The sequence below is a fragment of the Strigops habroptila genome, chromosome 2 (assembly GCF_004027225.2).
Source record: "Strigops habroptila isolate Jane chromosome 2, bStrHab1.2.pri, whole genome shotgun sequence".
In the NCBI taxonomy this organism is placed as follows: Eukaryota; Metazoa; Chordata; class Aves; order Psittaciformes; family Psittacidae; genus Strigops; species Strigops habroptila.
Window position 1 is genome coordinate 1140 of NC_044278.2, and position 72089 is coordinate 73228.

The 72089-nt window shown below is 43.6% G+C and overlaps 1 protein-coding gene and 1 long non-coding RNA gene across 2 annotated transcripts; one reads left to right on the plus strand and one right to left on the minus strand.

Moving 5' to 3' along the window:
* Positions 1 to 22084: 22084 nt before the first annotated feature.
* On the minus strand, positions 22085 to 36715 carry LOC115601583. Its single transcript, XR_003989402.1, has 3 exons — positions 36703 to 36715; positions 30280 to 30284; positions 22085 to 22232 (listed from the first exon to the last, which is right to left on the minus strand). It is a non-coding gene; the product is annotated as an uncharacterized LOC115601583 (long non-coding RNA).
* On the plus strand, positions 32187 to 53526 carry LOC115601582 (lipase member H-like). Its single transcript, XM_030471795.1, has 10 exons — positions 32187 to 34132; positions 37412 to 37785; positions 39345 to 39453; positions 42569 to 42670; positions 44083 to 44172; positions 45325 to 45492; positions 47028 to 47120; positions 48269 to 48380; positions 48751 to 48924; positions 52719 to 53526. Exons 1-10 carry the CDS (start codon positions 34030 to 34032, stop codon positions 52804 to 52806), a joined length of 1413 nt encoding a protein of 470 aa, XP_030327655.1. The 5' UTR covers positions 32187 to 34029; the 3' UTR covers positions 52807 to 53526.
* Positions 53527 to 72089: the final 18563 nt, after the last annotated feature.

A 72089-nucleotide genomic window follows, 5' to 3' on the forward strand; every position in this document is an offset into this window, starting at 1 on the left:
GGACAGTCCTGCGAGGCAGGGTGAGTGGGATAGTATGGGCAAGTATCTAGGCCAGTAGGCCACTGCAGTTCGTGGAAACGTCACTCCTGAACAAGCGCGAAATCTGGAAAAACAGCACTCCAAATGCAACAACCCACCTCTCAGCTGTTAAATTGCCGAAAGGGCGAGAGAGGAAAAGGTGTGTGAATTCAAGAGAAAAACAGCCATCAAGAATAAGAGAGTTGCTGCTCCAGTCTCTGGTGAGCAGTTTCCCACATGGAGTGGAATTGCTGATTTTACTCCAACTCCTGTGATAAGGAATTCTAATCCCTTTCTACAAGAAGTGGAGAATCTTACTATCACTATTAGAAAGGCCTTTCCTCCAGCCAGGTGGAGAGGGACAATCGGGTTTACCGGACTGTGTGCATCAGATGGCCTGGTACCTCAGTCCCACAGGAGTATAGGGCTCTAGTAGATACCAGTGCATGGTGTACCCTGATGCCATCATACTATCAAGGAGAGGAAGCCATTCTTATTTCTGGAGTGACAAGAGGATCCCAAAGAGTTGACTGTACTGGAGGCTGAAATCAGCCTAACTGGGAAGGAGTGGCAAAAGCACCCTCTTGTGACTGATCCAGAGGCTGCATGCATCTTTCACATAGAGTATCTCAGGAGTGGGTATGTCAAAGAGCCAAAAGGGTACCGACGGGCTTCTGTCATAGCTGCCTTGGAGACGGAAGAAATTAAGCAGCTGGCCACCTTTCCTGGTCTCTCAGAGGATCCTTCTGTTGCATGGTTGCTGAAAGTCAAAGAAAAAAAGTGGTAATCGCCACCACGGTAGTGCGCCTGCGGCAATGCCGCAACAACCGACACTCCCTGATTCCCATCTATAAGCTGATCCGCAGACTGGAGAGCAAAGGAGTGATCACGGCTCAAATTTTAATTGCCCCTATGGCCAGTGCGGTGCGAAAGTCTAACGGAGACTGGAGAGCAGCAATAGGCTATTGTGGCCTGAACGAGGTCACACCACCATTGAGTTCTAATGGATATGATAAAGTGACTAACGGATATGCTAAAACTTCAATCTGAACTGGAGTCAAAGGCAGTCAAGTAGTATGCCACAACTGATAACGCCGACGCGTTTTTCTCAATTCCTTTTGAGTTCTCTGCTTGAATGCTGGCCGCAACTCACTTTTACTTGGAGGGGCGTCCAGTACACTTCGAAACGATTGCCCCAGGGGAGGAAACACGTCCCCCCTTCTGCCTTGGACTGATCCAGACCGCACTGGAAGAGGGGCAAGCTCCAGAACACCTACAATAAATTGATGACATTATCGTGTAGGGCTATAAAGTAGAAGTTTTTGAGAAAGGGAGGAAAATAATCCCAATCCTTCTGAAGGCTGGTTTTGCCATAAAACGGAGTAAGGTCAAGGGACCTACACAGGAGATTTAGTTCTTGGGAATAACCTGGCAAGCTAGATGTCTCCAGATTTCCACGGATGAGATCAACAAGATAACAGCAACGGCTCTCCCATCCAATAAAAAAGAAACACAAGCTTTCCTAGGTGTTGTGGGTTTCTGGAGAATGCACTTCCCTGATTAATTAGTAATTAATCCAATTGTAAGCCCTTTCAAATGGGGCCCTGAGCAACAACAAGCTTTAGAACAAATTAAATGAGAGATAGTTCATGCAGCCCTTGCAGCAGTCCGGACGGGGCTAGGTGTGAAAAATGTGATTTATACCGCAGTCGGGGACAATGCTCCCACCTGGAGCCTCGGGCAGAAAGCTGCAGCAGAGACCCAACATGGGCACTCGGTTTTTGGAGCCGTGGATATACAGAGGATCCGAGGCCAGCTAAATGCCAGCTGAAACCCCCCTATAAAGGGGTTCAAGCTGCTTCAGAAGTGACTGGCACTGAAGCTCTGCTCCTGCTGGCACCAAGGTCGCCCGTGGCTGGAAGATGTTCAAAGGCAGAGTCTCCTCTACACATCGTGCAACCGACGTACATGGAGAAACTGGGCTGCTCTAATTACACACTAATTACATGACGAGTTCGAATAGGAAATCCCAGTGGTCCAGTAATTCTAGAAGCCATCATGGACTGGCCAGAGGGCAAAGGTCATCAGAGGTCATCAAAGGAAGAAGTGACGCGTGCTGGAGAGGCTCTACCAAATAATAAACTGTCAGAAAGCGAGAAGCAGTATGCCTTGATGGCTGCTGCCTTATTGTGGGAAAGCATGGCAGATGGAAGGCAGCTGAATGGAGTCCACTATGAAAAGTTGCAGAAAATGCTGAAAGTGAGGGTGAATCGGGTCTGTTTGTAGAGGTGAAAGCCATCCAGCTGGACTTGGGCATTGCTGAGTGAGAAAAATGGCCACTACTTTATAGCTATAGTGACTCATGGATGGTGGCAAATGCCCTGTGTTGCTGGTTGCAGCAATGGAAGCCGAGCAAGTGGCAACGCAGATGGAAACCTATCTGGGTTGCTGCATTGTGACGAGGTATCGTTGCCTGGGTGCAGAACTTAGTGGTGAATAAATGCCATGTGGATGCTCATATACAAGAGTAGGGCCACAGACTCCCATAAACAAATATTTGTCTCAAGACAAAAAGCGATGGTATAGTGAAAAATATGGGATCTCAGCATGATGTGATTAGTTGGAATAAGGGATGGATACCGTCCTGGTTCAGCTGTGACTGTATTTTTCTCCTCAGTAGCTAGTGCAGTGCTGTGTTTTCAACTTTAGACTAAGAACATGGCTGGTAACATATCTGTATTTTTTGTTGTTGCTAAGTAATGCTTACTCTGATCAAGGAGTCTCATGTTCCACCACTGAGGAGGGGCATGGGAAGCAGGGAATAAGCAGAGACATGATACCTGACCCAGACTAGCCAAAGGTTTATTCCATACTACAGCATGTAGTGGCCAGTATATAAACTGATGGGGGAGTTAGAGGGAAGGACCAGATCGCTGCTCGAGTCGTGCAGGGTATCGGTCTGTTGGTGGTAAACAGCTGTATTGTACATCACTTGTGTTTATTGTTTTCCATTTCCCCTTTTAGTTTTATATTTTCTCCCCTTTTTCTTTCCCTTACCATTATTTTTAGTGTTTACTGGCTGGGCTTAAACCAATACAGTCACAATCTCTGGAGGTATTTAAAAGACATGCAGATGTGGCATTGTGGACATAGATTAGTGGTGGACTGCAGGTGCTCTACAGGCATTTGTAGGGCAGAACTGAGAACGTATTCCATGGGATGGGCTCTGGGAGCACCGACAGGGAGCAGAGGTGGGCATAAAGCAGATTCTCCTGGCAGGAAAAGATCGAGACGGCAGAGATACGAGAAGGGAGTGGAGGGAAACTGCAACCCAGCCCTGAGGAAGGTGCGTTCAGGCAGCTCTCTTGTTGTCTGGCACTGGAGGTGGCTGCTGGCCACTCTCTGCTGTTTATAGTCTCACCACGAGACCTCCATGATCTGCCCTTTGAAACCATGCTGCCTTGTTCTCATCTTCAGTATAGGTATTTGCAGAAGTTGTTAAGATCATTTTGTTTGTGAAGGCATGTTTTAGGTAGTGCGAGTGTAAGCACAGGGCAAATGGGAAGGGACTGATGGACATTGTGGCTCTCCTGGATGTACACTATTCTACAAAGAACTGAGACAATTTGCTTGTTTTAATGCTATTTTCAGTCGTACAATGAAGGATTTATACGTCCAGAGTGAAGCCTCAGCAGTGTTATGCTCGTCAATAAAGAGCACAGTCAAACTGATTCTAAGAATATGCTGAGCCTCTCTTTTGCAGTCCAGGCTCATCTGAGTCATGAATGCAAGTATTGGACTTTACAATAAATTTGGATATCTTCTGCCATCCCTTGTGAACATCAAAATTATTAAAGCCACTGCTTCAGAGCGAAGCTGATTCCATTGAAACACACTGGCAGAGGTCCTGCTCCTCGAAACACAGTCTCACAAACCAGCGAAAGGAAATGCATTTCTTTTGAGGGAAATAGTGTCTGTTTATTCAGAGGACCTGTCATAGTTTTTCCCCTGTCCTTACCTTGTTTGAAGAGGCTCCCATGCCCAGAGACAAAAGATGTCCAACAGCAGCTCAGACACGCGCGAGCTGCAACTCTAGCACTTCTGGCTCTTCCTGGGCTTCTCCCTAGCTGTGCTATGGCCACGGCCATGGCCTCATCATCATCACCACAAACTGCAACCAGCATCTCCACGCCCCCATGTACTTCTTCCTCATCAGCCTCTCCCTCTTAGACCTGTGCTCCACCACTCTCCCCAAATCCATGGCCTAATCCCTTCTCAGACACCAGGGTCTTCTACTGCACAGGTTGTGCTGCCCAATTACTGCAGTCCATCTTAGTTTAACAGAATTTTCTTTTCTCACTGTCATGTCCTCCAACAGGACTATGTGGACTTCTGCAAATCTCTGCACTACGAGACACTCCTGGGCAGCAGTGCTTGTGTCCACATGGCAGCAGCTGCTGGGGCAGTGAGTTTCTCAATGCTCTGCTGCACACTGCCAGCACATTTTCACTACCCCTCTACTGAGGCAATACAGTGGACAAGTTCTTCTTTGAAATCCCCCAGCTCCTCAAGCTCTCCTTCTCATGCTCCTAATTCAGGAAACCTGAGCTTCTTGTGGTTAGTGCCCTGATTGCTTTTGGCTGTTTTGTTTTCATGGTGCTGAATTATTTGCAGGTCTTTCGGTGCCGTGCTGAGCACCTGAGCAGAGAAGCCAGAAAGCCTTTTCGAATTGCCTCTCTCTCTGTTAATCACCCCTGGCATTTTTGCCTACTTGAAGCCCTCCTTCATCTTCTCCCCATCCCCGATCCTAGTGATGTCAGTGCCGTACTCGGTGGTGCCTCGAACAGTGATCCAGCTCAGCTATAGCATGAAGAACCTCAAGGATGCTCTGAGGAAGCTGGTGACTGGATGTGTCTCAGCAGACATACACTGCCTGCTTTCCTCTGCAAAAGACTCCCAGTGTAGGTCATGACAGGACAAGTCTATCTTCCCTTTAAAGTTTGGAATTTTTTCACTTGTGATGTTTTGGTCTTTCAGGATTCATCCCCTTCTACTTTAGTATCTGCCTATCATATCTGACCTACAGACTTTCTGTCAGTTGGGTTCTTTTGGTTTATTTAAACAAAATAAATGATCCTGCAGGAACTTCTTTTCTGTGACATGTCCTGAGCATAGCAGGAATGAAGGGGGAAAGAAATCAGCTTTCTGGCTGCTCCAGCTCTGGGATGGCTGCTCTGTGTTTGGAGCGGTAAGAGCTCTTGAGGACCCTAAGGCTAGGGGCAGTTCTGCTGGTGTGGGGAGGTGGCATGGCATGGGAGGCCTGCAGACATCTCAAGATATACTGGGGAGAAGAGCAGGGGACACAGGTGTTCCTGCAGGGGACAGGCTGTGTAATGGGCCACGGGAAACCAGGCAAAAGAGAGACAAGATACCTGACTCAAACTAGCCAAAAGGCTATTCCATACCACAGCACATCATGCCCAGTCTATAATCTGGGGGGAGTTACGTGGAAGGCCAAGATTGGTGCTCTGGTTGTTCTGTTTATCAGTCGGTTTGTGGTAAGCAACTGTGTTGTGCAGCACTTGTGTTTATTGTTTTCTTTTCCTTTTCCTTTTTTTAGTTTTATAGTCTCTACCCTTGTTTTTATTTCCTTTATTATTATTGGTGGTAGTCATAGCGGTATTGTATTATACCTTAGTTACTGGACTGTTCTTCTCTCAAGCCGAAATTCTTTCAATTCTCCTGCCCATTCATCCAGGAGGAGGTGGAAAATTAGAGGGGAATATACCAGCAGCTGCGTGGTTCTGAGTTACCGAGTGGGCTTGGCTCCCAATGTGGGGCACAAAGTGTTAAGATGTGTATGTGTATGTATATGTATTTGTATTTGTATATGGTGTATATGTGTATGTATATGATGTATACGTATATGTATGAGGCAAAAGCGATGGTATATGAAAGATGTGAGATCTGAGCATGACGTGAATGGTACTGAATAAGGGGTGGATACTGTCCTGGATTCAGCAGTAGCAGGTGCAGTGCTGTGCCTTCGACATTAGCCTGAGATAACATAGCCATGTTATCAGAATGCTGATAACACACCAATATTTTTAGTTCTTGCTAAGTAATATTTATTCTGACCAAGGACTTTTCAGTCTCATGCTCTGCCAGTGACAAGGGGAAGCAGGGAGGAAGCAGAGACAGGACACCTGACCCAAACTAGCCAAAGGGCTATTCCATACCACAGCACATCAAGCCCAGTATGTAAACTGGGGGGAGTTACCTGGAAGACCCAGATCGCTGCTCAGGTCAGGCTGGGTAGTGGTCGCCAGGTGGTGAGCAATTGTATTCTCCCCCCTTGTTACTTCCCTTATCATTATTATTTTTGGTGGTAGCAGTAGTAGCTTTTTATTATACATTAGTTACTGGACTGTTATTATCTCATCCCGTGGGGTTTACATTCTGTCAAGTCTCCTCCCCATCCACCCATCACAAAGAATCAATCACACGTAGCAGTCAATGAGACTCTTCAGCCGGTATTCTTTTATTGTAGCTCTGGAGTTGCACCGGGATCTCTCCTCGCAAGTGCTCCCCAGAAATAGCCTATCTTTCCAAGACTTTCCTAAACTTTCCAAGAATTAGGTAGTATGTCCCCTCATTTCCAAGAACTGGGTACACAGTCATGGAGTTCGTTATTTCATAATCTCTGCTGCCATCTATTGACCTATTACTGGAACTTCAGTCCCTCTGGTGGTCGTTTACTTCCTCAGGTGGTCTTTCCTTCTTCATCACTTGTCCTTTAGTTACCTTTTAGCTTAAGCGTGCACAGTTTCTGTTCTGGTTATTTAAGCTTTTTGGACTAGCTTCAACATTTGTTGCAGTTTTGTCATTTTCCGACAAAGAGACTATTTTACAATGTGGTTACATCCATCCTATTCTAGCAATGTGGTTACATTTCACAGGCCTTGCTTACAATAGATTAGATAGGTGAACAGCCAAGCGAATTGAGCAACCTGATATTGACACGATTTAACAGTTTCAGTGGAAAAATATTAATCTCTCGTTTCAACTCCCTCCTTTCTATAAACTTGAAAATTCTTTTGCAGCCTTATAACATCCCTCTATATTTGTCCCCTGCCCTTGAAAAAAGCTGGAAAACCTGCAAATCTATTCCCTTGTCTGAAAATATACTTTTTCTGTTACAGGATCCCAAAGGACACAGAGAAACTGCAAAAGCTGGAGAACCATCCAAAAGTTCCTGTGACAGCACAGTTACCCAAAAGGAGGAAGAGCACCCAGGAAGCAGAAGCTTGTCTGTGGTGCGGGGCAGGAGCGTATGGGGCTTATGGATTGGCCCACACATTGGGGAGCTATGGGGCGCAGGGAACACCAATATTGAGGGGCTATGGGGCAGCAGGACCCACCTATTGGGGCACTGTAGGGCAGGATGAACCTGCCCCCTGGCCGCAGCTCACGGGCAGCCCTGGGGCTGCGGGTAGGGGCCTCCTCTGAGTGGAAGGGCCTTTGAGAGACCACGCCCCACCCCCGACATTCACACCGCGCCCCCCACCCGGGACCCAATGATTCCTGCTGCCCAGACCCTGCCCCCTCCCTTCTCCAATCATTGGCCCCTCCCCCACCCCTTGTTCCCCCCTTAGACCTCTCCCTCCACCCCCATCCTAAAGCCCCACCCCAGCCTCCCCCGGGACCTCCTTAAGAACTAGGGGAAATAGGGCAAAAAAGGATGTGGAGCACTTATGGGGCCAGGAGGAAATGAAGACACTTGTGGGTGAGGAAGGCCCCTCCCCGCCATGCACACTAATGAGCGGAGCCTCGGTGGGGAGGGGGCGGGGCTTCAGCCCTCTCTATGAGGCGGGGCTGGATCTGTGTCGTGTCCCCCCCCTCCCCTTACCCACATGGGCCGGGGTCGAAGTCCCACGGCAGCTCGACCTCGGTGACTGCCTGGAATGGGGGGTAGGTAGGAAGGGTCAATAGGGTGGGGGTGGGGCACCCCTCCCCCATTGTCGTTACCTGAGTGCAGAGGAATTGGGGGGCAGCCTCAAAGAGTAGGGGAGGTGTGACCCCACGGGGAGGGGGGGGGGGTAAAAGAGAGACCAGGCAGGGCGCTGGGGAGGGGGGAGGTGCACCCCCAGCACCACACCCTATCACATCCCTCATGTCCCAGCTCCCAAGTGGTACCTGGATGCTGGGGGGGCTCCGAGGGCTGCGCTGAGAGCAGGAGCAGGCAGGAGTGAGGCTACCACTGGGCAGCAGCACCAGGATCTCCAGCAGTGTGGGGCAGAGCTGTGGGTCAGTGCTATGGTGCAGGAGGGGGATGTGGGGCAGAGTGGGCTGGTTGTGAGGCTCACCATATAGCAATGCTGCAGCATCTTGCTTTGGGGGTCGCAGGAGGTGAAGTTGAGGTAGGGGGTGGAGGCATCGTCCTGTGTGGGGCAGGGACATCAGTGGAGCACTGGTGGGGCTGGGGGAGGGAGTTTCCATGGGCAGGAATGTGTGGGGCTCACCAGGTGACCACAAGGCTGAGGGTGAAGTGGACAGGGATGTCTCAAGAGGCCACGTTATCTCCCATGGTACCATGGGGATCGTTGTTGCTATGGGGGCAGGAGGGACACACGGGGGTGGGTCACCCCTGCATCATAGAGCCCCCATACCCACGCCCTGTCTCTCTCCCCCATAGACCCCACCTGCTGGCAGCTGCTCTTGGCCCCATGGATTCCCCCCCATGAAGCGTTTGGGTGGATGTGGAACATCAGCTCCACCATCACCTGATGTGGTGCAGGGTGTGGGAGGGAATGATTTATGGGGCACCAGCCCAGTAGGGCTGAGCCTCCAAATGGGGACACACTATTCAAATCCTGGTGGACTAAGAGCCAGACGGTGACAACAGTGACTGTGATGCCAGAACAATCAGCCCCCTGGGGTGGGATCTGCTGGGGGTGAAAAGCCATCTCAGGGATGATGGAAAGCATGGGGTGGCACCATCATGGAGGAGCCATGGGGGGTGACATCACTGGCTTTGACCTTATTCCATGTCCTCAGAACCTTCCCATTCCACCTCCCATGTCCCTGTTGCCATGTCCTTTTCCTCAACCCTGCCCTAACCCCCATAGGCCCATTCCCCCATCCCTACGTCCACATCCAACATCCCCATCCCAAGTTCCTGTCCCCATGCTCACCTGCCCATCTCCATGTCTCCCCATCTCCATGTCTTTAGATCCATCCTTGCGACCCCAACCCTGTCCACGCATCCCCACTTCCACATACACCCATCCAGTCATGCATCCATCCAACTATCCATCCATCCATCCATCATCCCTCAACCAACCATGCACCCAACTATCCATCCACTCAAATAATCATCCATCCACAGATCTATCCATCCATCATCCAACCACCCACCCAACCATCCATCCATCCACTCACCCAATCATCCATCCGCCCATCCATCCGTTCAGTGATCCATCCATTCATCCATCCACACACCCATCCATCATCCGTCCACCTAAACATCACCATTCATCCACCCATCCGTCCATCCAGCCATACATCCACCAATCAACCCATCCATCATTCACCCATCCATTAATCAACCCACCCACCCATCGACACATCCATTTCATCCATCATCTGTTCATCCAACCATCCACACATCAACTCATGCATCATCCAACCATCTACTCATCCATCCATACACCCATCCATCCACACAACCATCTATACATCTATCCATCCATCCATCATCTACCATTCATCCGTCCATCCATCCATCCATCCATATACCCACCCAACTATCCATCCACACATCCATCCAATCATCTTTCCATCTACTCACCCATCAATCCATCCACACAACCATCCATCCATCCATCCATCATCCCTCCCTCCGCTGCCCCATGCCCTTACCTACATAGGTGTCCATCACATTCTCCACAAATCCCAAATCTCCTGGCAGGGGCCAAAAGTCATCTCAGGGGTGATGGACAGCACAGGGCAGGACCGTAGGGGGTGGGGCCATGCGGGTGATGTCACCAGGGGCACCGGCTTTGACCTCATCCCTTGTCCTCAGAACCTTCCCTTTTCCACCTCCCATGTCCCTGTCCCCATGTCATTTTCCTCAACCCTGCCCTCACCGCCATAGCCCCATCCCTACGTCCACATCCAGCATCCCCATCCCATGTTCCTGTCCCCATACCAACGTGTCCATCTCCATGTGTCCCCATCTCCATTCCATGTTCCCATCCCCACATCCCCACTCTGTGTCCATGTCCCCATGTGAGCACCACAACATGTCCTCCCGTCCATACTGCCAAGTCCCACAGCCGGCCCCTGTTCAGGTCCATGCCACCAGCAAGCACCTGCCCAATGAACTGCAGCCCTGGGGACACCTCCTTCCCCTTTATCCGCTGTGGGGGGACAATGACAGCGATGGTGTCACCCAACGCTCTTCCAGGACTTCCCCAACCCCATATGCCCAGCATCCCACCTGGCTGTAGAGGGTTTGCAGCCCCTCGGGACACCAGAAGAAGATGTAGGACACCCCTAGCTCTTCATCCTCCGTGGGGGCCCCAGCAGCCACCTTGGGACGCTTGTCCCGAACATCACTCAACAAGCTCAAAGAGGCCCCAGAACAACCCCGGAGCACCCCAAACCTCCTCAGTCACCTCTAGAGGCTCCTGTGGGGACAAGGATGGGGACAGATGGGGCCACCATGGATGGAGACACCTTGGTCACCCAATGTCCTTGGAACAAGGGTCACCTTGGCAACCCCATCCCACGGTCCACAGGTTGGAGTCACCGTGATCACCCCACGTCCCTGGGTTGGGGTCTTTTTGGTCACCCCCATCCCATGCTCCTCAGCTTGGGGTCATCCCATTCACCACATTCTCCCCCCTTCATTTGGTGTCCCATGGGTGGTTGGTGACCCCATGGTTTAGTGCCCCCATCGGGAGTTGTGGTCTCTGCATGTTGGTGGTGATGACCCATGGAGTTGGTGTCCCCATGGTGGTAGTGTCCCGATGGGTTGATGCCTCCATGGTGGTATCCCCATGGTGGTGTCCCCTCACCTCCTGCTACCAGTGGAGCTTCGCGGCGCACATCGAAGTGGTTGGGGTCTCCCACCATCCCCCCGCCCTGCTCAAGGGCACAGTGGGTGGCCCCAAAGTACAACCCCACCTCTGGGTGAGTGCTGTGGGGTGGGTGGGACACGAACAACCCCATTACCTGCTCCCTGGGGAGGGTCTGCATCACCCGCCACCTCCTGGCAGCCTTGGGCACCTCGAAGTGGATGATCGCACCAACGTGACAGTGTTGGGGGGCACCCGCAGCCACCAGCACCCAGCCGGGGACCTGCAGCCCAGCCAACGCAAAGCCTGGGGGGGACCAGGTTAACCCAGGCACCAGCATGGGGCCATGTGGGCACCCCATTTCTATGAGATGGGGTCACCACAGTCAACCTGCTCCCAAGATTAAGGTCATCACGGTCAATCCAATCAACTTGGACCTTGGGATGGTCACCACCATCCATATCCATCTATCATCCATCCATCCATTCATCCACCCACCCAGCCAGGCAGCCAGGCAGCCACCCAACCATCTATCCCGAATGCATCCGTCATCCACACACACATCCATCCATCCATCCATCCACCCAGCCAGCCAGCCAGCCAGCCCACCAACCATCCATCCATCATCCTTCCAACCATCCACAAACACATCCATCCATGTATGCACCCATCCATCATCCATTCATCCATCCATCCATCCATCCTTCCACCCACCCATCCTTCATCCAGCCATGCAGGCATGCATGCATCCATCCATCCACCCAACCACCCATCCACACATCCATCAATCATCCATCCATACACTCATCCATCCATCCACACAACCATCCATCCATCCATCATCCAACCATGCATGCATACATACACCCATATTTCATCCACCCACCCATCCATCATCCATCCCTCCATCCATCCATCCATCCATCCATCCATCCATCCATCCATCAATGCATCCATGCATCCATTCACCCTTCCATCCATCCTTCCATTCATCCATCCATCCATCCATCCACTCACCCATCTGTTATCCATACATGCGTCCATCATCCATCCATGCATCCATTCATCCTTCCATCCATTCACCAATCCATTTTCAATCCATCCATCCATCCATCCATTCATCCATCCTTCCATCCATCCATGTATCCCGCCAGCCAGCCAGCCAGCCACGCATCCATCCACTCACCCACCTATCCATCATCCACCCACCATCACCCCTCTCTCCACTCCCCCATGCCCTTACCTAGATAGGTGTCCATCACGTTCTCCACAAATCCCAAATCTCCTGCCGAGGATCAACGGTCACCTCAGGGGTGATGAACAGAACAGGGCAGGACTCTAGGGTGAGGCACCATGGGGGTGATGTCACCAGGGGCACCTGCTTTGACCTCATCCCATGTCCTCAGAACCTTCCCTTTTCCACCTCCCATGTCCCTGTCCCCATGTCATTTTCCTCAACCCTGCCCTCACCCCATAGCCCTATCCCTCAGCCCTATGTCCACATCCAGTGTCGCCATCCCATATTCCTGTCCCCATGCCCATGTGCCCGTCTCCATGTGTACCCATCTCCATGTCTTTATCCCCTTCCTCATGTCCCCAACCCTGTCCCCACCTCAATGTCCCCATCTGACGTCTCCATTACCATCACCACATCCCCACCTCTGCCCCCATTCCCCATCTCCATTCCATGTTCCCATCCCCAAATCCCCACTCTGTGTCCCCTGTCCCCATGTGAGCACCACAACATGTCCTCCCGTCCATACTGCCAAGTCCCACAGCCGGCCCCTGTTCAGGTCCATGCCACCAGCAAGCACCTGCCCAATGAACTGCAGCCCTGGGGACACCTCCTTCCCCTTTATCCGCTGTGGGGGGACAATGACAGCGATGGTGTCATCCAACGCTCCTCCAGGACTTCCCCAACCCCATATGCCCAGCATCCCACCTGGCTGTAGAGGGTTTGCAGCCCTTCGGGACACCAGGAGAAGATGTAGGACACCCTTCGCTCTTCATCCTCCATGAGGGCCCCAGCGGCCACCTTGGGAAGGTTGCCCCCAACGACATCACTCAACAAGCTCAAAGAGGCCCCAAAACAATCCTGGGGCACCCCAAACCTCCTCAGTCACCTCTAGAGGCTCCTGTGGGGACAAGGATGGGGGCGGATGGGGTCACCATGGGTGGAGACACCTTGGTCACCCTATGTTCTTCCATCCATCCATTAATTCATCCATCCATCCACCCACCAAACCATCCATGCACGCACCCATCCATCCATCCATCCATCCATCCATCCATCCATGCATCCATCCATCCATCTTCCCTGCAACCCATCATCCATCCACCAACCTACCATCCATCCACCCATCCATCCATCCACCCACCCACCATCCATCCACGCATCCATCCATCCACCCACCCATCTGTCCGCCCACGCACCCAGCCATCCATCCACGCATCCATCCATCCATCCATCATGTGTCAATCCATCATCCATCCACCCACCCATCCATCCACCCAACCATCATCATCCATCCATCCATCCATGCATCCATCCACACATCCACCTATCCATCATCCACCATCCCTCTCTCCACTCCCCCATGCCCTTACCTAAGTAGGTGTCTGTCATGTTGTCTTCCAGTGCAGGGCTGCCCTATTAACCAGGCAGTTCCCTAGCACTGGGGCTATTCCCTAGCAATAGGGGTGGTTCCCTAGTACCATAGGCACCTTCACTGCAAGAGGATGGTGGCCTCCAGGGAGTGTGGTCACTGCTGCATCGTCTCACATACAGGACAGCGAACAGCGCTACAAAGCTGCAGTATTGGAGGTGGCCACAGGGGAGAGGTTCAGTGGAACAGTCACAGGCTGGGAGCTTAGAGCAGTTCTACAGCTGCACAACATGGAGCTGGTCACACACCGACTCGTGCTGTTTGCAAAGGAGCCGCCAAATGGATCAGCCACTGGTCAGCCAACAACCGGCGGGTGAACAGTCGCAGTCTGGAAAACTCCAAAACCATGGAGTCATGGAATCAACCAGGCTGGAAAAGACCTTCAAGATCATCAGGTCCAACCATTCCCCAGCACTGCCAAGGCCACCACTAAACCATGTCAATGAGGGCCTACACGGTTTGGGAATGCTTCCAGGGACAGTGACTCCACCACTGCCCTGGGCAGCCTTTGGAACCGGGCAGTTCCAATGCCTGGCCACCCTTTGGGGGAAGGAATTGTTCCTAATATCCAGCCTAAACCTCTCCTGGCGCTGCTTGAGGCCTTTTCATCTTGTCCTATCCCTTGTTCCTAGGGAGCAGAGACCAACCACCTCCTAGCTCCATCCTCCTTTCAGGTAGTTGCAGAGAGCAATAAGGTCCCCCCTGAGCCTTCTCTTCTCCAGGCTAAACCCCCCCAGTTCCCTCACCTGTTCCTCATCACACTTGTGCTCCAGGCCCTGCACCAGCTCTGTTGCTGCTCATGTTCAGCTTGATCAATCAGCAGTTGGAATTAAGCAGTTATAGCTGGAAGCAGTTGCTAGAGACAGGAGAAAAGAAGCATTGGACATTGGTTGGGTGAAAGCTCATGATCAATCTAATCCAATCACTGCTCAGGTTAATCAGCAGGTGGACAGCCTGACATAGCTGCAGGAGATCCAGCTCATGAATGAGAACCAGGAATGGGAACACCTGCTCCGCTGGTTACGTGTTCATAGAATCACAAAGTCACGGCATGGGTTGAGTTAGAAGGGACTTAAAAGCTCACCCAGTTCCAACCCCCTGCCACGGGCAGGGGCACCTTCCACTAGACAAGGCTGCTCCAAGCCCCTGTGTCCAACCTGGCCTTGAACACTGCCAGGGATGGGGCAGCCACAGCTTCTCTGGGCACCCTGTGCCAGTGTCCCACCACCCTCACAGGGCAGAACTTCTTCACAAGATGTCATCTCAACCTCCCCTCTCTGTCAGGTTAAAGTTGTTCCCCCTTGTCCCGTCCCCACAGGCCCTTGTTCTCCCTTTAAAAAATTAGGTCCTCAAGAGTCTTGGGGGGAATCCTTGGGGTGTACTCCAGGGGTGCCATGGAGGGGTTCCTGGGATCCTATGGGGGCTCTGGAGGGGTCCATGGGGTGCTCCAGGCCTTCCCTAGGATTTTCTAGCAGTGTTCCGAAGATGCTCTGTGGGTCCTGATGATGCTCTGGGCATGCTTTAGGGGTTACCGCGGCCAAAATCCAGCCCAAATCTGGCAAATGTGTGGGTTTATCGGGTTTTATTATTCTAATCTTGCCACAAGCAGGGAGCATTTTCGCAGTCCTGACCCTTATTAAATAGAATTTCTCTCCTTTCCAGCAAATCTATATTAAATCAGTGGTAAATCCAGGCAGCGCCGCCTCTCTGCATTCCTTGAACCAGGAACAGACCCGCTGCGGGACAGATACTGAGGCGGGGGCTCCTCCTGTCCTGGGCTTATCCCAACTTTATTCCCTTATTTGTCATGAGCACTCAGGAATTAACGGGAGAAACGAGCCGGTGGCACCTGAAGGATGGAGATTTGGGGGGGTCTGCAGGGAACCCCCGTCAGGGGATGTTGGGGCTCAGGCGCGATCCCGGGCTCCGTGCCCAGGGCCGGGCTTTTGGGGTGCGATGGGGGCTGGGCCCTGGCGCGGGGGGCGCGCTGTATGCAAATGAGGGGCGGGAGGGGCGTGGCCAGGCTCCGGCACGAGGGGTCGCTGCAGGAGTCAAAGCCCGGCTCAGAGTCACCCGCCCCTTCTGCCCCCTCCTGGGTGCCGGGGATCGGCTGCCCCAGCAGCACCTGCCCCCCCCGGGGAAACAGCCCCTAGAGCCCCCCACAACAGCCCCGCTCCATCCCCCGGGCCGTGCGGCCGGGGCGGGCAGGGAAAGGTGCTGGACCCCCACAGCTCCCAACCTGCCAGGAACAGGGTCAGAGCAAGTGGTTCAAGGCTTGATTCAGTCCCACTTGGAAAACCCCAAGGCCAGAGACTGCACAGCCTCTCTGGGGGACCTGATGCAGCACTTGCCTGAGCCTATGGGGAAAAAGGTTTCTTTATGTCCTGGCTCAATCTCTCCTCTGTCACTATCCCCCATTGCCTTTTGTCCTCCCACCAGGCACCATGGTGAGGAGCCTGGCTCTGGATTCTCTGTGTCCTCCTTGCCGGTACAGGCAGCCAGACCCCGACAGCCTTCCCTTCCCAAGATCTCAGGTCCTCATCAGCCTTCCCTTCTCCAGGCTGGACAAGCGCAGCTCCCCCAGCCTCTCCCCACAGGCAACGTGCTCCAGTCCCTGCCTGTCCTGAGGGCCCCTTGCTAAACCCACTCCTGCTTGCCAATATCTTTCCTGAATTGGGCAATTAAAACCTGGATGGAGTATTGCAGAGCATCCCTTCCCTTGTTCTCCTGCCGTGCTCCTGGTCGTACAGCCCGGGATGCTGCTGTCCTCCCTTGCTGCCAGGGCACACGCTGCCTCCTGTCCAGCTCCTGCCCACCCAGACCTTTGCCATGGGCTGCTCCCAGCCAGGCAGCCCCAGCCTGTGCCAGTGCAGGTGAGTCCCCTGCAGGGACACCTGTGTCCCCTGCACCTTCCCAGGACACCCTGAGAGGTCTGCAGCGTGCCCATGCCATCCCATCTCCCCACAGCAGCACAACTGCCCCGGCCCTTGGGGTCCTCAAGAGCTCTTACTGTTCCAGGCACAGAGCAGCCATCCCAGAGATGGAGCAGACAGAAAGCTGTTTTCATTTCCCCTTCATTCCTGCTATGCTGAGGACGTATCACAGAGAAGAAGTTGCTGCAGGATCATTGATTTCCCTTACATACAATGAGAGACCCCCACTGACATCCAGAGGGACCTTGACACGCTTGTGAGGTGGGCCGATGCCAACCTTATGAAGTTTAACCAAGCCAAGTGCAAGGTCCTACACCTGGGTCAGGACAATCCCAGGCACAGCTACAGGTTGGGCGGAGAAGAGATTCAGAGCAACCCTGCAGAGAAGGACTTGGGGGTGTTGGTTGATGAAAAGCTTAACATGAGCCGGCTTCAGTGTGCACCTGCAGCCCAGAAAGCCAACCGTATCCTGGGCTGCATCAAAAGAAGCGTGACCAGCAGGTCAAAGGAGGTGATCCTGCCCCTCTACTCTGCTCTGGTGAGACCCCACTTGGAGTACTGTGTACAGTTCTGGTGTCCTCAACATAAAAAGGACATGGAGCTGTTGGAGCGAGTCCAGAGGAGGGCCACGAGGATGATAAGAGGGCTGGAGCACCTCCCATATGAAGACAGGCTGAGGGAGTTGGGGCTGTTCAGCTTGGAGAAGAGAAGGCTGCGTGGAGACCTCATAGCAGCCTTCCAGTATCTGAAGGGGGCCTACAAGGCTGCTGGGGAGGGACTCTTCCTTAGGGACTGTAGTGGTCGGACAAGGGGTAATGGGTTCAAACGTAAACAGGGGAAATTTAGATTAGATATGAGGAAGAAGTTCTTTACAGTGAGGGTGGTGAAGCACTGGAATGGGTTGCCCAGGGAGGTTGCGGATGCTCCATCCCTGGTGGTGTTCAAGGCCAGGTTGGACAGAGCCTTGGACCACGTGGTTTAAGGCAAGGTGTCCCTGCCCATGGCAGGGGGGTTGGAACTAGATGATCTTAAGGTCCTTTCCAACCCTTACTATTCTATGATTCTATGATTCTATGACACAAAGTCTGTGGCTCAGACAAGGGGGGCAGATAGATACTGAAGTAGCAGGGGATGAATACTGACATGTCTCTGAAGACAACAACATCACAAGTGTTGTCGTGCGACAACAAAAAACCCAACTGTAAAGTAGGAAAGACACACTTGGCCTGCCATGACCTATATTGGGAGCCATTCGCAGAGGAAAGCAGGCAGTGTATGGCTGCTGAAACACATCCAGCCACCAGCTTCCTCAGAGCATCCTTGAGCTCCTGGTTTCTCATGCTATAGATAAGGGGGTTCACTGCTGGAGGCACCACCGAGTACAGCACTGACACCACCAGATCCAGGGAAGGGGAAGAAATGGCGCGGCGCTTCAGGTGGGCAAATGCGCTGGTACTCATAAACAGGGAGACTACAGCCAGGTGAGGGAGACACGTGGAAAAGGCTTTGTGGCATCCCTGCTCAGATCCTCAGCACAGCCTTGAAGATCTGCACATAGGACAGCACCATGAAAACAAAACAGCCAAAAGCAATCAGGGCACTAACCACAAGAAGCTCAGATTCCCTGAGGTAGGAATGTGAGCAGGAGAGCTTGAGGAGCTTGGGGATTTCACAGGAGAACTTGTCCACAGCATTGCCTTGGCAGAGGGGTAGTGAAAATGTGCTGGCAGTGTGCAGCAGAGCAGGGAGAAACCCAGTGCCCCAGGCAGCTGCTGCCATGTGGGCACAAGCTCTGCTGCCCAGGAGGGTCCCGTAGTGCAGGGATTTGCAGACGGCCATGTAGCGGTCATAGGACATGACAGTGAGAAGATAATACTCTGCTGAACCAGAAAAGATGGACAGAAATACTTGGACAGCACAACCCAGATAGGAGATGGCCCTGGTGGCCCAGAGGGAATTGGCCATGGATTTCAGGAGAGTAGTAGAGGTGGAGCCCAGGTCCAGGAGGGAGAGGTTGAGCAGGAAGAAGTACATGGGAGTGTGGAGGTGCTGCTTGCAGGCTGTAGAGGTAATGATGAGGCCATGGCCCAGGAGCACAGCCAGGGAGGTGCCCAGGAAGAGCCAGAAGTGCCAGAGCTGCAGCTCCCGTGTGCCTGCGAATGGCAGGAGGAGGAACTGGGTGATGGAGCTGCCGTTGGACATCTGCTGCCCTAACTTAGGAAAAAAGACTGTGAGAAGCTAGGGAAGACCGACCCTAACATCCGCACTCCCAGTGCTAGGGAATAGAAATGGCAAAGGCACTTTATCAGCTCTAGTATGTAAAAAAGAGGTTTCTACAATTCCCCACCATCTCCCATGGTGAGTATTCTTGGATGTCAGAAGCCCTCAGCATTTCTGCTGCCCACAGGGAGAACAAAGCGAATTCTGCAAGGCAAGAGGATTGTCTGTGGTTTAGTGCAGAGTGAGGGGAGATGCTCTGTCCCTCTGTCTAGGTCCCAGTTTCTCTGGGCTTGTACCTTTCTGAGATGGAGGGTCATCACACTCCCATGGGCCCCTGAAAAGCCACCAGACAATGCTGAGATCAGAGAGATCCAGTGTGGACCACTAAATGTCTCACCCTTTCTCAAGGTCTCAGCACGCCACTTCTAGCCCAGGACACACATGGCTCATGTCACAAGCACAATGGCATTTGCTCTGTCGTGGCATTTCTGTGTTTCTATGTGGGGCTTTCAGATAACACAGGGATGCTCTAGGGCAGTTTTGAATCATGGAGGGAAGCTCACAGCTTGGAAGGAAACCTCAGGGAGAGAGCCAAGTGTCTCAGTGATGGCATTTACTAAGGGATATGCGGCTCATTCCCTAGACGCACAAACTGCATTGCCCACAGCCCCACAGATGAGGAAAGCTGGGATGCTTTTTCCCATGGATACACCTGCATTTAAGGACCCAGGCGATCCATGTGTGACTCTGCAGCTGAAACTCCTGTCCCAGTGAGCCTGACAGCAAGAACAAGACAACAGCGCTGACACAGCCAAGTGGAGAACAAAGGCAAAACGGAGCGAGGGCCTGGCTGAGAGAGGCCCGGGCAGAGCAGCCGGCTCTCAGGACAGCGTTCCCCTGCCCGAGCCGTGCAGCCACCTCCCAGCACCAGCACTGCCGGGCAGCTGCTCCCAGCCCCGGGGCTCTGCAGAGGGCACTGGGCACGTGGCTGCAGAGCGGCACCACGGCTCTGCGGGAGCTCTGCCTGCAGGGGGGGGGGGTCACGCCTTGGACCCCCGGCCCTGAGGGCAGAGCTGTGCTGGGAGGCAGAGGAGCCAAGGGGGCTTGCTCAGAGGAGGGGCTCTGCATACAAGAGCTCACACAGATAGTTCTGAATTCTCCCTGCCACAGCAGTTCTGTGTTTAGTTTTCTCCCATTCCCAGATCATATCCCTGCTACCTGGAGATTTTCCTGCTGGGAGGCATTTCCCTGTCCCATGTCTTTACCTGTGGGTGCTCACAGACCTCATGTGAACCTCTCTGCACTCACCTTCGTCCTCCTGAAACCTGCCTGTTTTAAGGGAACTGGCTGGGCACGTGTTCCTGTATGCAGGTGGAGAAGCGCAGGTCAGACCAAGCCTGATGGATGATGCTGGTGCTGTCCATAGGCAGAGGAGTGGCTGAAGGTACTTCAGGATGCTCATACCAGACCTGCTGGTCACTCCAAGTAACACCTCAGGAGTCTCAGAGACTTCTTCAAGCCTGAGAGCTCCTTTTCATTTCTAACCCAAAATTAATCAAAAATAGGAAACTGAGAACACAGGCTCAGAAAAGCTCTTTGTCTTTATGTGTTGGCTTGCCTCGAGCTTCCCCTTGGAAAGTCCCCTTTGAAATGTCCTGTAGTGACCTGGAGCTGTGAGCAGCCCTGACCCACACAGCACCCTCTTTCCAGCAGCAGCACCCTTCGTTGCCCTGCTGGGGTCAATCCTCCCCCCCCAGCTTCTCCCCCAGCGCCGTGGGGAGCTCCCAGGCAGGCTGAGTGCTGACCCTGGCACAGGGTGCAGGGACACTGCTCGGAAGGACAGCGCTGGGCACCCCTGGCTGCACACCGACACTCACACCCCGCAGCCAGCCCCGGGACAAGGGACCTGTCTTGTTCTATCCCTCGCATGGTGCAGAGGGAAGCCCTGCTCTGCAGCACAATCCTCCTCCTTATCTACATAGAGAAACTGAGAGAGTCCTCCTGACAGATCCCATGGACTGTCTGAAGCAGCAGCTTTAGGAGATCCCTCCAGGAACTGCAGTTGCATTGCCGTGCACCAGGAGCCTTACCTCGCACAGGGCTGGGAAGGTTTCTCCTGCAGGGAGCTCCCGAGTGTTGCTGGGGCTGGGGCAGTGCTTGCCAAGGGCGGGGGGGGCCCAGCAACAGCTTTCCGTCCTGGCACTGTTGCTGTAGGAGCACAGGGGCTCCTGCGGGCATTGCCGCAGTCAGGATTGCGCAGGTGTGGCCAGAGCCCACCAGCTCCTTCTCACCTTCTGGAATGCCTGGTGGGTGTTTGCAGGCATTGGCAGTACCTGCCAGGGCCTCCTCCTCCTTACACAATGTCCAACGCTCTTCCCAGGGCCTTGCCAGAGCCCAAACGTTACCCTGTTGTCTGCCAGAATTCCCGGTGGGCATCCACGGGCTTTGCCTTAGTTCGTGAGGGACACTACTGCCTTCCGCAGTGCCTGGACGGCTTCCATTGCTGGAACCCAACAGCTAGCATGTTGCCTTCTGGAATGCCCAGCACAGGGATCACTAGGACCTGATGGGACCCCGCCACCTTCCGCAATGCCCGGTGGGCTTCTGGGCTGTGCCTGCGCCTGCCAGGGCCTTTGTCACCTTCCAGAATGCATTGCCAGAGCCCAGCAGAGCACTGGAGCCTTCCACAATGCCTGGTGCTGGCCTGGGCTTTAGAGAGCCCACCAGGACCCCTCCTGCCTTCTGCAATGCCCAGTGGGCTTCTGCGCGCATTGCTGGAGCCAGGCAGGTCCCCTTGTGCTGAGCTCCCAGGGACAGCACCAGCAGCTGCACTGCCCAGGGGCTGCTCCTGCCCTCACACCTTCTCAGCACCTCTCACACCAGCAGCTCCTGCACACACAAGGCTCCTGCTTCGCCCCCAGCACCTCTGCAGCCAGAGCTGAGCTCCAAGCACATGAGCAAGCCCAGGGCCTCCTCCTCACCTCTCCCCTGCTCCTCCAGCTGGGATGGCACCAGCACATCTCCTGACAGCTTCTCCTCCCTTTAGAGCACGCACCCACAACGTGTTTAGAGCGAACACTAAAGTAGGATTGAAAAGTCAAAGAACACGTACCTGGATGCGCAGGGCAGCCCGGGGAGATGCAGCCTCCCCAGGAAGGGGTCTCCTCTGCACTGGTTAACTCCAGGGCTCTCGCTCCTTAAATAGCCCACGCTCACCGTGGGGGCCCCTGTCACAATGGACGTCTCCACAGCGACCGCCACGGCTTTGTGATGGCGGCAGCATCGTGCCCATGGCCACTGGGCACCCAGGGGTGCTCCGTGAGTCGCCGCGGGGGGACCAGCCTCTGCCCAGCCGGCTCGGGGAGGTCCCTCACAGGCTGCTCTTCCTCAGTGCCTTTCATCCGGAGCTGGAGCACACGAGGGTCACAGCTCAACCTGGGCAATGGAACAGGGCATCACATCCACCTACGAGAAGTGGAGAGTGACTGACATTTGCATATCGGAGAATCATGGAATCCCAGACTGGTTTGGGTTGGAAGAGACCTTAAAGTTTGTCCAGTTCCAACCCCCTGCCACGGGCAGGGACATCTTCCACTAGAGCAAATTGCTCCAGGCCCCGTCCGACCTGGCCTTGAACACTGCCAGGGATGGGGCAGCCACAGCTTCTCTGGGCACCCTGTGCCAGCGCCTCACCACCCTCACAGGGAAGAGCTTCTTCCTAAGATCTCATCTCAATCTACCTTTGTGTAGATCTATTTGTTGGTAAAAGTGTCAGCACCAATGACTGAAACATGAAGACTTTCTTTCAATGGGGACACTCCATCATTTGTAATTAAACCACAGAGAAAAAAGAAACTCAATGCCCATTGCAGTGAAAAAATAATTTATTGAGGATTGCTGCAATGCTGCTGCCTGAGCAGAGGAGAAAAGAACATCCTCGAGGTAAAACAAACCCCACCCAGTTCCTGTTAACAAGAATAGAGCTAAAAACGTCTGATCACAGAAGTTACTTATTTCTATGTATGACCCACATGTGACAACTGAAAGTGCCGCACTGCAGGAGATCCAGCTTTAGAATCTTTATAATTAGCATATTAAACATTTCTAGTACAAATATTTCATCACGTGACATCAATACAAAGCACAGCTATTCAAACTTTCACATCTACTATAGCTATAAACACAGAAGATGAAAAGAGCAAAAATTATTTGGAAGACCTATTTAAACCAAAGTTCTAAACCAACAAATATGTTAGCATTGCAGAAACCATCAGAATCAAAAGAGAATTGTTAAAACAGTCAAATTCTGCACTGATGTAGAAGATTGGCTTTTATTACTCACAGGTAGAAAATACAGAGAATTTAACGGACAAGCAGTGAAAACTGGAGCGACTCATTCTCTCCAGAGCTCAGCTGAAAGCCAGATCTGACCCCATCACCGCTGCACTTGTCCAGTTTTATCAAAGTTCATTCTTCGTTAACGTGGTGATAAGGGAGTCAGGTTCAGATCCTCAAATCCGGAGCAGTTAGGACAGTTGCCATGAGATATTCCATGCAGTGGTGGGTATTTAGCTGAATATTACACAGCATCATACAGTTCAATTCACTGGCTATTTTCACCCAAAATCAGATCTCCTTCAGGTACACACCGGAATTCCCCATCCTCGTGCAGTACCCACCAAGTGCACCTAGGTCCTTGAGCAAAAGCAATCCCACAAGTGTGTTTGCCTTTGCCCAAGGCAGGAATAACTTAGACTCCTTTCCCCAGTAGATTCTTTGTGTGCACCACAGGAACTTTATCCCCCTCTATAGTACATAAAAGTTCTGATTGGGCTGGGCCAGCCCTGTTGGCAGATCCTCTAGTGTTGACTAACTAGGTGGCCTTTGCTAAATGTGTATCCCAATGTTTGAAAGTCCCACCACCCATTGCTCTCAGTGTGGTTTTCAACAGCCCTTTGTAACGTTCAATTTTCCCAGAGTGGCTATATCCACTCAATGCCATGCTCTTTGGCCCAGGTGTCTATGGGGTTGTTCTGGAAATGAGTCCCATTGTCTGACTCAATTCTCTCTGGGGTGCCGTGTCGCCACAAGACTTGTTTCTCAAGGCCCAGGATAGTGTTCCGGGCAGTGGCGTGGGACACAGCGTATGTTTCCAGCCAGCTGGTGGCTGCTTCCACCATGGTAAGCACATGGCGCTTGCCTTGGCGAGTTGGTGGGAGTGTGATATAGTCAATCTGCCAGGCCTCCCCATACTTGTACTTCAGCCATCGTCCTCCATACCAGAGAGGCTTTAACCGCTTGGCTTGCTTAACTGCAGCACATGTTTCACATTCGTGAATAACCTGGGCAATAGTGTCCATTGTTAGGTCCACCCCTTGATCACAAGCACATCTATATGTTGTATCTCTGCCTTGATGGCCTGAGGTGTCATGGGCCCACCGGGCTAAAAATAATTCACCCTTATGTTTCCAATCTAAATCCATCTGAGCCACTTCAATCTTAGCAGCTTTATGTACCTGTTGGTTGTTCTGGTGTTCTTCAGTGGCCCAACTCTTGGGTACATGAGCATCTACGTGGCGTACCTTTGTAGGAGAGGATGGAAACTATTTGATTATTGCCAAAGAGAAGTAACTGCTTGGCTGGATAAGAGTTAAAGAAGCAGCAAAGTACACTGTGTGATTAAGCAGAGCAACCCAGGTGGACAGGAGTAAGAGAACAGAAAGATAAGGAACTAGTTATTTTGGGACTGTTTGTGAAACGATGAAGAATGTTGAAAAAACAAAACTGTAAACCAGGAACTAAACATGATGTGCTAAAACTAGCTTGGTATAAAAGGTAGAGCAATAGGCTAAAAATATCTTTTGCTAGAATGGTATAAAAGCTAGAGCAATAGGCAATAAAGTGATTCGCTGCATGAAGATGCTCCGGGAACAATACACTGGAGCCACCATGCTTCCACTCCATGGCTTCTACACCATGAGCAAAGGACAGAAAATACCAGAATTTGTGCATAAAATGGAGTTCCATTTCCTTTCATTATCCTTGACTCATTCTCAAGTGAATAACACTGTAAGGAACTGTTAAAAGAAATCTGATGGGACGTCTTTGCAACATTGCCATTATCATCGCTTCCACAGGGGGGTAAAATGAGTGACACCAATGCTAAATTTCTGATCTAACTGTAGTTACTGAGTAAATAAGTTCACAAACAACAAAAAAGAAAACCTTCATACCAAAATACTTTTTACTGGCAAGAGTATTTTCAGCACAGAGGAAGTGAGTGGCTTTCACTGTTTGCATGAGGGACCCCCACAGTGTGCTGATACAATACAAAATTTCTTGGAATCACTAAACCTGAGATTGCAGAAGAAAAAAGAAAACAAAAAACCAAGATGAAAATAAACCACAAAACTGCTCAGGAAACAGAATTTTCAATATCATGAAAATATTGGGGGTTTGTTGTTTTGTTTTGGGGTGTTTTTTTAGCATACCAGGAAGTTGTTTAACAACTCTACAAATACACAGAACAGTGTAAAACTAAATCAGATCTGCACATCTTGGCCATGGGTTTGTTCTTCTCTAAGGCTGTGATACCCGGTACCTGCCTTATATTACATGGCATTTCAAAATGTCCACAGAACTTGGCAAAGAGTACCAGTTGCATCCTGCTACACAGAGTAGTGCTTATTGCCAGAATTTTAAATAAAAAATGGAAAGAAGTGTTTGCTGGTTTTCTTTAAGTGCTCCAATTTGTTTTACCTTAAGAAATTAGTCATTTACACAATTATCCTGTTGCCCTGGAGGCTTGTATGGACATATCACTGTCTATTGGTATTTCACAAGTTTATTTCCTTCTTTCTTGATTGAGGGATTATCGAGATCACTGGAATTTGTGGGTGTAATGAAGGAGAGAGCCCACTGCAGGCTTTTATCTTACGGTCTGTGAATCATCTTGAGTCTAGTGCTGGGATGGGAAAGATGAAGAGTGGGCTGGAAGCCAGGATTTGGCTATTTGTATTGCAGCTTTCATTCTTAGAGAACTGACTGGTCTGACAAACTCAATCACATATTTCAAGAGACACTAAGAACCTACTTCTCTGACAAGAAGCCAGCTTAACCATGGAGCCAAGTATTTCAGGATCAGAATGTATCTGTATATGTGTCTCTGGGATGATACAGATGAGGCAGGGAGGGCAGTAGCCCTCCAGGCCAGGCAGCTCATGCTGCCTAACCTTCCTGTGAGAACTGGACAAATTTCTCTCAGGAGTGACTTGGAAATAAAAAAGATCTTCTGCCTAAAACAGCCCCAAAGCCTATGGTTGGAGAAAACTGGGGCAAGGAAATTACTGCTATTGCAAATAATTGCAAAGGAAGATAATGTCTGATGCTTCTGGAAAGATCTTTGGTCATCTTTCTGATCAGACTGACCCAATTTCTTCATTTTGTTGTTCAAATAAAGCAGCATAGTGCCTGAACAGGTAATGCTCCTTCACTCACAGAATCACTTAGGTTGGAAAACACCTTTAAGATGATCAAGTCCAACCATTCCTCCAGCACTGCCAAGGCCACCATTAACCCATGTCACTGACAGCCTCAGCTACATGATTTTTGAACACTTCCAGGGATGGTGATTCCACCACTGCCCTGGGCAGCCTGTTCTGATGTCTGATGTTCTTGCCATTTAACATAGTCAAGGGCAAAACTGCCTTGTTCTTCTGCAAGAAGAACCAACACGTGCCAGTGAGACTTAGGAAATAGGCATGCCCTTACCTGAAAGTTTTAACGCAGACAGGGAGGTGGTACCACCACCTCATGAACGTTGTGTGACTGACTCCTGGTTGCATATTTGGTTCTTCACTGAATGTTTCTCCATCTGTTTACACCAAAGCAGTAAAGTTTTTTATTCTGAGATCCGTTTGAAGTATTTGCATGCTTATGATACTGGTGCATTACTGAGATCATGCTTTTATTTCCCGTAGTATCTGAAAATGCACTCTCCAAAGGAAAAGTGAAGAGTGTCCCCGCCCTAAGAATGTACAGTCTGCGTGTATTAAGGTGATATGGCCACCAGTTACATTTTAGCCTGACTTTCCCCTCACTTTGCAGAAGTAATTCATTGTTTTGTGGTCTTTTAGCAGTTACTGTGGAAGTTAGAAATACAGGATAGAGACACAATGCAGTAGGAAAGTACACGTATGCAAGACTGGTATGAGTCATCCCAGCAGACTTACTGTGAAGTCTTGGACAAGTCAGTGTCCCTAGTCAGAATTTAGCAGACAGATCTAGGTGGCCAGGATAAAGCCCTATAACTGTCACTTCCTGGGACCGGTTTCACTAGCCGATCTCTGAAATGAGAAGTCTGCCACCTGGTTGGACTGAGAGCGCTCAACAGAGAGGCAGTACATAGGTGGAGTTTTAGATGGCAAAGCAAGGGTGGATTGCCATGTTGGTGGCATTGTTTTGAAGGTCACCATGTGTAGGTGATGCCCAGAACCAGCTTTCTATCCTGGCACCTCAGCCGTGCGAGCAGGGGCTGCTCATTTGAGCTCTGGGAGCTGGTTTCAGGGGCTCCTGAGAGCACTGCCCAGAGAGGCAGAACATGGACTTTTAGGTGGTATTAATTTTACACAGCTTAGTACAAAGTACATCTTTTCCTATAAACACCCTGGAATGTGAAGCGTAACTGCACAGCTGGTCCCCTCAGCAATGCAACAGTCATATCTACAGGAAAAAGGCAGGTGTTGCTCCTTTGAAGACAACTTGCTTTCTTGGTTTTTCTCTTCCCCAGCCATAAGTATCCTGCAGATGAGCAAATGTGCAGCAACTGCTCTGGCTGCCTTTATCCCAGGTGATGGTTTTCCCCACTCCTTTCATTAGGGATTGTGGGAGGGGGGTTGGGCCCGGTGTACCTGAGGTACAGCTGCTTGTCAGGGAGGCATTCAGCTCTTGCGCTCTGCTGGGGTCAGCCCTCTGCTGTTCCTTCAGTTTTTTTATGGCTTTGAGCTCTCAGAGCTTTTTGTTTTCACCTTTTACATTTAAAGCAGCTGAGGTTTCTCCAGTGAGAGTTTCTGGACAGGCTCAGGCTCAGCAGCACCTATATCAGTAAGTATCTCTACATGAAACCTTTTAATTTCAGGTCAGCAGTTTTGCATTGGTTGTTTAGGCAGGGTGAGTGGGGCTAGACGTGTGTACTGAGGGAGCTGATTTCTGGGATGTCTGAGCATGCTGCCCAGAGAGACGGTACACAGATGGACTTTTATGTGTCTAAGCAAGGGTGGATTGCCATGTTGGTGGCACTGCTTTGAAAGTCACCATGTGTAGGCGATGCATAGCTCCAGCTTTCTGTCCTGGCATGTCAGACTTAAAATCATAGAAGCATAGAATCATAGAATCAACTCGGTTGGAAATTACCTTTAAGATCAACTCCCCAGCACTGCCAGGGCCACCACTAACCCATGTCACTGAGGGCCTCATCTACACAGTGCATGAACACTTGCAGGGACGGTGACGCCACCTCTGCCCTGGGCAGCCTGTTCCAATGCCTGAGCACCCTTTTCAGTAAAGAATTTTTTCCTAATGTTAGATATATAGAGTAATTAGACTTGTGAGTTGCTTTAGAGTAATTAGACTTGTGAGTTGCTTTAAAGTAATTAGACTTGTGAGTTGCTTGATTTATGTTCCGTTAAGCCTGTTGCTAACAGTCCAGAGAAGTTTGGTAACTAGGATGTGGAGATAAATATATGAGACTATCCAAGCGAAGCAGTACTCCCCAGGTTACTTCAAAGCAGAACCTTTAAGATAAGAAACGAAGATGCATACCAGTACCAGTCAGAAAGAGATAAGAAGAATGCTGGTGAAAGCATCATCGTTGGAACCTATCCAGGACTCAAAAGGTGAAAAGTACACAGCGAGGAAGACGTCTTACTTCATCTGAGGAAGACTACTTACTTCATCTTGAGACCCCTGCCCACGACCACCAGGAGGCACTGCGCAAGCGCAGAACATATGGAAATGACTTTTGTACTCATTATAATACGAAGCGGGGATAGGTCATGAATATGTATCAGCATAGTGGGAAAGGTGATGCATATGTAATACTTTACAGGATAAATTGTGAGCACGTTGTAACGGTCTTCGGAACCAGATTTGGGTGGGTACCCCTGGTTCCCGGGGCCTCGGAATAAAGCACCACATATAACCTCCTTAGAGTGGTTATGTGTTCTTCTCTCGGCTAACACTAATATCCAGTCTAAAGCTTCCCTGGCACAGCTTGAGGCCGTTTCCTCTTGTCCTGTCCCTTCTTACTTGGGAGAAGAGACCGACCCCACCTTACTACAACCTCCTTTCAGGCAGTTATAGAGAGCGACAAGGTGCCTCCTGAGCCGCCTGCCCCGCACAGCTTCACCTACATCGCGGGCCCCGCACCGCCGTTACCGCCGTACGCTGCCTTAAGTGGCATGAAGCTGCTGTGGGCCCCGCCGCTTCCCGTATCCGCTGCATCATCAGCGTGCGGCGGCGGAGACACAGCGCCCTTCTGCGCAGGGGCGGTGGCGTTGTCATGGCGGAGCCGCTGCCGGCGCGGTACGTCCTGGGACGCGCCGAGAGGAGCGGGCGGCTCATGGCGGTGCTCGCCGCGGCTGTGTCGTGCCCGGGGCACAGGGCACATCAGCTGTACCGCTGGCGGCGCATTACCGCAGGGGCCAGAGCGAAGGTAACGGAGGGGACGCGGCGGGGGGCGCTTTCTCGAGTGAGGGGCCGCGCGCCGCCGCCACGGTTTAAAACACCTCCAACGGTTTAAACGGCGGCGGCGGGGAGAGGGCGTTGGGTTCGGCCGAGGGTTGTCTCAGCCTTGGCGGCCCCGCGGGAGGTTCCAACAGCAGGGTCAGGCTCAGCGAAGGGTTTCTCCGGCCCTGTGAGAGGGCTGCAGCAACGGCCATTTGATTTGGCGGCGATGGGACGTCCACGCTGTGCTTGCATGAATGGCACTAAACTTGTCAGCATTAAACTCTGGTTCAACAAGAGACAGGTGGTTGCAACAATATTTATTTTTATTATTTTTTAAATCTTATTTCCAGCCGAGGTTTGACTCTGATAATGTGGAACACTGGGTCAGGGTGAAGTAACTTGCACAGTGCTCGCTTAAGTGTAAGGTACCTTGATGCAATAGGTAAAACACGAGCCGCACAGAGAACTTGCTGTTGAGCAGTGCTGCAGGTTGTGTGGGCAAGTAATACAAGAGGTTCACACCAAAGCACCATCTCTTGAATCTAGAACCACCTGAGATCAAGGAAAATGATTTCTAAGGTGACCTGTTGGAGGAAGTCCAGAGGAGGCCATGAAGATGATCGGGGGCTGGAGCACCTCTGCTATGGAGCCAGGCTGAGAGAGCTGTGCTCGTTCAGCCTGGAGAAGAGAAGACTGGGGAGACCTTAGAGCAGCTCCAGTGCCTAAAGGGGCTACAAGAAACCTGGACTTTTGGAGAGGGACTTTTGGCAAGGGCATTTAGTGAAAGGACAAGGGAGAATGGCTTTAAACTGGCAGAGAGGAGATTGAGATTAGATAGAAAGAAGTTCTTCCCTGTGAGGGTGGTGAGGCGTTGGCACAGGGTGCCCAGAGGAGCTGTGGCTGCCCCATCCCTGGCAGTGTTCAAGGCCAGGTTGGATGGGGTCCCTGCCTGTGGCAGGGGGTTGGAACTATTCACTTTAAGGTCCTTTCCAACCCAAATCACTCTGTGATTCTATGATTGCTGTCTTTAAAGCTGAAGTTATACCTCTTTAACCTACTGCTGCAGGGTTGCTACCTGTTGGGTTGAAAACCTGTTTGGTTTCAAGCACATACACACATTGAATATCCAGTATGTATTTTTAAAGTGTTACTTTACAAAGGAGAACATTTTCAGAAGTCATCCTGATGACAGCAATGTGAAAAATGTTAAATATTTTTTGGGGGTATTTTCTTCTCAAGTGTAATCAATGCCGGGGGGCCTACAAGGATGCCAGGGAGGGACTGTAGTGATAGGACAGGTGGAAATGGGTTTAGACTGAAACAGGGGAAGTTCAGGCTAGATATAAAGAAGAAGTTCTTTACTGTGAGCGTGGTGAGGCTGTGGAAGAGGCTGCCCAAAGAAGTGGTAAATGCTCCATCCCTAGCAGTGTTCAAGGCCAGGCTGGACAGAGCCTTGGGTGACATGGTCTAGGGTGAGGCGCCCCTGCCCATCGCAGGGGGTTGGAACTGGATGGTCTTAAGGTCCTTTCCAGCCCTAACCATTCTATGATTCTATGGTGTGCTTTGTCTTGATGCCCAGTACTTTCTAATGGTGCTTTAGTTACTGACTTGTCAAGTCTATTTAGAAAGAGATTACCAATTTACAGGAATTAACAAGTCTCACTGTAGAATACATAATAAGTCTTACATTTCTTCCACCTAGTCAGGGTTTTTCCCTTGGTAATCTTTAGACATCTCTTTTTCTTTCCTAGTTAAACACACTGCATTGCAAAATCCAGGTGTGATTCATGGCAGGGAGTTAAGGTCCTTTCCAACCCTGACCATTCTATGATTCTACGATTCCATGATCTCATATTTCCTGAAAGGGAACAGCACTCTTAAGCTAGCGGTTAGAGAAGATTTTTTCTAGAGAAGTGGCTTGGTTCAGGAGAGAAATGAGAGTTGTTATGAGAGTGGGATTTCCCAAGATTACGAAACCCTCAGGGGTAGAGAGAAGATTAGAAGGGGAAATACATGTAACCACAGATCAGGATATCAAGGCTTGTGTAAGAATTCAATCTTAATCTTGAAAACCACACTGTAATGATTTTAGCTGTTAATTTATCAGAAACTTTCGGAGTAAACTTGTAAAAGTGCCATTCTGCTACTTGTAAATCATAGTAATCTTGTACTGTAATAAAGTTTTTTTTTTTAATTTATTTTTAATTAATTTTCACTTATTTAATTAATTTTCACTTATGTATCACTTATGTATCTTTTTTCTACTTGAATACATGGCCAGCCTTGAGTGTTTTTTAATACCTGGCAGACTGTGGGCTCCACCAAAAGCATCAGGGTTCATTCAAGAGGTACTACTCCAACAGTCTTGAGCACTAGGGGGGGACAAGCCAAGTCCTGAAGAGGCAGTGCCAGCATCTTCCACTGGTTTGTGTAAGGCACTTTCAAAGCAGGTAACTCTGAATTTTGGTGTGAGAAGAAGTGTATCCTTGTGAGAAAAGCAGTGGCCATAACAATATGCAGCCAAGTGGAATGAGCAGTTGCTGAACTTCAGGTGTCTCACATCTGTTTGTGATAGTGCACCTGCAACTCAGAGTCACCTTGGAGGATTTACCTGACAGTGGTATGTCAGTAGAAACTACAGTGTAAATGGTAACAGTAGTTGAAATCTGTGAATTTCCAACTGGCATAAGTGCCACTGTTGGTGGACAAAGTCCCCTTGCCATACAACAGAGTCCAGCAGGCACTAGTTCAACATCCTGATTGATACTGCAAAAAAACTTTCTGGGTGTTGATTTAGTAAGGGAGTCCTTTCCTGACACTGATTTCAGAGGGCTTTAAAACTGTTTCATGGGTCATATATGGGTGGTACTGTACATTACTTACATGTGAGCTGGGCTTACTGGTTTTCAGTTCAAGAGGGAACTTAACATTTCTTTTCTTCTCCCTATTCATGTGTAAATGAGCAAGTGTTAGCAATTTATTCACATCTAGTGGCATTATGTATATGTGAAGGTACATATGTAAGATTTTCTTCTAAGATCAGGTGATTGGTCTTGGAGAAGTGTGGTAGATGTTTTACTAGGGGTATTACCAGTTCAATTTTACTGGTGTTGAGTTCTCCATGCTTTAACTTGTATATGAATGAGTACTGCATATTGGGTGCACACTGAGGCTGCCTAACTGGTGGTTGCTTGGGTGCACTTAGTTTTTCTTGTAACAATAATCTGTATTGAAAGATTGGAAGGAGAGAGTCTAATTGTCACTATACCATTACTTGTTCTAAGTAACATGTAGGGCTGTGCTTTTATTATAACAGTTGGACAAAGTGTCAAAGATTTGAGATGAAAAGGGAATACAAAGGAATAACAAGAGCTGCCTTAGCAAACTTTAGTCAGAATAGGGTGACAAATTTGAAAAACGAAAGCAAAAACATTTGCTTTCAATAAATTTGCTTCAATTTTGCAATAAAAGATTGCTGGTTAAGCTGAGTTGATTTTCGTATGAGTAGCTGTACTGCATCTTCTTGTAGCTGCATTGACAGTGAAAAAGCCTCTGAAGAGACCTCCCATCTGCTGCAGAAGGTTGTGTAGCACACAGCTTTGTTGAGCTGCTCAGAATCATAAAACCAGCTGAAGAGACCGACCGCTTAAAAGTAATGAAACACACACACTTTACTGTTATGGTAAGAAAAGAGGCAGACCTAGACCTTAGGCTTAGAAGCACTGGGAAGCATACACTACACAAAAACATTTCTGGCATGTGTCTGCCTCACACTTGAGTGGTTATGGTATGTTTTTCTTACTCCTGCAGTGGAAATAATTGGGGGCCAGATATAGGCAAACTGGGCATCCAGACTTCTCATTTGAATAATGCAGAGTTTATCTGCCTCTTTGCTTCACTTTGAACTCCAAGAAACTGAACTGGTTTATAAATAAATGAGTTTCACAAAAATAAATGTTTCTTCATCGATTTTGTAGTTGGGAACACAGAGGGAATGAATGAAGTGACATACTCAAAACATCCAGCAAGACAGTGTTTGGGTGAGGTTTATGGGACTCTGAGCTCCGTCTCTCTCCCATATAAGGATGCCACAGACCTCTGGATTTAGCCTAGACAATGACGCCTTGGAAAAAACTCAGAAGATAACTGAGATAACATCGATTGCTTCCATGTAAATCTACTGATAGGCAGAGAGGGAAATAGATTAAAACCAGTTCCAACCCTTTAAGAGCAGAAACCACCCTATCTACCGAATTTATTCAATAGGAGGAGTCATGAATTGCAGAAGCTTGTATACAGCTTTGCTTTCTCCTTCCTACTCTGCATGTCACTTACTTCATTAGTGACATTCAGCTGGGTTAGAAATCTAGCATGCTATGAGGAAACATGCGATTTGCCACTTCTCTGTGGATTTTACCTATCACTTTTCTCCGTTTCCACATGCTGAAATTGTGTTTCTTCATCTGTTTGATATCCTGGGTGAAATCAGGTAAGAACCATTAGCGTATTCTTTGTGATGCAGTGTCTTGCCTTTATTCAAGCATTAGAAAAAAGAATATTCCTTCATTTAAGCTGGCCAAAGTATTAAACCTTGTGAATTATGCCTAATGGAGCAGACAATTAGTAAACAGAATTTGATCACTTTGAAACTGAGACGTAGGTTTTCATTTTAAGGTAAATAGAACAAAGCCTGATACTTTATCTCTGGCTGTACTTTGCACCCAGACACGCTCAGGTATGTGCACTTTGTACAAAGTAAAGAGGTAACTGTGAAATAGTTTTAGCACAGTAACATAAGTTTATTGTTTCCTGCTGATTTGATAGGTTGACAGGTATTCAAGCTATGTGTTATGTTTTAAATAGTAAAATCTAGTTACAAAAAAGTCAGTCTGCACTTAAGATTTTTCCCTTTCAACCACAGAAGATACTTATAACACTTACAAACATACGCAGGAAAGTTAAAGTTGTATTAACTTGTAATAAATTGAGTTAAACTGCACATGTGACAGCCCAATGCCTATCTATATGTTCTGATTGCACAGAAAAGTGTATGTGAGTACTCCCACAAGTGTGCACAAAGGGCAGCTGGGTATTCCTTCCGGTAATCAATCAGAAATATGAGTTTGAAAACCTCCCCTTAATGACTTCTCACTAAACTATTCAAAGTATTAAATATAGAAAGCTACTTACAGTACTTACCTAATTCCACAGTAAAGACATCATCTTTTCTTGTTTTGTCTATTTACTTTCACAGAATAACTGCTGTCATTTCACAGTCATAAGTAAATGAGTTGTTTCCCTTTGATGTTTGCCAGCTGGTAAATAGGTTTCATCAGTTAAATTATTTCCTTGTAATAGATTTCTCAGTTCCATGGACAAAACTGTTTTATGTCACTGTCATTGCACTGCCTTTAGAAGAATTAATTCTTATTTCTACCAATCAAATGATAAGAATTCAAAACATTTAAATGGATATGGTCGACATTATCTTAGCATGACTCTTTTGTATGTTAGATATGTAGGAGACAATTGTATGGATCAGTGATTAAACTTGGATTTAAGAACAATATTAGGCAAAAATGAGTTTCATGTTGTAGCTTGAATCTGAATAGCAAAAATGTAATCATAGAATCATAGAATAGTTAGGGTTGGAAAGGACCTTAAGATCATCTATCGAGTAGCTGGTTTTTATTTCACCTATGTATATGACATTTGCGTAATAGAATTTGTATTCTAGTTTTATCATTGTATGTCATTATACAAAAACTAGAGATTAAGTGTGATACATTCTATAACACCTCAGTATCATGTCATATGTATGATATTTTGCCAGGTTCTTAAATATTATTTTTGTTAAATTCAAGGAAACTGTAGCTGATAAGCTTTCAGTTTCAGAACTTCTGCTTGGATTTAAACTGAAAGTGGATATATTTAGATTAAACACAAGGAAGAATTTCTTCCCTGTGAGGGTGCTGAGGCGCTGGCACAGGGTGCCCAGAGAAGCTGTGGCTGCCCCATCCCTGGCAGTGTTCAAGGCCAGGTTGGACACAGGGGCTTGGAGCAACCTTCTCTAGTGGAAGGTGTCCCTGCCCATGGCAGGGAGATGGAAGTGGATGATCTTTGAGGTCCCTTCTAACCCAAATATTTCTGTGGTTCTATGAGAAGTCCGATCAATGAAATGAGTTGCCTTCCTGTATCACTAGTCAGTTAATAACCTTCCCAGTAATTTCAGTCAAAATTACTTAAATTATTCAGTGTCTAAATGAAGAGAACAGTGATACTTACATTGAAATATAATTAAGTCTAACTTTTCCCACATATAATAATTTTAGCTATTGTCATAAGGTGATGAAAATAAGGCATGAAACTTTTGCCTGGTTGATTTGAGACAGAAAGTTTCAGGCTCTTTCTAACACTCTCTAACTTCAACCCTGCTCCTGTTTCCAAATATCCATTATTTTTTGTGTTGTCTACTCCAGAGGTAGCCGGTCTAATTGTTTGACATATATGGTTTGGCCTAGAGGTGATTGGTCTAGTTCCCTAAGTGAATTAGTGTTTCTAGTGTCTTTCCTGCATCTTTACTGCATGTTAGGTACTATAATTCACATTGTTTTGTTTTGTATAGGTTTGATTAGATCTGTGCTATAGTATCAAATACATTTTTCGGATACCTTGTAAACCCACACACTCACGCTTGCCTTTCACAGCTTTATCAACTGGTGAGAGCTTGCTGGCTACTCGGATGTGCAAATGTTGTGGCTTTGATTCTTCCTGCTTGCTGCTTGCTGAGAAAAGGAGAAGAGCTAGATCTGCCTCTCCTTGACCTCAAAAATTCTGAGAAATTCAGTTTATTTTAAAATTATTTTTTAAGGAACTGAGTAGGTACTATTTCTACTTTTGCTGTCTAGAAGTTTACTTGTTTTACAAAGTCGTTAATGACAGAAGAATTGAGAAAGGTGTCATCACATATCAGACAAAAGCCTTGTGCAAGGTAGCCTAGCCAAGAAGTCAAGAGATGGGTCCGTATTTCTTTGGACATAAACCAGCTGACACCATAACGAAGGTGAATAGGCCATACAAAAGAGCTGTGACAGGTGTCAGCATTGTGCCTAGAATCCTGAAGTGGATTTTTCTTGTGCCAGTATGTACATTTACCTTGCAGATTCTTATTTATTCAAACTCAGAACAGGATTTTTTTTTTTTTTCTTCTTTCTTTGTTTCTTGATAATAGTGTCCTTACAATGATCCAAAACTAGGGAAGGGGTCTGGGTCATCCCCGTACTGTCAGGCAACTGTTTCTTATTGCTAGATCAAACAATGAGGCTAAGGATTGGCAGCTTATCTACCCTGGCTGAAGGAGGAAAAAACAACCACAACTGTCTTCCTGTTGAAACAACACACACTAGTTGTGAAAAAGTTCTGAGAACCTGAACTTGGTGGTTAAGCAAAGGATCTTACTAACACTAACTGCTAATTCATATTAGTTATGGAGAAAATATTGTTCAGGAATAATTAGAAAGGTTGATTTTGTATTTGAAGGGTTCAGAGAAGCATAGTGATATCTGCAGAGTCAGTAGTTAAACTGCGTGCTCCTTGCTGTTCAGTGCACATGCTGGTACCTCATTCCAAAGGTCTAGTGTGAAGAAAATGGAAGCTCTTCACTTTTAGTGGAAAAATGTGGAAGGAAAAGTGAAGAGGTGGTATTTCAGGTGCTATTTCAGGTGGTCTAATTCATCAAATGACTGTCCAACATTTTCATCTTTTTCAGATGAGAAAATATGTCCCGAATTTACAGATCTTAATATAGGCAATGCTCTATCTGGAACAGAACTCCAAGTCCAGTTACTGCTGTACACAAGGGAAAATCCAAATTGTTCTGAGAGGCTCATTGAACATGATGTAGCTGCATCTGAATACCTTAATACTTCCAAGAAATTTGTCTTTGTTATTCATGGCTTCAGACCAACGGGATCTCCACCAGCATGGCTAGGTGACATAAAGGAGCTTTTACTGTCTTCAGAGGATATTAATCTCATTATAGTTGATTGGAATCGTGGTGCCACAACTGTGAACTACGTAACTGCTGTTGAAAACTGCAGAAAAGTTGCAGAAATACTGAAGAACTATGTTGACCAGATGCTGGTAAGGCAGAGAGTTGCATCTGTTCTGAACAACTTTAAATAGAAGAGTTTGACTGGGAATGGATATGTAAAATATCTCTAAAGAGAAGCCCAGTGAGCAATATCAAGTGACATTTCTTTACCAAAGTATTTGCAAAGTTTGCATATAGTTATTACTGCATATCTTTAACTTCACCTGAGTTCTTATCTCCCTTTCAGTGAAGTATGCCTCTGGTTTCTTTAGCTGACCTGGAAGTTTTAGGTCTTCTGGAAAGAGCAAATGCACCAGTGGGGAGGTGAAGTGAGAGATGTCCACATAGTATGCAACATTAAAATTTTACAAAAGCATTGCTTTTTTTACTATTAAACTACTATAATTAAAGATTTTAAATGAAAAAGAAATCACTGACAGATATAAATATTTGTTCTCAAATGGTATAAACTTCGTGATTCTAAAGGGAGTTGCTGAAACAATTGTTGATGCCAGTGTTGTTAAGTGGGCTTTGGTTTCACTGCTTAATCAAACGAACAAAACTCATTTATGTCATTGTTAGATTTATCACTTGATTTTTCTTCTGTTCTCACCACTTCTTTTCCAGCCATTCTCAGAAATTTTGAATGCCGTGCAATAAGAAAATATTCATTTGGAATTTGAGTTAAAAAAAAAAATAGTGTTTTGAGAAAGGCTGAGGTGAAAGAAGGGAAAGCCTGTCAGAATCTGTCCTCTGGGACTAGATATAATGATAACAATTTGTAATATGTAAATTTATTGTTAAAGAATAGAAAAATGAAACAGGACTAAAAGAATAGTCTCCAATCCAGAGTGGGTTGAAAAAGTATATTTAGCAGTTGTGCAAGTTATCAAAGTGATGGTGGTGGGGTATGTTGTCTCCCACAGCTATCAGTTGCATACCTGCAAGCTGTCAGATGCCTTTGTTAATTCATTCTGAGACACATTAATGTACCAAATCCCACATAGCATCCCATCACTTTGCAGACATTCCAACAGGTCTGCTGACAATGTTTCAGAGTTCTTCAGTAGTTTTGATTTTGTTCTGTTTTGTTTTTTAAGTACTGCCTGCTTTGCAGAATGGGCATCCTAAGGCATTCCTGCAGGTATGCATTTGGCACCATTATTCTGCAGTTCTGTGCCATAAGTCTTTGTTAATGGTATTATGGGTTTAATCTATTTTATTGGGAGGATAAGGCAGAAGGAGATTATTTATTTATTTTTTTTTTCCTAGTTTATAGTTTTGGTTCATCTTTCTCATATCTGGTAAATGTCTTCCCCTTCTCTCCCCTGCTCCCCTTCTAATATCTAGGGTGATATTTTGGAAGAAATGTGACTCAAGCTTCCTTTTTACATGTTTCTAGTCAAAGAATTTCATAACTACTGAACTGCTTAACTAGTGCAGAATGGCAAATTGACGAGAACTTTGTAATTTTCATTTGTTTCTAAAGTAAGAGAAATAACTTAGAGTTCTGATGGAAAGTGAAAACTAAACCAGTCTACTGATGTCTATTCACTTAACTGTGTGTGGTTATGGCTTTGTTTGGTAGTTGTTTTTTTTTCTCTGATAGGTGGATGGAGCTTCTCTTTACTCTATGTATATGATTGGAGTTAGTCTTGGGGCTCATATAGCTGGTTTTGTTGGCCAGAAGTATAATGGCAAGCTTGGCAGGATTACAGGTAAGGCTTTTAATCCTGATATATGTATTCTAATGTACCTTGTATCGTTGTCATAGCTGCAAATCACATAGATGCTAGCACTGAAATATCAACAAATGAGAACTATCTAGTTATATATGTGAGGGAAAATGTATCCCTGAAACAAGTTCAGAAAATTGAGGAAGTCTGCCTTTAGAACATAAATTGCAGCTGAAATTTTACAGCCTGTTTACCTCTGGTCTCTCAAATGAAAATTGAGTGCTACATCCAAATGCCACTTAAATGATACGTCTAGTTGACAGAGCAAGTCAGGTCCCTCTGAAGGGAAGTTCAGAAGCTCTTGGTCAGACCACAGGAATCAGGCACAAGGATTTAGTTTCAGTTTGAAGTATCTGAACATGGTGTAGGCTTTAGTACGTTGAGCTATCTTGTATGGGGAGCTTAGATGAGGTGTGAAACCTGTGAATGGATACTACAAATTTTACCTCATACTTGTTGCATCATCAGCATGGCCATCTGCAGGGTTGGTGCTGTTGTGGTTTAACTCCAGCCAGCAACCAAACCCCAGCCAGCCATTCACTCATTCCCCCCACAGTGGGATAGGGAAGAGAACCGGAAGAGAAAAAGTGAGAAAACCCATGGTTTGAGATAAAACTAGTTTAATAGGTAAAGCAAAAGATGTGCGCACAAGCAAAGCAAAACAAGAAATTCATTCACCACTTCCCATGGCAGGCACGTGTTCAACCATCTCCAGGACAGCAGGGCTCCATCACGCATAACAGTGACTTGCGAAGACAAATGCCATCACTCTGAAAGTCCCCCCACTTTCTCCTCCTTCTTCCCGCAGCTTTATATGCTGAGCATGACACCATATGGTCTGGGACATCCCTTTGGTCAGCTGGGGTCAGCTGTGTCCCCTCCCAACTCCTTGTGCACCCCCAGGCTACTCGCTATTGGAGTGAGGAGCAGAAAAGAGCTTGGCTCTGTGCAAGCGCTGCTCAGCAGTAACTAAAACATCCCTGTGTTATAAACACTGTTTTCAGCACAATTCCAAAACACAGCCCCATCCTAGCTACTGTGGAGAAAACTAACTTTACCCCAGCTAAAAGTAGCACAGGTGCCTACAGTGAACACTGGAGTACCCTCAGTGTGGGTACATCTTTCAGGACTGCACGAAGTTTAGGTTTAACTTTTAGGTTCTGGTTCCTAGGGCAGAAGCCATAATGCTGACTTGAGTGCACTTAAGGCTCCAGATACTTCTTGCAGTGAAAGAGCAAAACTCACTGCAGCTAGTGTGTTGAGGGGGAAACTGACTAAGCTAACTATCAGAAAAGATGCTAAGGGGAGAAGAGACTGTTGGATTCTGATAGTGTTTAGGATTTAAGAAAGCAGCTGTTTTCAGGCTGAAAGGAGGCAATTACCTCTCCTTGAGATTTATAGCTCCAAACCCTCTCTTCAGAGTACTTAAGTAATTTGTTTCCAAAAACGTAAGAAGAGCCAGAAGCAAGCATTAAGAAAGGGCATTAGAGACTCCTCACCTCTTTGTACAGTAATCTGAAAATTAGGGCATTTTCTAAGAGTGTGATAGGCTCCAGCTATATTCCATTGGTTAAGAATACCCAGTTATGCTTTATACAATTCCCTAGAGTTTGTTTGCATCACTGGTTGAGGGCAGACTTGACTGCAATGCTAGGCTAGCAGGTCTGTGTCCTCTCTGTACAATAAGTAGATCCATGTAATTTCTGAACTCAGATGCTCACAGGTAAATGGAATTATATGAGATGTTTCAATCACCTTCTTATAATTACAGATATGGATAAATAAAGGCAAAGATTGAGTAGTCTGAACACACAAGGCTTTATAACCTCTTATGAGGCTGTTCTGATACTACTTCTTTCAAACAAGTTTAGCCAGTGGCCCAAACTATTGGAAATGTTGGAAAAATGAGATTTAAAAAAAAAAAGAAGAAAAAGTTATTTTCTTCCTCACTGTTGGGAGGTTTTGAAAATATAAAACTGATTAGTGGACTAAACCAATGACCTTTGTCATCTGGGGTACTATGAATGCAAATTCCTGGCATTCCATGATCCTTTGTGGTAGTTTGGGTCTTGGTTATCTTGATCTTGAGAGAGAACCTTTCTAGACTAGTTCTTAAAGCACATCTGGCAGTTAAATTATAATATAAATTTAGATAATCTAAGGTCATACATTGTCCCTGTCCCTTCATCAGTGAGAATGTAATTAAGAGTCATTGAAGTGTAGGAATCTGCTTTGCCTTGACAGTTTCATTTTCGATCCTTGTTGCTTTTTCTTTTCCTCTCTTTGTCTGTGCTTTTGTTGTCAAGAAAATAGGAGCAGAGCAAACCTCAGCTAACAATTTCAGTTTTCTGTGAAGGACAGAAATTACCATCTTGAAATTTACCAGGCTTCAGGGCTGCACAACAATAATTCCCTATCCCCTAAAATGAATGAAAATCCACAGTGTTTATACTTTGAATACTTTGCCACCCAAATCCCGTCCTCCTTGATATAAAGTGCTTTTTGTGGACCTCAGTTGGAATCTCTTTTGTCATAGTTGAGTTTTGATTTGAGTATAACATTCCCAAACCACCTTCAGGTGAAAATGTGGTCGAAATCCAGTATTTCACTTCATCATATATAACAATTGTTTTTCTATAAGTAATTTCAACACCAGCTGATAAAATGAGTGAGGCATGTCCATCCAAGATTTCTTCATCTTGTGTTCTAGTTATAGTGTGTGTTTCAGTTTCATGAAATACATAAAAGGTACGGTATTTTCATGGGGAAAAGGACAAAATTAATTCTCGATATTTTATCTCTAGTGCTGTTGGCTTATCTTCATCTGGGGAAGTGGGAGATAAGCACAACAAATTAGGGAGAGAGAGAAATTCAAAGAGATGGGTTGATCAGTCTTGTTTTAGGAACCCTCCCTTTGCTTAGCAAGTTGAAGAATGGAAATGAGAAGAACTGTACTGGATTTTATTTTTATTATTATCCCAGGAAAATGAAGAGTCATTGATGAATAGTGCTTAAATAGGATCGTAGAATGTTGGTCTTGTATATATCTGTAGAACCAGACCCCAGGATTTGTAATGCTAGTGTTATTTTTATTTAGGTCTTGATCCAGCAGGACCTTTGTTCACTCGAGAACCACCAGAAGGGAGACTTGATCGTACTGATGCACAGTTTGTTGATGTAATCCATTCAGATACTGATGGTAATGACTGATGGTAATAGCTTTCCTATTTCAATTTGAGGAAAGTCAGGAAAGCAAAAGAGAAAGGATGTTTCAGTAACATATTTTGTGTTATCAGGTAGATTGCTATGCTGTTGCTTTCTAACAATGTCTATACTTTTGAAATCATACTGTATGTTATTATGCCTATTCATCAAGAAATTGAAACTCAGCTTTGCTAGTAACTTAAGCAGTGATGAGCTGTTTTGTTCAGTTCTCACAGAAGTAGCTAGGTTATTGAGTAAGTGAAGCTTACCTGAAAATATTGAAATAACTTTTATGTCTAACAGCTAACTGAAGGCATATGTAGATAACCAGATAGTCAGGAGTCTATTTAACGTCATGCAAAAGTAGCGACAACACCAGTCATTTATGTCTTGTTTGTTATAGTATATTCCTTCTGAATATGAAAAGAACAAGTCCGCACATTGAGTAAAGCATGCCTATTGCAGTGATTTATGATACTGCCACTTCCAAAATAGCTCAGCATTAGCATTTTTTTGCTGTGCTAGTGTGTATGAACATAGCAGTTGTAAGCATGTGATTATCACTGAATTAGTCCTTTCTGAGGCAGCCAGTCTCAGCTGTATCATGTTAGTACACTACAGGTCCAGTGCTCAAAATTGTAAAACACATTATTGTAATGTTAAAACAAAGAATACTGTAAAGTCTGCCTCATCCATGCTATAATCTGGTTTAATGTTTTCCTCAGAACTATAAGTAAACCTTTCAAACCTACCACTCTCATCCCATTATTTGTGTAGTTTCATACCAGTTTCTTTCATAATGTTAAAAATTATGCTTTTTACTATACTAATTTGTATCTGAAGCTGTAAAATACCTATTTTTTAATGTTCATATTATGTGTATAAAGATAATTTGTGGTAAAAAGGAAGATAGGTAAGATTGAGCTAAAGCTACTCATCGCCTTTTATGGGGCAGATACAGATTTTTCTGCATTGATATATTGCTTACATTAGTGTAGCTCAGAATCCAATGTTGTGTGCAAAAAAATGGAAGATCTTACTGTAATGAAAATTACATTGGGAAAGAATTTTGTTGCTGGAGAGAACATGAATTTCATCATTTTCTTTGTGCAAATAATGTCTGATACAGCACTGAATAGTTGTTGCTGTTTTTTCCTTTTGTGGCAGTAGAAATCTTACACAAATTTTTATACATTTGTGTACAGCATTTCACATGTGTATAATTTTCTTAAAAAGGAAAAAAAAACCCATGGATTTTAACTCATAACATGGCTTCCATTTACAGAACAAAAGAACAGTATAGTTGCAAAATTTTGCTTTAAGACCTCCATGTTATTTGTATGTAATGATAAATAATTGACTGGATAATTCTGTTTATGATTTTGATTCCTGATGTTTTTACTTTAGCACTAGGTTTCAAGAAACCTTTAGGAACCATTGATTTCTATCCAAATGGAGGAATGGATCAGCCTGGTTGTCCACAAACAGTATTCAGCGGTAAATATGGATGTGTTCAATTAATGAGAAAAGACTTTGAGATCAAATCAAAAGAAGTAAAACTGGATTCAATGGACTGCACATATTCATTAATATGGGAGCTGAGGCCGTTGTATTCTTTCTTTTCCACCCCCATTCAGTGAATGAGAAATAACAAAGATATTTGACATCTTTTTTTTTTTATATCTTCCTATTAGCATACATATTCCAGCATATCATTATTATTGGCATGATGGAATTATATTATTATATATACAATTAGAATATAGTGATCATTATTATTCTATGTTTATATATGGCTAGGCAGAGGGGAAGGTGTTTGTGTCCGAGTGGTTTGGACAGGATCACTTGCATATGACATGGAAGGCAAGGCTTTCAAGTCTTCACTGTGTCTGAGATTCCTCCTCATTGGCAATGATGAACAGGTCCTGCAGGCTCTAAGATGAAAGCAGTTTTATGACATGATCTTTTGCTGCAGAATTTTGCTTATTTCAGCCTACATAAATCTTAGGCAGGGCTGCTGACCATTGATTTTTTTTTTTTTTTTTTTTTTTTTTTTTTTACTCTTTTTGCATGTGTTTATGTGTGTCTGTGTTTCTATTGCTAATCTGCATAGTGGTGCTACAAATTAGAGCTGCTGCAAAAGCATAGGGCTTCCACTTGTATGTATGTGAGTTTGGGAGAATTCCTTAAGGCTCAGGATCATCTTCATCTGTACAGTTCTCATAGTTTGTTCTGCTGGGAGAGGAAGGAATTTATTACCTCCCAAAACAACCTAAAGAGGAGAATTTCTGAAGTATTCCTTACGGTAATTTTTCTGCCAAAATGTTCTGGGCTGGATGCAACAAGGCAAATTTTAACTCAGACTTGTGCTTTCTAACAAAAAAAAAATCTGTAAATCTGATAGGATTTAGGAGACTATTTCGTAAATATAAAACCTTTAGACTTTTCTCTGTACGTGTAATATTCAAAATAGTCTTCAATTTCTTCTTTTGTGTGTGTGTGACCATCCAGTTGGTGGTCAACTAACAAAAGAATAAAAGCAGGGCTAGCTAAGAATGACTCAGGTGAATGGGATACTTTGATAACACCTTTCATTTAATGAAAAAAAAAAAAGTATTCTTTGAGAATTTCATTTTTTCTTTCCTAAAGGGCTTCAGTATTTTAAGTGTGACCATCAAAGATCTGTCTTTCTCTTCTTATCATCTTTGAAAAGAAGATGCGACATAATAACATATCCTTGTGACTCTTACTTTGATTACAAGAGAGGAAAATGTGTGGATTGTGAAGCTTTCCAGCCAATGTCCTGTCCAGTACTGGGTAAGTGTTGTGAAATCTGCTCGGGGCTGGGTGAGAGTTTCCAGCAAATACAACCTAGCTCTTTCTGGGGCCACTCCAGAGATCTGTAGTACTGTGTTAAGGGATCTGTAGAGATTGATCACAGGCAAAGCTGAGTACTGTTTAAAGTAGTTTAAAGTTTATGGCTTTGCCTGCTTTACGGTTATCTCTGTTAGGCACAGGTGCTGAGTGTTCCTAATCTTTGATCATTATGCTTTCCAGTCTGAAATAGGTTCACAATGTATTTCCTTTCTACAGAGAAACTGCTGCTTCCTAGTTCATCACTTTAGGCTTTCAGAGTGTGTAATCATCCCTAGACTACCTGTGGATTTTATTAAAAAGTAATAACGTTTAAAGCAACTTCATGATTTCTCTGGCTCTTCTTTTGGAATCAAGCTTTTATTTGGAGGGGTTTTTAGTCTTTTGGGATTTTATTGCTTTTAGAGAGGATCTGGGGACAGTTTGAAGAGAGCTACAATAGTGTGAGCATTTCCTAGTTGACAGGGTTTTCTTAAGAATGAATTTTTAAAAATATTTCATTAGAAGTTAACTTTCAATACATACCTTGTGTTTTTTACATCTTTTTATTAGGATGTACATCCTATACTAGTTAGATCAGGTTTGAAGAAAAAGCATGGGCAGACACATCTGTGTGCTATTTAATAATAAAACACAACTGCAGTGGAACCTAATAGTAGGACAGAAGGATTCCAGGACTACTCTAGCATGGTCATTAGCCATGCCTGATGCGCTTACATCGAATGCCCAAGGAATATTTGAATGATGGAGGAATATTTGAACACTCAGGTGTCACCTGTTTTTCATTCCTTCTACTGCAAGCTTTCCTGCTTGCTGCCTTGCAGTGGCAGCTCTGCAGCCTGGAACTAGCCCTCTTTATTCAGTCTAGGTAAAGAAATTAAGAGGGAGAGAATAGGATCAGCCATTTTAGCAACAAGGACTGTTAACAAGCCCCAAAGAAAATAAGCATAGAATTATATAACCCAAAAGTTCTTTCTACATTATATTCATAAGGTAATGAGGCCTACAGACTACCTAACATTTTATTAAATAATAATCACAATTATAGACTAAAGGATTTAAGAATATTTCTTTAATGATTCAAAAAAGAAGGGAAGAAATTTTACCTAATGTGAAGCTGTTCTCTATCTGTTCTCTGCAAATATGTGGGGTACTTCTTGGGCTTTGTTTTTGTTACCTCTGCTGGAGTTTACAAGCACTATTTTTTTTAGTTAGTACTCTAGACTAAATAGATTCCAACTATTATATTATGACAATTTTAGTGACACTAAAATATTAGAAGAATGAAATACTTGCATACCAAATCCCATTATACTTGGGGGATTCCTGTATTTTCCAAGTCAATTTATTTTGTCAGAGAATATTTAGGAAAATGAAAGACAAATCTGTCACTTTGGGTGAGATTATTTTGTGTAATTATATGTGTATAATAATTTTGCTAAATGTCTGAAATTAAATATTTAAACTTTGGATTTCAGGTTATTATGCTGATAGATGGAAAAAACTGTTAATCCCAAACAGTTCACCAACGAAAGCTTTTTTTGATACCTCGGACCAAGACCCATTCTGCAGTGAGCGACTGAATACATACATAATTAACTCTTTATGAAATGGCTGTTATTTGTTAGCTGATCTAGAGCGAAAGCATGTTAGGAGTAGAAAGTTATTGTTAGCTGGTGTGTAAAATGGTTAATAAACCATGAGCTAAGTGTCAGTTCAAAGACTGGAGGAAGAAGAATGATTGTGGCAGAAGAGTAAGTAATAATTAAAACATTAAAAGCAGTGGGATGGACTGCCAAGAGGAGGAAGGAAGCCAGAAAATGAGAATCAAGTGACCAGGAAAAAGCTGGGCTGAGAGAACCTGCTTAGACTGGATCATTGCTGCCATTTTCAGAGGGCAAAAAATGGGAAGTGAGATTGCCCTGGGTGGGGGACAACAAAGAGGCATCTCTATGTTCCACCCCAGAAGGAGAGCACTCCACAGTCAACTAAAGCTAGTCCAGCTTTTAAAAACCCGTTTCTTCCTTGAAGTAAAACAGCGGAGGGAAAACTTAGCTTCAGGGTTATACTCTATGGGAATGAATTCTCATGGCATGGGCTTTAGCTGCATCAGTTTAGGTATCTACATATGCATGTAGAGGTCCAATTTAGATTTTCATCCAATTTCTTTTATTAGCAGACTCTACTACCATAGGCAAATGTTAGCACACTCTTCTAATTGGCTGTGTTTGAGGTTCATTGTTTTGAGGTATGGAGATAGGCTTATGGAGAATTCAAGTAAAATTAAGTTTTCACATTAGCTTCACATCTTCTTGGCAAGTTTTGTGATCAGGGACTGAATAACTCTTTTTGTAGTGATGAATCATGCTTACTTACATCACTGTTTCTTCCAAAGGGCCAAGGAGAGGTTAACAAAGATGTGATGGATCTTATATAAATCAACTCCTACTCCCAGTGCTCTTTCAGCTCAACCCAAACCTGCTACCACTGTTTTCCCCTGCTCCTGTCTGCTCGGACTTTGCCCTTACATACTCTCAAGGCTGCACAGGCCTATAGGTCTGTCTCTTTATTCATACTTCTAGCAGAAAAATATGGCTTTGAAGTAAAGAGTCACTATTCCTATCATCGACTAATGAATACTTTTAACAGGGTGATAATAGCAACTGTGTCCTGTTAAGGTCATTCCTTGAATCTTATTATTTCCTATTTCTTTTTACAGTGTATAACTACTTACTGGATATTACTACCTGGAATAAAAGCATTAGGAGAGGTTTCATTAAAGTTAAATTAACCGACCATGCTGGAAACACAGTAGAATCAGAGATGAATAGGTATGTTGTGCTTTGTCTCTGAATCTTTTTTTATCACTTTATAGGACTAATTTTCTAAGTTTCCTAAACCTTCTAACTTGTTAAGTTGTAAGTCCGAAAGTGTCATGAGGTTTTTAAGACTTTTCCACGGCTTCTTTACCTGGATATGACTCTGTGTCAGAGGCAATGGTCCTCACACTGAAATGATCCTTTTATGAACTAACCCAGGTCCTTGCATGGTGCTGGTTTGAATCCAGTTCTGGGTGTCCTTGTTCTGAATGCTCAAAGTTGATACATCTCACAAGATTTCTGAACTTAATAATAAATTCTTAGCAACAATGAATATTATTCAGCTAACACACCCCTGACTCAAAATATCATTTTTCTTTAGTGAAGCTTCAACATTTCAGCAATATAAAAGAGTCAAAATACTAACTGGATTTTACCAAGACCTTGACAAAATATCAAAAATGTCCTTGACCTTTTCTACGAAGACTTTAATAGGCCCAAAACACAAGCTTAGGGTTCTCCAGATGAGGCTGAAATCTCTCAATAATCCAGAAAGGTAAGTGTTTGTCACGTATGAAAATTGTGTATCAACTAAACTGCTCAGGATGTTTCCTCAGAGATGTGTATTTCTTTTATATTGACTTTTTTATTTTGATATTGACTTTTTTAATCGTGTATTCCTAGATGCATGAATATCCTTCTCATCCTACTAGGATCAAATTTATCATGTGGAAGAACGGCTCTGTACATTAGCATTTAGTGCACAGCACCCTTGTACATGTAGATGTCACGCATGCCACTTGTTACAGGAGGCTGCTGCTGCTCTCTGGTCACAGTGTGTTTACAAGGACCACTTATGTAGAGCAGCCTGACTTACGCCTGCACGGTTAAGTTCTCTTCCAAAAGATAAATTTTATTAAGCACTTTTTTTGACCTTAATCATGTGTTGGTACACAGCTTTCCACGCTCACATATAAAATAGAGCACTTCAGCTACTTGTGTTACTGGAATAGGTTTTTGGTCTTGTTGCTGGAAGTAAAGACCTTCAAAGACCAGAACAATCTATGCTTGCTTACACTTAAAATGAAAGAATCTGCATTTTTTAATAATTATGTGTCATTAATAAGTTTTTATTAATTATCTCTGGTTTTAGATATTTCAGCGATATTGCCATATGTTTATTACTTTAGATCTCCAGAGTTACTTGTACAATAGCACTACCAATTACATTTTATGTTTGCATCTTCAGAAAATAATATATTAGATGGAATAGGTAAGAAATATCCAGGAGTAGCAAGAGTACGTTATATTAGAATCTTACATCTATTTGCTTCATGTGAATGGCAGCTTCAAAAAGGTCAGAATTAAAAATAAAGCCTAATAGTGATTATCAAATAACTAATGAGTGGGAATAATATTACAATACAAGTAAGTCTTAAGCCAGTATATTTTGTTAACTTGAGAAATAACATTTATGGCTTTCTGATTTGGTATATGATAATAGTTTAGTAGGAATTGGGTATGATCCTTTGTAAACATTATGAAACCTTGTTAAATTAATCTACTATTGTGTATTTACTAGAAAAGAGGGGAAGATGGGTGGGAGAGACTTAGGAAGAAACAGAACACTATGTAATCAAAATAGTATCCCAGAATGAATAGGCATTAACATGTTGAAGACCATAAGTCTCAAGCTCTCAGGTGAACTGGCATGATTTTCTTGAAAAGCATGTGGTGATGAGAGATGATAAAAGCTCTAAATCATATTGCAATTTTTTTTCCCAACCCAATGGTGTTAAATCAGAAGATACATTTCATTTCAGCATTCAGGACTTTTTCAGATAATGACCTAGCAAATAAGGAAGATCTTCAGTCAACAGCCCTGATGGTTTTTGAGTTTCTATTCCTGTTACTCTGACTCTTGTTAGTTTTAAAGTAAGATGCACTTGATTTGCTTTAAAGTAGAAACCACTGAAGTCCTTCGTACAGAGCTTGCACAGATGCCGGTCAGATAAGCACATTAGGTACTTTTAGATGGTGATGGAAAATAGTGTTTTGAATCAGCTTGTGAAGATAATTTAAATGCAGATGTTACAACACTATTGGTTCATATAATTACATAATTGCTCATTGTAATTATAACTACCTATATTTACCTTATTTCATTACAGGTAATTACAACAGTTACTTGAATACAGGATAATCACCTAGAAACTGCATTTAAAATATTTAAATTATCCACATAACAAAGTAGTAGGTAAATCCAAGGGACTGGTGCAGGGATAAAAGACAATAGGAGTCTCAGGCTCCTCAGATCTAGGTTAATTGCAGACAGTGGGAGTTTGAGGAATATCACTGACCAATTGTCTACTGGGCTGGTCCATTATTCACACAGTGCGTGTGTGAATGTGGGAGTGCTAAAAGGTACATATAATTTTCAGACTCTTCTTCTGGTCCCTGGGATAAATCATTCCTGCTTGCCTATAAAGCCAGAAAGTTTTCCTAACTTCTGCATGTCCAGGTGTCAGTTGTCCCAAAAAGCTTTTGAACCTGTCAGTCACTTAACACTCAATTGATGGAGAAAGTGAAGGTCTCAACGGTACTTTGTCCAGCCACCTCTAGGTTTCTTTAACCAAAACAAAAACAGGAGTAATAAAAAAGATGACCTTATTAATACCTCTACTGAACAAGAGAGTGTGGCATGCCCTTGCTTTTTAGTAGACAGCAGATAAACCACATGGGCTGAGGGCCTGTGAAAGCCTCACATAACGCAAACTATTTGTGTTTTGCTCCTTGTCAGTGAACTGAAGAACATGATCCTCGTTCAGGGCTACTGTCCCATAAGGTATTCCTGGTACTAAGTAATCACAAGCTTAGATGGATTGCACTTCAAATGCAATACAGTGTGTCGGAAACCATGTTTTTCTTTCTAGTATTCATCACTATGGTTTGTCTAAGTACTGTGTCACCTGTGGTTAGATAAAGCCCTTCCCAGGTGATGACTGCTGTTGGAGAACTGGCTACATTAACACATTGTGCTGCTGTGTTGCAAATACTCTTGCAAATGTGCTAACATACAGCATCATATTGTTACGTGAGATATTGAAAGTCAACTCAAGAAATCGACGCATATAATAATCCTACGTTCTTATAGCTGGAAATTTGACCTGTGAATTTTTTCACAGTCTTTTACAAGGACTTTTAAAATGTTAGCAGTTTCTGTGCTTTTTGTCTTTTTTTCTTCCTGTACAAAAATAATATAATAGTAAACCATTGAATTAAAATCAAAACAAATTGTGGATGAAGGACTAGATGAAATTCTATGCTTTGCTTTTTAGTCATAAAATCTAGTCTTAGCTTTGTAGGGACCTTATAAAGTTTCAAATTCATATATAGAAATCCGACAGTCCTTTCACATAGACAGGTAGAGCCTTGACTTGTTGGAAATCTCACACTAATGGGCAACAACAGAAATGTCTGGCAGGATGTTCTTTCTCAGGCTTTGTCCTTTAGCTGTTTCACTGTACACTACATCCCAGTCCGAGGCGTATTATGTTCTATAACCTTATTGTGTGTTCAGAGCAATATAGATGACAATTTTAAGTAAGTATCATAGATAGTACAGTGTTAGATGTGCCGTCAGAGGGTACACTAGTCATTAGCCTGGTCAAACCAGCTCTCACCATCTATAGTAGCATATGAAGGGCAGAGCTGTGACCTGCTTCTGCCCTAAAAGGCAGAGCATCTATGTTGACCTCAAAAAGTAAGGTTCTGTGTGTGTGACTTCATCTGTATGTGCTCACGTAGTATTATGCAGTTCTGAGTTTTCTAGGTGTTTAGATGGCAAATTATTCTTTTGCATGGAACTTTCTTACGTGTGCTGTCATTGCAGCTGAGTGAGTTATATGATGTGGTTTTCTACTTTCCGCTGTGAAATGAAAGCAGAGAAACTTTCATACCTAGGGAACTCAAAATAAATTAATCAGGTCCAGTGTTAACACGAATTGGGCTGTCCTTGGACCATTGTTCTGAAGAATTAATTCGAATGCAGATTAATAGCTTTAATGGATGAAATATTGCATCTTCATATTTCAGACTACTGTGATACACTTCGTACTCATGCCACCTTGCACCATGCAGCTAATGTCCTGGTGGTTGTTCAGTCTGGCAAAACTACTCTAGAGATATGTAAAATAGGGTGTAAACTTAGACAAGAAGACATTTCTTCTTGTCCTGAGTACTGTTTCTGAGAGCTGACAAATACTGGAGATTTAATATTTCAAATACTGAAATATTTTCATATTAATGTTAACTTCTGTTGTGTACATTTTTTTTTTCTACTTTTTGTAGGCTGCAGCTGTGCAGATATGATTTTGTACTGATGGAGAACACTGAACTGACCTTCAAACCTATCCCTTGCCCAGAGAAGGCTACATGAAGAGAGCTTCTACTAACCTGATTTCTCTTGCAGCAGTGACATTTTGATTCTTCCTCAGGATAAAGACTGTAGTGAGAAAGGAAATGAGATAAGCTAGATTTATTTTCAGGATCCACCTGGTGTAATATGCATTACTTGCTTTGAACACCTTAGGGTAAAATGAATTTAAAAATTCAGGAATCTATGTATTTGGGAAATTTGAATAAAGTAAAGATATCATGGTGGAGAATGTGCAGTGGTCTATTCATTATTATTTGTTAGCAGTGAAGCTAACATATGAATTATCCATATGATCCTGGCACATTATTTGTCATTCATACATATATTTAATTATTTATTATTTGTAATGGCTTTTATATGGAAACATAATTATCTGTCTACAAAGTGAATTTAATATACTGTACATGTGATCTACAGATCTAATACACAACAGTTTTGCTGTGCTGTGCTGGTTGGGTAAATGAATTCACATTTTCTCATTATATAATGTCTGTCTCAGAACTGGAACAATAAGATTTGTGAGCACATATGTAATTTTTCTATTTAAATTAATTATATGATCTTTATGCGTATCGTAGATGAATATCATTGCAACCATTCAGATTTTTTTGTATCAAAGCTATGGACAGGACAGTGATGTTTCAGATATGAAGTAATTCTAAAAGTCTATTCTGAAAAGATTAACTTAAAGATTAAATAAATGCATTTTCATTCAATTTCCATTTGGGCCTTCTGGAATTATAGCTGCTGCTCAGGTTGAGAGTGATGACAGCTTTCACCTATTGGAATGTGAACAAGAATAAGCCCTACCTACCTACATAAAGATATCCTCCTCCAGTTAAAAAAAAAAAAAAGGTTTTCAATGCCATTTTGCCTTTCTTGATGCTACTGATTGAAGAACAGATGCGTGTATTTCTCATCTTACGTGTTTAACCTGGATTTCTTGTGTAAATGCATCCTGTGCATGCTTTTTCCTTTCTTTCCTATGCTGCTGCCATCCCTGCTCTTGACAGCAATCCTTGGTTGAACCTATTAACAAATTTTGTCTGAATGTCAATGGAGCGGGATGTCCAAAACCTATGAAATTTAAATTTTATTGGAAGTCAACAGCTGTGTTAGAAGGAAGATGGAAGATGATAGTGTCCTAAGGAAGGGAAAGCAAGTTACAACTTCCTCTTTTTGTTGCAAGAAGCAGCTCCACCATGCTGGTCAGTATGTGCAAAGCTTTGAACCAGCCATTGAACATACTTTTATATCTCTAGATGCAGCAAAAAAGATACAGAACTGCAGGTAGACTTGCTCATGGACTGACTGCTTTTTAAAGAAATTATTTATAGAAATAATGATTACATTACCATAGGTTTTCTCTGGTTATCATTTTATTATATGGTTCTTTGTTCCTTTCCTCTGAGGGAGTCATTAAGAGAAACACAGGTAAGGACATTTTTGTCTGCTTACATGCATGTGTATGGAAGGGTGGGTTTTATTTCTCTTTTTTTTTTTTTTCTTTTTTATTCTTTTAAACTGCTGATTTTCTGCTTGTTTTCTTTCTGCAGATTTTTGTCAAGCCTTGATCTCATCAGCCCTAGTTTCCTCTTTACAGGTCTCTGAGCCTCCTTTCTTTCATCACCTTGCTTCCAAATACCTGTTTGTTCTATCACTTTAAAAAAAGTGTAGAGACCTGAGAGTAAATTTTAAGTGTCTTGAACTAGAATCTTTCAATGGATGACATAGATGTTCAGGCAGAGAAATATATGAGATGGCCTCTTAAGTTTCCTTTTAATGCCGCTTTCTAAAACTTCTCTGCAGTTTTGTATTTTTATATGTTTGGTTTTTCTTTTTATTTTTGTTTTATGTCACCTCTTATATTCTCGGGGTTTTTTTTTTTTCACTGATTTTATGGCCTACTGCAAAGAACTAAAATACAGAGGTATAAGTATGATTTTTGACTGTAAACTTTTATTTTACTCGAGATATTCATTTACCAGTTAATATCTGGAAAAATTAATGAGATTTTATTAGCTCTAAATTGGCAGCATAAAGGGTTCATATGGCTCTTTCCAGTAATGGAACTGAGTGCTTGTCTATTACCACAGCTATTATTGATGTAGCTGTCAAACAAGGTTTTTTTCCCCCTGTTTTGTGGATTGTTTACCCACATGAGCTTGATTTTCAACAGCTTACTCTATTTAAAGAGAGAGACACATTAAAGTCCACCCATTTGCTGGGGTTGGCGTTTTCACTATGAACTATATCCTTTGCCATTTACTTACTCCCAAAATTAGGATAAAACGTTGGCAATGCAGCACTAATATATACTTCTAGGCAGTAATCATAACTCATATACAATGGCCTACTAGCCTCCTCCATCCTTTATCTATCACACAAATATACTGGCAAAATGGTGGCTACACAAACAGTTGTGATACATTGAGTTGTGACATAGAGCATAAGACACAAGCAAGAAAATGTGCAGAATTGAGGACTGAATTTTTCTGTTACAAATGCATGGAATAAATGTGAGGTAAGGTGGTGTTGAAAAGATATAAGGTGGCATACAGACGTGGCTGACAGTGTTGCACAGTGGCACAGTATAAAGGTAATGATAATATTTTCACACATTTTAAATATTAAAAGGGTAAGACAGGAATAGTGATTTGTTGCCTTGATTTGGGTAAACTTTGGGTAAAAAGGAAAGAAGCAGCAGGGTTGATAAGGATGTTACAATGAACAACATGAGATGGAAAGAAACTTCTTTCCCCCCCCCCCCCATTTTAGTTGGTAATTTTCATAAGAGGGACTGTCCCAGGCAGTGCATTTCCAGCACATAATTGCACTTCTCAAGTGGCTAAGCATTTGGACTGTAGCCTTGTGTCTCGCAGCACCAAGAAGAATGTGCTGTAATTGTTCAGAAATGCAGTGCTTTTTATGGCTCACTGCCACATGCTACTTCATACTAATTTTATCAGCTCCTTCAAGCTCAGCAGAGGTTGCCACAGTGAGGCAGAAAATGAAAATCTTCCAGGGAGTTCCCTGTTTTGAAGCAAGTGGTGATGGTGGTTTCAGTGGAGTGCACTTCTGCATCAGAGCTGAAGAGAGGTTGGACTCATTGCAGTGCTGTTTTGCATTCTCTGTCAAGAGTGCTAAATATCCACTAACATTCTTCATTTTACTACAAAAAGTTGTATGTGTGTTTTCACTGGGAAAATTCAGAATGAGCTGAAAGCCCCAAATCGATTTCCATTGAGAAAATCTAAAATGGAGAAGTAGGTCATTTCAGACTACTTTGACTTGGAACAAAATATTTGCTTTATACAACTACCCCAAATGTTCCAATTTTCTCTTGGTTTAAAATTTGGCAATAAGCACTGGCCTGCTGGGTGGCCTAGTGTCAGTATTGTGCTTTGATTTAATCACCTGTAAAATTGTCCAGTCAAGAAACACTTCCCAATTTGTAATGATAAATTTTGTTAACTTTATTGTAGAAGTTTGCTTGTATCTATTATGTTTAACCATAAGGAACAATCTCTATACACGTGAAGAAAGATATATCCCATGAGTAAATGTAGACTCTGTAATTAACCAGTATATTGTAGTAATACTGAAGGGATCTCGTTAGTATATACTTGTAGTGATGAACTCTTTAAGTTATTTCTATCAAATGCAACAAGCTTGGGAGAGGTAATGCAATATTTATATTTAGCATTTAGTCCCAGGGAGATGAAATTGTTAAGTGACAGGTTTATAAGACTAATATAAGATGGGTTTTTTTGTGTTTGTGTTAGACCTGGTTAGCATTTGATAAATTCATCTTTTAATTATACTATTTCAAATGAAATGACAATGAGGTTATGTTAAGAAACCCATTAAGCGGCAGTAGTCCTTGGAGTAAGCAGTAGCTTACTGAGATGAAAACCAATGTATAATCCAGATGTTTGCTACATCACTCTCTTAATTCACAATAGTTTGAAGTAGTCTAAATTAAAGATATGTAGAACAAGACTATTTGCTAATTTAATTTGGGATGGCTTTATTGATTTCAGTGATGCTATATACAGTTAAGCCTGTAGTTTATGATCTCTGTCTCAAATAAGGATAGACTTCACATTGGGATCACTTATTTGTATAAGGTGAAGTGCAGATATATGTTGGTGGAATTAATGGCTACACTTATATGCAGCTAAGTGGAAAGCAATTTAGTAATGAGATGCTGAAAGGAGATTGGGTATCTTTTTAGGAAAAAGAAAGTCCTGTAAAAACATCTGCTCTTCTTATGTGGATTTTGTAAATAGACTTACAGGTTACTTCTAAAGGAGTATTTCAGGGTAATTAATAATCATATGAGACATTAATGTCTGGATGGTAAGCAATGGACCAATACAACATAGCTGGTATGAGTGTGGAAGGAAGGGTTCAGACATGGGAACCTAAAGAGGTATTAAATCAAGATTTAGGCTAAATCCAGAGTCTGCATTTGACAGCTGCCACTGACAGCACTCAGTGGGTACCTGAAGTTATTTTTGCACTTTGAAGTTTCCAAGATTTCTGCTGAGCGTATCAGGATGTGAGTACCAGTCTTAGTGCTGAACAGTTTGACATGGTCTTCTAGCTAATCAATAGCTCAAGTCTAAGCATGCCTTCACCTCCCTCTTCAGTCTGATGGGCATGCCTGGTGCACATCTAATGCTTTGAACTGAGCTCCCTATAAAAAAAGTTGAGACAGAACCTGCCTTCTGTTAAAAAATCATAAGGAAGATGTTATGCTATTGCTGCCTCGCAGACCCAGTTCATGGTTAAGATACTCTGTTGGGGTACAAGTTACTCATCCATGGCATAAAGAAGATTTAGGTCTACATCTATGGATTCCCAAGGGACTGGTAGTGCCACCATGCTCTAAGCCATCCTGGACTGGGCCACTTTTCTTCCTCCTTTTGAAGGTGTGCTGGCATGCAAATGTGACTAAGATTGACTCGGATAGAGAAAGCATAGGTGAGCCCAGCAAAGGGAGTACTCAATAGGAGAGGGACTCTTGGGTTAAAGGCTTCAGGGGCTGCTAAGGAATTATTTACGTTAAATGGTCAGTATAAAAAGGGCTGACTCTTAAAGTCAGTTCTGAATTCCAACTGAACTGTCTGTCCTTTCTCACAAGGTGAAGAAGCGGCCTGTGTGCCTACTGACACAGAGCTCTGGATTTACCGCGGCTGTCAAAGAAGCTCTGCACTGTGACATCAAAATCCGGTTTTTCAGCCCTTGCATCCATCTGTGCACTGCAGGAGTGTAGGAGAGAAACACTGATCACCAGCTTTATGACCTATAAAGTAATGTGGTAGCTTTTAGACAAGCGCAGCTCTTAGGTCCCTGACCTTCTGTGACTTCAGTGCAGCTGGAGACAATGGTTGTAGACATCAAGTGGCAATGCCTAGGAGGAGAGGATTGGTAACCTTAACTGTTGATGTGAGACTTGATTGCACATCATATGCTCTAGCTCTAGTACTCAGACAAGTACCATTCTGGTCCCACTGACTGACTTTCCAGTACTTATCAGAGTGTATTAGGTGTGTTCTGGGAAAGCATCTTTCAATTTAATTTCGTTTGAAAGCAACCTACTCTCTGCATGCTCTGAGACTGCTCTACAATGCGAACTAGGATGTGGCGAGTCAGGATAGTCCTGATTCAGTCTAAAAGGCTTATGCAGATATTGTCAATATGCTGTGGATAAAGGTATCCGTACAATGGGTGTATCCAAAAAATGGGAAGATGACACCTGTTGAAAAAGTGGAAGCGTGATACCTGTGGCCATTAATTTTATGCCATATCTCAGAACACCAGACATCCACTTGCTTGACTGTTTGAATAATGGGGAGGTGGTGATTTTTATCATGTTTATCAGCTTCATGCAGTTTACACATTAATCATATAGTGTATTTAACCTTCTCATACTTATGTTTCTTATATTGTTCTGAGTAAAAGTGTAAGGAAAGGGCATAATGGTCCTGCAAAAACATCGTACAGAGAAACACAGGATAAACTATAAATAGAGATGAAAAAAATGTGTTAAGGTTTTAGAAGAAATGAAAAAGTTGTCAGAAGAGGGCAGCCTTTTCACATAAACTATATACCGACAATAAACCAGAAAACATCTGAAATTTTTCCTTTCGCTACAGTTAAGCATGCCAGTGTAGGGTTAACCTTGTTAAGGAAACTGCAACATGCACAGAATTTGATCACAACAAGAATGCTTCTCTTTTGTGCTACTCTCAAAAGACAGAGGCCTGGCTTTGTAGTAGTAGTCTTCTCCTGTTGTGTTCAGGCTATGGAGTTGGAAATGATTGTAAGATGAGTCAACAAAGGAAATGTGATCATCATGTATGTTTGTTTGGTTTTAGTTAAAGGCAAATGAACTTTGAATACTTTGTTATTAAGGGAAAAATACACTTGCTTAAATATATTGCAGAGAGATAAGCCAATATTTAGACTAAGAACTAACAAAGCATTAGCAAATTAAATGAATGATGCTTTATTAATGTATTCTTAATCATACCAATCTGTCTCAGTATTTATTCAAATACAATATGTAGTCATGAAGACTGTTTCAAATAGCGAAATTTATACCATAAGCAATTGGCAGACTACACTGGTTTTATAAAGAACTTGTTTCAGTCCGAGGATTACAGCTACAACTAGCCTGCAACTGTTCCAGTGAATATATCATAGAATCATAGAGTTATAGAATGGCTTGGGTTGGAAAGGACCTTAAGATCATCTAGTTCAAACCCCTGCCATGGGCAGGGACGCCTCACACTAGACCACGTCGCCCAAGGCTCTGTCTAACCTGGCCTTGAACACTGCCAAGGATGGAGCATTTACCACTTCAGTGAAAAAACAGAAAACTTAACATTTGAATTAACATCATTTGTGAGCTGATAGAAGAGATTATGAAGGTATGAATCCACTGATTCCTGAGTGGAAGGAGTAGCCTTGTGGCTGTGTCTTTTTGTGAGTAATTTAGCCTGGAGTAGGTCAGAGTAACAAAGCAGGAACTCCCAAACTGTCTAGGTAAGGCTGTATGAGAATCACCACCAGTGTAAGTAGGCATACTTCATAAAAATTTAACACAAACATGATAGTTCCATGTGTTATATATCAGTATCTATTGGAACTTTTCCACATAGGACCTTTCCTCAAATCTTAAATTACAATGTCCAGGATCTCATCAAAGTTTATTAACTCAGCCACTGTTGCCAAGTGACTTCAAGACTAGAGGCATCCCATGGCCAGCAGCTCAGAGCAGGAGCAGAGGATGCTCTTATCTCATCTACTTGTAGGTACTCAATCCACGGTCTGTGGGAAGAGTAAAATGTAAAAGACAGAGGACAAAGAGGAAGACTATAGTCAACTCTGTAGCTATACTTTAAATCAGCAGAGTTCTTTGAACATACAGAGATTTACACCAGTAAAAAGTAATCCAAGTTCCGAACACTGTATGCAGAAAATTTATCTGTTGTGTTCTAAGAATGGGACCCCAACTTGCTAGCTATGCGAGACAAGGCAATTGTAACACATTCTGCCTGTTAAAATAGGAGCGGCAAGAGAAGGGAAAAGGGAGGAAAGGTGTGGAGGAGTTAGTGCTTCTAACTCAGGTTGTTATTTCCTCTTAGTTGATATGTCTGTGCATTCCTGCAAGATGTAAGATAGCACAGCCACTTCTTTGACAAATCTTAGTGAATTAGATTTTGCAGCATTTTAACAAAATTAGGAGAATTAGGCTGCAGTGATTTTTTTTTTTTTTTCGTTTTTAAGAACTGGCAGGCAATAGCCCTTGCACAGGGTGGTATTAGTTTTTTTTCCTGTGTTTGAGAAGAATATATTGCACTTCCCACAGAAATAATTTCTTAGAATACACTTTTAAGTTGAACAAACTTGGAGTCTAATCGAACCAGCTTGATGTTAAAACTTTCTACCTTAGAATGTTTTCTTTGTCAATTAAGAGGAAAGCTTCATGACTCAAAGTAGATTCTTGTGGCTGCCTGATAAGCAAGAGGAAGCAGCAACTGATTTCTAAGAATGAATTAAAAAACCTTAGGTAGCCAAAACAAAGCAATGTATGATATCAAATCAAGGCTGGTTTGGCTTTCTCAGCATTTCTAAACAAATTCAGATGTTTGCCAAGCCAATGTGAGGGACCCCAAACCTCTCACTTGTAAAAATATATATCAGAAATATCTCCAGTGAAGGAAATTATAATCATAGTATCATAGAATCATAGAATAGTTAGGATTGGAAAGGACCTTAAGATCATCTAGTTCCAACCTTAGACTTACATTGTTGGAAAGGCAGTGGAAATGAAGGAGGTGAAATCAGAGGAATCATCAACCTTATTTATTGATGTATTGATGTATTGAATATTTATTGGTGTAATTCTGTAACTCCAAGTCTATTTTAGTATGTGTCAAATGTCAAAAAAGTCCCCAGATTTCCTTAAGGTTTGCAAATCTGAGTGGAAATTTGGGTCTAGGTACTTGGCTGAGTAAGAACTCGACTTTTTCAGCTAATGAAGTTTTTAGACTTTGATTCAGTAAAGCACTTAAACTCAAGGTGATTTAAGTGATTGGTTAAGATGAAAATGAAGTAAGCATTTAGAAAGGAGCTTACCTAATTACAGTCTCAAGTAGTTAGGGATTTTTTGTTCAAAGATCAAAGATTTTCTTAGCGCTCAAAACTATCATAAAATATTTAGTTTGTGTATAATATGCATATATGACCATCATAAAATATTTAGTTTGTGTATAATATGCAATTTGTTTGCAATTCCTTTGTTCCAATTAAGAAACAAATGCATAGCACAAGGAAGGAGCAAAGGGTGTCTAAAGGCTCTACCAATCTTTTTCCTCCCATCCATCTACTCCATGCTCCTTAATGCTTTTGGTCTGTGGTTTCCACCTTTCAGGCAAGTTGAAGGGGAAAGCAGAGAGTCAACCATAGCATAGCACACTGCTCAACATGAGGTGTGTGCATTGTCAGGTATCTGATGCCAAGACATGCCCCTATTCCTATAAAATATAGCAAGACATCTTCACTGTGGATGAAGAGCAGATGGAGCTTTAGCTTTTCAGTTCTTATTCAAAACAATTTTTTCACTTTAAAGGATTTGATTTCCAGCTGATTTCCCTTAAAGGAACAGAGGGCTGTATGAAAGGTGTCAGGAACTGTGCTTACGGTTTGAAGGTGTTGTGGTATATGTAATGCATATTATCCTATTTTAAGATAGCTGAATTTTGGATATTTTCCAATGTTTTGACTAGCAAAAACACGTGGATCCTGGTAAGTTCACGTTAATGAAGAGACACATACAAACTGGAAATTTTCCAGAAACAGTATGACTCTGCCTGTCTGTTAAGCTCTGTCTCCTTCTTAGCCTGGTTGAATTGAAGGTAGTAGATTTGTACGCTTGTCTGTGTATAAGCATGTGTGGTGGGTTAACCCTGGCTGGACCACAGGTGCCCACCAAAGCTGGTCTATCATCCCCCTCCTCAGCTGTACAGAGGAGAGAAAATACAACAAAAGGCTCATGGGTTGAGATAAGGACAGAGAGAGATCACTCACCAACTACCATCATGGGCAAAACAGACTCGACTTGGGGAAATTAGTTTAATTTATTATCAATCAAATCAGAGTAGGATGATGAGAAATAAAAAACAGATCTTAAAAACACCTTCCCTCACCCCTCCCTTCTTCTCAGGCTCAATTTTACTTCCGATTTTCCCTACCTCCTCTCCTCCAGCATTGCAGGGGTGTGGGGAATGGAGGTTGTGGTCAGTCCATCACCTGTTGTCTCTGCTGTTCCATCCTCCTCAGGGAGGAGGACTCATGCTCTTCTGCTCCAGCGTGGAGCAGAAGCAGCACACAGTCCCACAGCAGACAGTCCTCCATGAAATGCTCTAATGTGAGTCCTTCCCACAGGCTGCAGTTCTTCATGAACTGCTCCAGCCTGGGTCCCTTCCATGGGGTGCATCCTTCAGGAACAGGCTGAGGTGCTACCACCGTCGCCGATGGGCTCGGCCTTGGCCAGCAGTAAGTCCGTCTTGGAGCTGGCTGGCATTGGCTCTGTTGGGCATGGGGGAAGCTTCTAGCCCAGAAGCCACCCCTGTAGCCTCACTGCTACCAAAACCTTGCCACACAAACCCAATACAGTACAATAAAAGCTTCAGTTCTCATATAGGTTGTTAACTTATCAATAGGATTCTCAGGTGACCTTTGATTATCAATAGCTGGATGTAATTGAAAAAAGAAGGTGTTTTTTTTCCTTTCTCATTTTTGCATTCCTTTCTATCTGAGCTAAAAGAGGATGACTGTTCTGGTCAGCAAAATTGCCAGATTTACTTTGAAATCATATGTCCTTATCGTGGAAAGAATACTTTAAATAAATATAATAAACATATAATGATATAGTATATAGCTCTAGCAAGTGAAAAATGAATGCTGATCTATATTGTAGCTGGTTCACATACCCTAAATTCTGTTGCTGAATCTGTGCTGTTACAATCTTTCTGGTTGTTCTTTAAAGTACCTACATTCATATTTTATTACATATGATAAACAGGAAAGAAAAGGAATATATTTGGATGAAACAGGGCCAAGAGTTTCACCAACTGTTCAGCAGCCCACGCAAAAAGATTGTGGGTTGCTGGGTTTGTTTTGAGTGGGGAGGCTCGGAGAGGTCAGAGACATAGGGATATACAGATAAGCATCTTTACTGAAAGAAGAAAAAACCCAAGGCTCTAATATGTGCAAATAGGTGTCAAGACTTTAACAGAAGCCAGCTTCAAGCACTTCCTGAGGACTGATAGACAATGCAGAGCAAAGCAAAGTGATAAGTCACTGGGAGAACTGGCAAATCTCTGCTTCTAGCCCTTCAGACTTTTGCCTTTCCTGCAAATGGACTTGCTACCCCATCTGCCTCGCTGTGTTTTGATTGTTATCAAAGACCTCCTGTTTAAATTGCTTCATCTCAAGTGTGTCACCTTTATTGGGATAGGTTAGGAAACTTGTAGATTTGAGGGCATTGTAACTACCAGAAGGACAGTGGTAACAAGCCTCAAAGAATGCAACCAGAAAATAACATAAATCTTAAACCTGATCAGCAGGTTGAAGTGAGGGAAATAAAAATGTAGGAACTCTTTCAGAAGGAAAAACAGTCAAAATAACGACAAAAGCGAGCTCTGGAACATGCTCAGGAAAAAGGAGAGAGATTTTTGGGTGCAGTCTTATCTGGGAAAAGAATGAAGGGACCTGTCCACGGGGGAACTTTGTTCATTGAAACAGTTGCATCCCAGGCTGCATCCCCAAATTTGCATTCCCAAATGCAGTTTATTTAAGTCAGAGCTGGATCCTGAACTGTCTGTCAGCTGAAGAAGTGCTGCCTCCAGTAAGCGCTGCTCTCCACCTGGTACACTCTTCACTGGGAGCCATGCCACCCAAACTTGGCTCAGCAGTCAGCTCCTCCTTCCCCTGCCCACTCCGGCACAGAACATCCCTGGAACTGCCTGCGAGTCTGGCAGCTCACCCATTCCTGCACCTCCCTGCAGCAGCGATTTTTCTTCCCAGCAAAAACAACCCACAGGACCGCAAATGCCAGTTTACTGCTTGGTTCTTAGAGGTGATGCTCAGTGACAGAATAAGCTTTGTGCTTAAAAAATAGAAGTGTCCATCTCACAAAAGCAATCCCAATGAATAACAACATTGACATTCTTCAAAGCGCAAAAGCTGAAAGAGAAAAAACAAAGCATTATAATAATCTACCCCCAAATGACTTTCAGGTTTCAGTTGAAGGACTGGAGCAGTGTGATAGCTAGTGCCAGTACTCCTTTCTCCATGCCTTTTCTGCGTATTATGTAGGAAGCTCCAAGTTTGTTAGGTTGCGAGGTACTGTACTTCTCTCGTTTACTAGGTTTGAAGTACTCAGCAGAGCCAGTGGAAAGATTCCTGCTCATTGCAATGAAAAGAAGAAAACAGATTATATCATATATAAAGTCAATGAAAGGGGAAAAAAAATCTATAAAAACTTACCTACATGAGGCATGATGTTAATGAATCTTTATAAAAATAAATATAACTAGAGCTCTTCCAGTAGTTTTGTCCCATTATCTACAGGGCCATAAACATGGCACTTGGTTTCTGTCTCATGCGAGACTTTGAAGAAGAGAAAGTGTTTGCGGCATACAAATCACTAGAAAAAAGATCCAAGATTGAATAAAATGAGCTTGAAATGATTCTCTAGATCGAGATGCAGCTTCTGCCTACGGTGTTAATATATTACAGTTTGGCATCTCTAAAATATAGCTGTGAAGAATGCTGTGAACCTGCTAATTAATAAGAGTCTTTTCCTCAGACATTTCATTAACCTAAACTTTTTAGTTTGCAGTAGATTGAATGCATGCATGCCTGTTTTTAACCTTTGTACAATGGCTCCTGATATTATAATTAATTTATTCCCACAAGCAAGAGGAGAAATTGGATATTGAAGTAATTCAAAATGAGTCATGCGTAATTTATTCTGATGAATATTGCCAAGTATATTTTTATATTATATAAAATATATTATTTTATATTTTTTATTTTCTATTTTATAGAAATAATGTATTGTATAAAAATACAAAACTCTAACATTTAATTTCTCTTTTACCTTTAAACAATACACAAGCAAATGTTAAGAAAGGTCCAGAATAGACATGAACATAAATAGTTAAAAACACCTTGCATGCCCAGGTAAGATCTCTATTTACCCAGACTAAGCCTGACATCTTCTAACAGCATGCTATGTGGATGCCTCTTTTTTTATGTAGCACAAAAGCCAAGTCTGGGGCTTTCTGCGGAGAGGCCACTTCTTAATCCTTCTGTTGCACATCTGCCTGGAAGGTGAGAATAATCCACTGAATATGTTATCCAAGAACTGGAAAAAGTCACATTGTGCATGGTGAGGATGGAGTAACAACTACACCCAGTTCCTTTTTACTCTGATGCTCCACCACTGCTAAAGGCCAGCTTTACTCCTCACTTCCCCACCTATTTGATCAGGAGTGTATTTGACAACCCATGCTGAGGACTACTGCACTCTGCTAGGGATTGAAAGGGAGAAAGGAGGAAATTTTTCCTTCTTACTGGCCAAGTTTGTTTTTTTGTTCTGCTTTGTTTTTTCTCCAACTGTATCCATGGTCAAGGAAGAACCAGAAGGGTTTGGTTATCCAATAAACCAGGCTGGATATGCGCTGGCAGGAAGAAGGCAAAGGGCATCAAAATACCTGTTATTTGTAAGGCCAGAGGGTAACAAATAACAGTCATCAGCTCTCCTTTCATTTTCAGCCACGGAGGGACTGAAGGACTGCCACCGTGTCAGTGGGCAAATAGGCAGCCACCCAAATAGGTTGGGACAATGATGGGAGGAATGATTTACTGCTGAGAAACGATCCCAGATTTAATGGAACTGTAGCCTAATTAAACTATATTTCTTGCATCTTTTCCTCCTTCCCTTTCACCTTATTCTCTTCCTTCTTGGTGTTATTGTTGATGCCATCACTTTGCAGATCTCCAGGAGGAAAATTTGCCACTTCGTTGGCTACCAGAAATCACAGGCACCCAAAGGTTATATGTCATGTTGCAATGCTGATGCTAGTTGAAACGGAAGAAGTACTGTTCTGTAAATAACTCACCTGTGAAATGCCATCAGTTAGCTCACACGATCTTCATTAATGGTTAAGATGTTTTTCCTGTGTCAAATGCAGTACTAAATTTAACTAGCTGGGTACTTCTTCAGCACAGATACCAGTTGATGTGAATTATACTACTAATTTAATTCCTTGTGAAAATAAGTTTAAGTCCTTGTGAGAATGAGGCCTTTATGTAACAGGCAGAGGAGGCAAGAACTCTGCATGTTTGGGAAAATAAAAGACACTTCTATAGCACTAATCATTTTAGGTATCGTATTAGGAACTTAATATGTTAGGAACTTAATATGTTGGTAAAAATGAATGTGAAGGAGGTGGATTGGTACTGGTTAGGAAAAGGGTGCAGTAGCTGTTACTGCGGTCTGTTCCTCTCTATGTTTTGCATGCCTATGACCAGAAGAAGGACAGAAAGAATACTTCCAGTGAATCTCCATATGCAAAATAAATCCTACTCTTCTTGTTAATGTAGTAGATTAATGTTAAAGTATTTGGGTTCAGTCTTGGCAGTGAGCAGACATAAACCTCTTATTTGAAACATTTGTAGAGGCTCTTACTCTATTTTTCTTTTTTTCTGTAGCAACTTTTTTAAATTGATTTTTCAAGTAGTGTCTATATATTAATTTCATCACAGTTGGAGAATTTTATAACACGAATGTTGTTGTTATGGCATCTTTTACCCCCTTCTGCCCAATTTGGTACTAAATAGTTTTTCAGGTATTCAGTTACGTACAGACTGTTTTGAATTCATGGTATTTTTCAGTGTGCAGATGGCTTTGGGTTTTCTGCTTTAGTATTCATTTTGTTATTCCCCTTGTGATTGTTCTGGCTTACTTGGTGTTTATCGTATAGCAGTCTCCTAATTATATGCTTGCATATTGCAAAGTTTAGGGGTTTGAATGCCTATTATGTACCTATTCTGCTGCTCTTCATAAATTTCATTCGATATGCTTTGACACTGCAGTCGTTCCAGACAATATCATTAAAACTATCCTTAATGTCTTTTAACCTGTTACGGGTGACACTTCAATTTTGTTTTCTTTGTTATTCTTAGCCCGTATTTTCTTGCGTAGTATTTTGGCAAAGTGAAATGAAAATTGCAGAATGGTAAGAAGAGTAAGCAAGCCAGTAATTACCTACTTGATATGCTTCTGTTGTAAAGCATTCCATCCGGAGTGTTTCGAAGATTTATGGATGTGTGCTTATTCAGAAGCATGTAGGGTTACAAAATTTTTTCTCAAGAAATGGTTTTGTGCCTGCATCAATATGCTCAATTCAAGTCTTGTCTCACCTTTTTATTTCAGTAATGAAAAATGAAGGAAGCTGAAGCTCCTAAGTGATGCTCAAACTGTGGTTTCACTACGTGGCCGAATTGAATCAGGAAACAGGCTAGCTTGAAAATAAGATCAACAAAAGCAGAAAAGAGCTTTTATAGACCCAGCTTAGTTCCCAGATACAGCTCATAGCATACCCTCAGAAACAGTCATTCTAGCAGTCCCTAGCTGCTGTGGCTTGAGCTGCCTGTCCCAAAGCTTGCTAGTGTCAAGGTCATGCTACCTCAGCTGTAGAATGCACTGTAAGCCTCCTGGGAGTTGGGAAATCCCTGCTGCAGTGGAGCAATTTGCAGTCTTACCAGTTGAGTCAGGCTTTCTGCAGATCAGCCTCTTCAGCACCTAAGCTTTCTGGCCAGATGCTTTTCTTAAATTGAGAAGCTGATCTGAAACATCCTGTCCCCACTTCCTTTCCCCCCATTCCCTCATTGTGATTTATTGCTCTCTAATTTCTGCCAGCACAATGTTAAATGCGGGAACCAATCGATGGAAAAATCTGCGTGGTAAAAATAAGCTAAAAGACAACCCTGAAACATTTGTAACCCAGCAAATTACAGAAACATGTCTCATTGCACTGCCTTCCAACCACTTGTATGGGATAACTAAGGGAAGATTAAATGAAGCAGGAGTATAGAATGGTCTGGTTTTACTACAAGAAATAAACATTTTTTGAAGTACACTTTTAGTCCATATTTTAGGTTTTATTTGAAACCATTACAGCTAGATGGTAAATAGTCGGAGTTTTGTGAATCAATACAAAGATGTCTGGGTGTGTGCCTGTTGCGTTGGTTTCATTTCAGCATACACAGGAGGCATATTTCCAAAGAACATAATAAATCTTCTTGTCTTCAGAGGTGTCTATCCTGAATATTCTCACATTTTTTGGTTTTCCATCTGAAGATAGCATTCAATTGTTCATGTTGGTTTTAGAAAGACAATCTGAGTAACAGAATATTTCAGTTATTATGACATATCAGTAAGAGTTATTGCTATTCAGATGTTATGTAATAATCAGAAAAGAACATAAACTCACAAAGAAAACAATATAAGATTTTAATTTCTGTTTACCATGACATCTTAGAAATTGCTGGATCAAATTAAAAAATAATAGCCCCTTTGCAAGGGAGATGGAAAAATTAGCACCTTTCCCCTTGAAGGAACCTACACATGAGCTGGGATCTGACTCAGTCAAATCACTGATCAGGTACACTGATCCACAAAAGGAGGCAAACAGCTTACAGGTATTACATTTAGCTCTACACATGTATACCATTTCCTCATTAGTGAATACCTTTAGTGTCCAACAACAAATTCCAATTAAAAAAATTAAATCCATAGGAATTCTTATTGAAGCCAATATAATTATATAGAAATATTTGCTTACTCCAAATAGGTTTTTTTCAGCAAGAAAACTGCCACTTATATACTTGCTATAAGTAAACAAGAGCAATGATCTTGGAATTTTCCAGTTCACAATATAAATTGTTGTGCAGGTATCTATAATCAGTTGGGTTATCTATTAAAGCAATCTGGAAATCTAGATAAGTTATGGCCCCATGACATTTTTCCAAACCCAGGGCATTGCATCTTGTAGAGATGACAGTAGATCTACTTCTCCTCTTTTCAGTTGGATTCCTTATTAGGTGCTTTATTTGTCGATAAATAGCCTCCATTCCCACGTCCATGCTTTCCATATATGAAAGCTTTCAGTATAAAAGTGCTCCCCCCTTCTGCAAAACTCTATTAAAACAAGTAGGAATTGTGACTGATTGCAAAATATTGGGAAGAGCCTTATCTGAATGCTGCATAACAGCTTTTCTTATCTTTCAGGCTTCCCAGATCGCATCGCTCTGCAAGAGTTTTCTTTTTTAAGTTAAAACTGAGCACATAATTTTCATTTTTCAATTATCTGTAATACATTGGAGGAGTTTTAATTTCTGGAGAAGAATAAAGCAGAAAACACTCTTTTTTTCCAAGTAGGCATTCCTTTTATCTTATTAGAGCCATACAGACTGTTAAAACAAAAGAATCAGAAAATATAAAACAAATTCCAAGAGACTGATCATTATAATCAGGTTTTTTTGAAGTTGAAGTGCTAAAATTATCAATGCAAGCAATGAATAGCTCTGATTACATCCACTTGCATTAAGAATTCATAACCAGTACAGGTTTATGCACATGAACAGTTTAAGTAAAGAAGTTCATGTCAGAAGTAATGTAGTTGATTCATTACATTTATATGCTTTTATTTTGCCTAATAGAAAGACAGGCTTTTAGAAATATAATATTTTAACCTACAGACGAGGAGTATAGATGATAAAGAATGCAGTAGAGCTGGAGAAGAGATCAGAATTTGGGAGTGTAGGAAAAATAAGATCTATGCAGATACATTGTAAGTATATATGTATATGTGTCTGTGGAAAATAGCATTCAGTAGAAAATGCTGCAGGAAAAGGCAGTTGAAAAGTCAGTGTTTCATTTGTGTAATCTTCTTGTATTATTTCCTTCTATAGAGGAAAAAAATCTCCTATACTCTGGAATGAAGCAGTATGTGTTTGGAAGGAGGAAAGAATTCAGGCTCATTTACAGAAGGCCAAGGCAAAAAAAAAAAGGAACATATTTTGATTTTCCCTTGCTGCTGCCAAGTTTCCTTTGATACTGATGGCTTAAGACAGTAGGGCCATGGAAACCATAAGTAACTAAGGGTTTATAGCATTTTCTACAGGCTGCTCCACAGAACAGTTTTGTGGCACATCCTGCAGAACGAATGTCTCTTGGCTCTGTTCCCTCCTCATGGTGACATCTGTCAGCAGCCAAAAAATGATGTGATTTTGAGGTGCTGAGACACCTCTTGTTGCAAGAACTGTTGTATTATGGGATCAGGATGACTGCAGGGAAAAGAGACAAGGACACTAAAGGTGTTCACTATTGAGGAAACGCTATACATTTGTATAGCTAAATGTAATACCTATAAGCTGTTCGTCTCCTTTTGTGGATCAGTGTACCTGATCAGTGATTTGACTGAGTCAGATCCCAGGTCATGTATTGTCCCTTCAAGGGGAAAGGTGCTGTATTTTCCATCTCCCTTGCAAAGGTGCTATTGTGGTTTATAGCATTAGTGCCAGGGTGCCTACATGCTGTCTCCCATTATCTTCATATGGTCTGTTATGCATTACTGTAGAAGATATGTGTATTTGGTAAAAGCATGAAGTCTTCCTGGTTTCAGGTCCTATTTTCATACAATAGTTATCATATCAAGAGTAACTTATTCCATCAAGCTAATAATATACCTAAAAAAATCAGGTGTATAGATGATATACCTATGTATAAGCAAAAGAGTCTGCAGGGGTACAGTTACAAATAAAACTAAAATTTATGTTGCGTATGGGTGAAAGATAGGCTTCTATTTGTCAGCCCATGTCGAAGCATAGGCCTCTGTTAACCTATGTAGACCTATAGCAAGGCTTTGGTAGCCATTTATCTGTTTTAAGGAGTGCTTATACTTGTTTGCCAGTGCTGAGAAAAGATTTTCACCCTCCTAGTGCTGTATCCTTGTTTCCAACAGTTGCTCTACCTGGCTGAGTGAGGAGACTAGATCAAAACCATGTTCAAGAGGTACCTTATTGCTCTATATCATTGCTGCTACTTTTTTGTCTTGGGAACCACATCAAATGTCATAATTTCCAGAACAGGCTCCTCTGCTCTAGGCCAGGATGATAAGAAGCAGAAACACCTGAAAGCAATTCAGGAGTTAATTAGTAGTTTAATTAGTACTACATTATCTCCTAGTCTTTTTAAGGAGTGGGGGAGAGCTCACTTTTGGTTTTCCAAGGAAGGAGGTAAGGACATTCTACCTTTTGTTTTTAACATAATGTTATTGATGATTCTATCTAGGACTATCGATAGGTGAGGGGAAAATGTAAAATGTGATAGAAAGCATTGTCCAGTATTTAGGGCAGTGGCCTAGGAATCCAGATATGAAGATTCAAGCTGATGACTACAGTGAAAGTGTTCCCCTTCCTCTGCCTCACCTCTCCATCTGTAAAATGAAAGATAATGGTATGCCTCTACATGCCAGAAATGGTACAAATGCACTGAGGTTTGTAAAGCGCTTGCTATTTAGTGATGGGAATGCAAAAATATAGAAGATGGAGTTCCTTGTGAAAAAAGCTTTTTGCTGTTAAGGAATTCTCCATAGCATTTATTTTACTACTAACAATCAGTTTTAGCTGAC

What these genes read in the sequence shown, in the direction of transcription:
- LOC115601582 (XM_030471795.1), top strand. Translation starts at nt 34,030, where the DNA reads ATGCGATTTGCCACTTCTCTGTGGATTTTACCTATCACTTTTCTCCGT. An exon ending in AATCCATTCAGATACTGATG is followed by an intron (nt 42,671 to 44,082) that starts GTAATGACTGAT and finishes TTTTTACTTTAG; the next exon opens with CACTAGGTTTCAAGAAACCT. An exon ending in AATGTCCTGTCCAGTACTGG is followed by an intron (nt 45,493 to 47,027) that starts GTAAGTGTTGTG and finishes TTTGGATTTCAG; the next exon opens with GTTATTATGCTGATAGATGG.